General features: G+C 41.0%; 1 protein-coding gene and 1 long non-coding RNA gene across 26 annotated transcripts; one reads left to right on the top strand and one right to left on the bottom strand.

The window, feature by feature from the left end:
- Positions 1-2,051: 2,051 nt before the first annotated feature.
- PJA2 (praja ring finger ubiquitin ligase 2) lies at positions 2,052-33,854 on the bottom strand. Of its 25 annotated transcripts, none has more exons than XM_086868403.1 (12): positions 33,634-33,800; positions 29,349-29,390; positions 26,354-26,415; positions 23,799-23,846; positions 21,678-21,878; positions 15,582-16,617; positions 11,286-11,471; positions 9,623-9,808; positions 7,488-7,596; positions 3,801-3,915; positions 3,396-3,511; positions 2,052-2,216 (listed from the first exon to the last, which is right to left on the bottom strand). In XM_086868403.1, exons 5-12 carry the CDS (start codon positions 21,874-21,876, stop codon positions 2,136-2,138), a joined length of 2,028 nt encoding a protein of 675 aa, XP_086724529.1. In that variant the 5' UTR covers positions 21,877-21,878; positions 23,799-23,846; positions 26,354-26,415; positions 29,349-29,390; positions 33,634-33,800; the 3' UTR covers positions 2,052-2,135. The 25 variants fall into 25 exon arrangements, with proteins under 25 accessions (XP_086724529.1, XP_086724543.1, XP_086724538.1 ...); XM_086868417.1 differs by lacking the exon at positions 26,354-26,415 and adding an exon at positions 29,985-30,066 and having other exon boundaries at positions 3,813-3,915; positions 33,634-33,799; XM_086868412.1 differs by having other exon boundaries at positions 3,813-3,915; positions 33,634-33,795.
- An 11,714-nt stretch (positions 33,855-45,568) lies between these two features.
- Positions 45,569-48,488, top strand: LOC147648089 (uncharacterized). Its single transcript, XR_015280556.1, has 2 exons — positions 45,569-45,680; positions 45,780-48,488. It is a non-coding gene; the product is annotated as an uncharacterized LOC147648089 (long non-coding RNA).
- The last annotated feature ends 3,944 nt before the right edge of the window (positions 48,489-52,432 follow it).

Raw genomic sequence — 52,432 nt, 5'->3', positions numbered from 1 at the left:
GAAGGCTCCAGGTGGACCTTAGAGCAGCCTTCCAGGGGGGCTATGGAACAGCTGAAGAGGAACTTTTTATCAGGATGTCCAGTGATAAGAGAATGGGTAAGGATTTTAAACTGATAGAAGGTTTAGATTAGATATCAGAAAGAAATTGTTTACTGTGAGGGTGGTGAGGCTCTGGAACAGTGCTGGATATGCTGTGGCTGCCCCATCCCTAGAAGTGTTCAAGGCCAGGCTGGATGGAGCTTGGAACAACCTATCTCCCACAGCACGGGGGGTTAGAACTAGGTGATGTGTAAGGGCCCTTTCAGCTCAGACACTCTGATCCAAACACTTCTCACAGCTTATATAAGCAACTTTTGTGGTTCATAGGGAGTTATGTTTTAGAGCTAGAGAATAATTGCATTTTGCAGCTTTACTTTATTAAAAAAATGGTTTTTTTCCTCAGGTGTTCAATCAAGCACAGAATAAGGAAAGAAGGGAAACAGGCGCTTTCTGCATTTTGTAACAAGGAAGGTGTCTAGAGAATTTCAACTTGGAGCAGGTTACCATGTAACCTTATCCAAAACCCTCAGAACATTCTCCTTGACTAGAGGGAAGTTCTTTTCACTTAAGAACAGTAATTTCACTTGACACATAATTAACAGCATGTAAATTACAATTGCTATGGCTAGCTAGGAAAAAAATGTTACCTCTTTGTCTAATAGCCAAAACAAATTATCTTATCAACACTTGCCAGAATCTGAATGCTTTCAGTATATTAGTGAATGGATAGATAACATTAAACTTGAATGGAAACAAGCTTATTTTTCCCATTTGCTTTCTCATTCTTTCCCACCTGGTGGCCTTCTGCAATGGAGTGACTACAGCAGTAGCTGAAGAAAGGGTTACAGGTGTCATCTATTTGGACTTCAGCAAAGCCTTTGACAGCATCCCCCACACCATTCTTCTCTCTAAACTGGAAATGGATTTGATGAATGGGCTGCTAGATTGCTAAAAAGTGGTTGGGTGGCCGTGGCCAGAGTGTGGTAGCTCATGGCTCAGTCTCTATTAACAACAGTGAAAAGTGGTGGCCCTTGAGGATCCCTATTGGAACTAGAACTGTTAAATGTCTTTATTAATGAAGGAATCAAGTGCCCCCTTTGCAAATCTGCAGATGACATCAAGCTGAGTGGTGCAGTTGACACTTCTAAGGGACCTGGACAAGCTCAAGCCACTGCTTGATTCCCATGGAAATCTCCTGGGGTTTAACAGGGCCAGGTGCTGGTGCTGCACCTGGGTCAGGGCAATCCCTGGTGCCAGCCCAGGCTGGGCATGAACAGATCCAGAGCAACCCTGCCCAGAAGGACTTGGGGGTGCTGGGGGGGAGAGCTGGACATGAGCCAGCCATGGGCACTCCCAGCCCAGAGAGCCAAGTGTGTCCTGGGCTGCATCCAGAGCCCCGTGGGCAGCAGGGGAGGGAGGGGATTCTGCCCCTCTGCCCCGCTCTGGTGAGACCCCACCTGCAGGGCTGCCTCCAGCCCTGGGGTCCCAGCACAGGAAGGACATGGAGCTGCTGGAGAGAGTGCAGAGGAGGGACACCAAGGTGATCAGAGGGAGGGAGCTCCTCTCCTATGGGGAAAGGCTGAGCAAATGGGGATTTTTCAGCCTGGAGAAGAGAAGGCTTTGAGATGACCTCATTGTGGCTTTCCAGTCCCTGAAGGGACTCCACAAGAAGGATGGAGAGGGACTATTTACAATGGTGTGTGACAGGACATGGGGGAATAGTTTCAAACTAAAAGGAAGTAGATTTGGATTACATATTAAGACATAACGTGAGGCCCTGGCAAAGGGCCAGCAGAGAAGCTGTGGATGCCCCAGCCCTGGAAGTGTTCAAGGCCAGGCTGGATGGGACTTGGAGCAACCTGGTCTAGTGGAAGATGTCCCTGGGGGAACCCCTGGGGGGCTGGAGACAGATCATCTTTAAAGTCCCTTCCAACCCAAGCCAATCCTGACTATACATTATTATTTTATACTGAATTGTTTTCACATTATTATTAAAACAAGCAAAATTGACATTTTTATTTTGGTGGCAGATTTTTATTTCTGACCCTAGTATGAGGGTCCTGTAGCAATATTAACAGAAGATGCTGAATCATCAATCAAATAAAAAATACAGTGTCATCAGCTGCTTCGGGTAGAACAGGTGCAAGCACATGACGACAAACAGGGCATGTTCCCGACTACAAAAAGAGAAAAAAAAACCCAGGTCATTTGCACAGTTTGCATTCAATTCTACTGAAAAGCTAAAAGTTATTATTTACTTTATTAGTATTTAGGGTCTCTACAACAGCACCACTTCAAACTCAAATTTGACGGCACAGCTATGTGGAGCTGACAGCTAACACAAACTCAGAATAAAGACTTGTTTTGTTTTTACAGCAGCTACACAGCAAATGCAGGTTCTCTCTAAGTCGCTCTTCACAGCATTAATTCTACAGGTGAGACTATTTTTTCAGGCAAGAATTAAAAACAAGTCAGGTATAGCCCAAATCTAAGAGGAAGTATTTGTCCTAGTTTTCAACAATAGCAATTTATGGTGACAACAGAAAAAAAAGGCATGATGTGTAAAACAAGAAAAATAAATACAGTAATCAACATTATCAAGGTAAAAAAATTATAAACCTATCAACCCACCTTGCTAGAGGTGTTCTGATAGGACCCTCATGGTACAATCATTCTCTTATACTCTTGAGGAAATTGTGTTACACTGTGAGCTCACTGGGAACTACCAAGTCCAGGCTTGCACAGCACACAAAGAGTGCAAGTGCAACTAAAAGAACATACCAGTCCATTAATCATGGGGGTTTTAGTCTAGCTTCAACATAATGCAAGCCTTTTTAAGACATTTGAAAGGAAACTGATTATAGATCATGAAAATGAAATCTAATATCATATAAAATTACTACAGGTAATTTTAAAACAGTTAACCTACAAGCATTTCAGTATTTCCCCTGCCATCCTCAGCTGTCACCATAAACAGGCCTAACATTGTGGTAAGACAGAGCAAACCCTTTGCATTTCTCAGAGAAAATGATTCCATGGTGTTTACTTCAAGGTAGGAATATAGTAAAGAAAGCTATTCTTGTACCTAAACAAGTTTAACTCAGCCATGTTTTTCATTCTTAGTAAAGGAAAACATGTTTTCTGTTACAGAAATATTCCCTCTATTAAAGAAATTGCCCTTCAAGTGAGTACAAATACAAATTTCTTTCCACACTCGGATCTGGTTCCATAATGCATGAACTCACCAGCCAGTTATTTCATCTCACATTTTCAAAGAGGTAAAGTTGCTCTTCCCAGAAAAATACACAAAATACACAACCCCCCCACAGATCCCTTACCAATCCTGCAGTACTTACTCTCTGTAACCAAAGAGTTACACAAGGTTTGTGAAACAAATGATGACAGGGTAGCTCTGTTATGATTTCACCTTCCACAAAATCACAGCAACAGATAGTACAACACTGCTCTTGACCTAAAGCCATGATGAAGAAAAAACATTACTACCTTGTTTTACATCTAAGATGAGCTCAAATTAAAATATATATATTATCAACAGTATCACCAATGACTGAAAAGTACAGTCACAGTAACACCAGTAAAGATTAGTTTTCCAAATGGATCAAAATTATACTCAGATTCAAAAGATCTGAAGACAGAATGATGCAGTAAGTAGACCTAAATAATGCATCTACAGTATTAGAGAAAATTGAACTTGTTCTTACAGACTTTGGGGAAATTATTTTTTCACTATTTTTCCATACCATTGTAGTCACCTGTGACAATAATCTGTGGCAGACAATCTATGGTTTCTTTCGTAGCTGGTGGATGAGTCTGCTCAACATCAAATGTAAGAGACTCCAACTGTGCCAGAGCAGTCTGAAAGGGGTAAGAAGAGATCAAGTCCTCTTACAAATTTAACACTTCATGCAAAACAAACAAACAAGCAAGAAAAGGAATCCAATTCTAGCAGTAGTATTTTTTTAAATGGAAGGTATGTCTAGCAAACTAACCATAACACCATTTTTATTTTTATAATGAATGAGATGAAACAATGCCAAAACAGCAATGCCTTGCTTTTAAAGCATTCTTAAGAATATGAGGACAGAGTCACAACTTTATCTACAATGAACATTTGCTAATTTTATAAAGTTACAGAAAAGACAGCAAGTTGAAAATGTAATAAAGCTTGACAATCTAAAACTGTCCTTTCATTTTACTTCTGAAAGTAAGTGCCTCATTACTCTGTTTCCTGGCTTCAACTGTTGAATTACAAAAAATATTAAGTTCCTTGCCTACATTAACAGTGTAAACTTCAAGAAATAAAAAAACCCCAAGATCCATGTAGGTATTTCTAATCTTAAAACAAACAAAATGCTCTGAAGTAACCTTTCTTTAAACTCAAATTTTTTTACCATACAAAATCTTTAAGACTACAAGTCTACATCATATTTTCTGTGCTTATTTGCTGTGTACATCATACATTCAACTATGTAAGACACCAAAAGGATATCCAGTAGAAAAAAAAGATTAAAATCACAGAACTCAGAATATTTGGTTATATTTGCTGAGAAATGCACTACCTGTTTGAACAGCAAACAAACTGAAACTGAAGGACCAAGAACATAGAAGCACTGGGTTCACACCCTGCATGAAATAGTCACATTCTTTAAGTACAACTACTTACTGATCTAATCAGCTTAAAAATTATTTACTTTGTTGGCCATAAAACTCTCTTAGTAAGAAGTAATGTTGGGAATACACTGAACTAAAAACCTCTATATACTAGAGAAACACCGGATTATACAGAAATCTCTTCAGTAGTCTTTCCTCTTAAACTTTCCCTGAAGTTACTACAGCTGCAACCTGAAAACATGCCTGGACTTGGATCACAGTGACAAGGTAGCTAAAGCTACCACACTACCACAGATCTAAGCAAGCAGTTTCATACCTACAGTCAAACCCTTATGGCAGAGAGAGATCAGCATGAGGTAAGAAATATTTGCAGCTCCTACTGCTACATGTATTCTTATCTAGAAATATGTCAGTTTAAGGGAAAACCTGGGGTTATCCCTAGTGCAGTGTGCAAATCCCCCTAGAAAACAGGAACACTGCTCCAATTTTACAGCTAATACCCATCAAATTCTGGTACAGCAGACAATACTACCTTACTAACATTTAGATTATTTTAGTATTTGTATTTGGTTTTTGCTCCAACTGCAGTGGTATGAGAATAAACTGTAGGTAAAAATACTATGCTTAATCAGTAACTACTACACCTGGAAAAACTAGGTAAAATCCCAGGGATACAGAAGGTTGCAATATTACTTATGTGTCAAACTTTTGTTTATATCCAGCATGAGTATTCAAACAAGCATCTAATACTTTTCATTACCTCAAAACTCCAAAGTCACAATTATTTGGGATAGATCTCTCCCACTCCCTCACCTCCAATTAACATACACTTGAATGCTTTGGATGCTTTATTGTGTCACATACCTTTCAAGTATTTCAAAACAACAGTTAATTATTTTGCTCATATTTTCTGAACAATTTTAGTAACTATTTCATACTGGAAAAATATGTACTCTATATTCTTCTTGAGATTTGAAGGGAATATTTGGAATTCTCACTCAAAACCTCTGCTGTCCATGTAGTCACAGTCCATACAACCCCTCCTTTTATAACTCAGTTACCACTTTCTGCTGACTAATCCCAAATATGCCAGACTTCTATGCCCACCATAAAGTTTCACACCTTTATGTGCTACTATCAGGCACAAGTGCTACATAAAAGAATTGGCTTTTCTGCATTCCCAGTGCCCTGTATGACAGGTACCTCTGCAGTCATCCTAATGGTGTTCAATGCCTCTGTTCCTGGTGACACAAACATAATTACAGCACCTCCTCAGCCAGCCATGCACATAATCACCAAGGATTACCTTTCTACAGGTCATTCTGACAGGACTGCACACATTTCTTCTAACAGAGTACTTGGGCAAATGTTACAGAGGAATGAGAAAGAAAAACTAAAGAGTCATAATAAACTCAGTCTCCTTTTTAAGTGTTAATGTGCAGATAAAAGAGATGCGATTAGTTTCCTCTCTCTACACAGACCCTCTTGCTTTAGTGCAAAGCAAGAAGTCAACTGTTTTTGCAGTTCTGTTTTTTTTTTTTATGAAGTGAGAAACAGCAGCTAGAGAAAAAAAAAATTCTCTATACAGCTTCAAAATACTGCTTTTACAATAAGGACATCAAAAGACCTTCTCCACATTAATGAAGTATCTCTAAATAAGTAATGCTAACAAGATCCTACACAGCTGGAGAAGGCCCTGTGATACTTGATCATGAATAATGACCTCCCATCATCCCATGATGATCTACCTCGGGGGATGTCAAAACCTGGAAACTGCATGACTGCCAACTTAAGGGAACGGCCCTTCCACTCCCTTGAAAAAGACCTGGGAAGCTTATTCAGGAAATCATAGACTTTGCATATATCCATGGAAAAAAACCCCATTATCTATGATTGTTCCACTGTCTGCCAGCTTTAGAGAGCATTTCAAAGTGCCCTTGGTATTTTGCCTGCAAGCACACTATGACATACAGCCTGCCCTGTTCACCCCTTCAAAGTAGCTGCTAGCAGCCAAACTGCCCCTTGCCACCCTATACTTAGGTCACCCACAAAGCATTCAGTTCAGCTGTTGTAATACCATATTATATGTCTACACATCATTTAACTCTTATTTTGACAAATACGCTGCAGGGGAGATTTCTACCAGTGCAAGAATTGTTGCACTACATCCAAGTGGATTTCAGCTAGCTCTATATTCGCTCTGACATTGATCAACCTGAAGTAATAAACAAAAGACAAAGATTATTACCATGCTGGTTCTTGATAATAAATGCTCTGGTCTATTCAAAATTAGAGAGGTGAAATGGGATAGAACAAGGTAAAGATAAAAGGCATTTTTTTCTTTCAGATGGTATATTTTCCTGATTGTGTTTTTTTGTTTGTTTGTTATTGGGTGGGTTTTTTTAAAACTTTTTTTGTTGAAATTTAAAATACATAGAGTCAAGAAGTCAAACACAGGAAAGTCTTCTACTGATAAATGAAAGTTTGAGAAATCCAAATGTACTCTTGCAGAAGAAAAAAAAAAAGCTAGGACAATTCACAGGCATAGATTCAAGTATAATATTTTTTGTTATGTAGAGAATTTGGCAAAATTCTTTGAAATTAAATGGTGTATCTTTATACTGGTAGAATAGTACATCCTTTAAAAGAACTTCCAAGATGTATTTTCATGTTTGCAGACCCAAAAGTACAAGCTAACACAGGAAAGTATTTTTCCCTTTCTCTTCTGATTTTCAGATTAAGTTGAAAAAGGATTCAACTATAAATCTTTGTGTCACAACATCACTGATATAAGACCATCAATAATACTTTAATACCTCCACAGCTTCTAAGCGTCCCTCTAGTGCCATAAATGTGAGAAATTGAGGTTCCATGTAAGGAATGGCTTGAGCAAGTCCTAGGCCATCACCAAACTCATCAAGTAGTCTGAAAAACATGGGTTAAGAAACATGGTCTTATTTTCAAAATAAACAGTTACAACACAAAGTCTGCATATATCAAATTATTGCACATCACCTGTTAATAACAGCCAGATACCCAGCCAGCTGATCTCTCCTTCCCCTGCCTCAAATGAACATGTAAATAAGATTAAAAGCTCATGGGTCAAGAAAAAGGGCCATGAGTTGTCCATCACCACCACAGGCCAAACATACTCAGGAAAAGCCTTAATTTAATTGAAAAGTTGAACCAGATGATCTTCTGAGTTTGCTTTCAAGTTAGACTGCTCTATGATTTTATGAATTTATTGCCAACAAAAATGGATTTGAATGGCGAGAAACAAAGACAAAAACTAAAACACCTTAGCCATCCCTTTATTTCCAGGCTCAACCTCACTCCTGCATCCTTGAGCCCTTTAAGTTCCTCTATCCCAAGCAGGGCAGAGAGGAAGGAAGAAGAGTTGTGGTCTGTCCATGGGCAGTTCCTCCTCACGATGTTTCCCTGCTCCTGTATGGTTTTTGCTCACAAGCTGCAGTCCCTCACCAACTACTCCAGCACAGGTTCTCCCCAGACACAGTTCCTTCGGCATATCCCTATCTGTTCCACCATGGTCTTCTCCAGCACCTAGGGCACTTCCTCCCCCTTCTTTCCTAACCTTGGTGTCTGTAGGGTTGCTTCTCTCACATCATCCTCATTTCTGTCTCACACGCTGCTTGCTGTTCAGCATTTTTTATCCTTTCTTAGTACTTTCTCAGAGTCCCCACCCTGTGGTGGGTCCACTAGAGCCAGCTGGAACTAGCTGTGCCCCACATGGGGCAGCCCCAGCCTCTCAGAGGCAGTTCTGCAGCTCCCTACTCCAGGTCCCAGCACAGTGGTACCACACTCCCACAATATATACTTCAGAACATTCTGTGAAAGGGCGTAAGTTCAGCTGATGTTTCATATGTACTCTATTAAGGTTGTTTTACAACAATCCGATTTTGATTACATCACATGTCACAGTTCGTGGCTTGGTAGCTCCTCTGAGTTCTCTTTTAGAAATTCAGAAACCAAATCTTAGAACAGGCACAAGTGAAATGATGTACAGGTCTGCATATGCTCAGCAGACAAAACTTAACTGACCATCAACATCTTTGTTCCTGCTTTTAGTAACTAGGAAGCTTACTAAGGCTAACCTCCAACACTTAAAACACAGCTTCTGTCCATATCACCCAATTCCATTGCTAGCTTACTGCCTGATAGTGTAAGAACACGTGCCTTGCTTCTAGTTTGGACTCTCATGCATTAGTCCCTTTTATGCTTTTCCACAATATAACTTCACAAGGAGAAAACAACTGCGTTGGTACGTCTGCACTCGACTTTATATTTTAATATCCAGAAGGGAGCAAGTGTTATGTCTCTCACTGGAAAACCTTTTGTCTATCACTTTCTAAAACAAACACACTATACCGTTATACAGTATACTATTTTGAATGTGGCTCCAATAATTTTATTCCTGGTATTTGCAGCATCTTTATAATAAATTGATTGCAATATCCTTCAGTAATCTAATGACAGAAAATGGAGTGAAGCATTCAAAATTATGATAATATTAGGTAAGTGCACAGCATTTCAAAGAGAAATAAAATAGATTTATAATGACTAATTTACACCAGTTTCAAAGGAGGAAAAGACCAATTATAAAATACGACTGACTTGAATGCTGATTACATTTATATTGCCTTATTTTTGTTACACTTCTACTTGAAAATTAAATTAAAAAATAGACACATGCTTTGCATATTTAGGGCACCAAAATTTTCTCAAATCACAGCCTGATTTAGCAAATCTATTCCCTTTTCTCTCATTAGAAGATACATGGCACTTGAAATACCTTAAACTTTAAAACTGAGATTATTAGTCCTTGAAGCAACTGCATACTGATAGCCATAAGTACTTTCGAAATCTTACATAGAAAATGAAATAGTAACTACTGCGCCTCTGAAATTAAAGCAGACAACTATCAAATGCATACCTCCACTCCACATCCAGGTCTTCACTCACGCTGGAGTCATCCTCAAGGTTGTTATTTCCATCCAACAAGAAGAATCCAAGGTGCACAAAATCGCTAAGTGTATCATTTTCCTCGTCACTGCTACTTTCTACTTCTTCTCGATACTGTAACCAAGGAATTTCACCTTCCTCCAAGAATGTCTGCTCCCTTTATATTAATAAATGAAAAGCTAAAACTAAAAAGCTAAGAGAATTAACAAACACATAAGCAACAAAACATAAACAAAAGCCACACATAACACAAAGACTAAACAGTCATGTTTCCCAGACCCTAGAGTCACAGATTAGAAATTTAGCATTTGTCATAAAAATTCAAGAAATTCCCAGTGTATCAGTTCCAGACTCCGAACTTAGTAACACCCACGATTCTGTGGCAAAGTTTTGGCTAAGGGTCAAAGCCAGCAGTACAGTAAGGAGCTTGCTTTGAATTTTTCCTAGTACAGCCAGCATCCCTGACAAGGCTAATAGATTTGGTACTAAACATTTTCTTATTTATCTACAAGTTCCTAAAGGCATTAAGGAAAAAGATCTTGCCATCCTAGGGCAGCCTCCATGGCAAAGCTTGGCCTGAATGAAATGTGAAGACATACTACTTGCAAGAGAAGCTATCTTGCAAGATAAAGCCTCCTCTCATTCCTGGACATTTTAGAGGAGCATAAGTCACCTGGATGCAGAGTCATGGAGCTGTGTAGCCTACTTCCCTTACAAAAGGGAAAATAAACAGAAATTATGTTAAAGATGCATACATTTTCATGCTATTCATATCAAAGAAAGTTAAAAAGCACACAGCTCCATTATTGTTGCTCTGAAAGAGATGAGTTGTCAAAGTTTTCATGAAATCACAGTAGTTCTGCAACACCCAAGCATGTGGAGAATACTAAAAAAGCATTAACAACAAACTGGACTGCTTGGCAATAGGTACTATGTACCTAGAAGTGGAAGAACCTGAAAGAACACTTAGGCGTGGCCTTTGCTTTATAAAGATCCAAACTAAAGTCAATATTAGATGCTTAGAAAAAAGATAAGCACGTTCTTCTTAGCTGTATATTGCTACTAATTTTGCCTTATAGCAAAGGCAGCTCCCTTTAGTTTATAAGTACTGAATGACTGGAAAAATAAGGTAAGTTTAAAGTTACTAGCAAGAAGTTTAAAGCAAGTAATTCAAGTTCACTTTAATCACTGATAGGACTGCAGAAAATAAGGAACAGTAATGGAATAGGAGAAGCAATAAAGCAGAGAAATAAAGAGGTTCTTTTCAAGGAATCCTAAGCAGTATCAAAAGATACTTATGTAATATGTGTATCTTAACAATTAACTTGCCTAACTGGCTTTTTAAAGTCAGTATATTAAATCTATTAACCCTATTGACACTTCATCTCAATGCACTTTCACAGTTCCTGTATTTTTCATTACACAGAACTGCTTTCACGAAATGCCATATTTTCCCTGATTTGAAATGCATACAACTACTCAGATTATTGTGATGTAGGCAAATGATTGCTGCTAGTATGGTAACTGGTTTTAGATATTATTCTTTGTGAATAATATGTGTTATCCTATGTGAGCACCCGACTACTGGCAAAGCCAGAAGCTATAGGAGGTGAGCTAATAAAATAAAGACATACCCTTCTTGGAAGCAGAAGTCTGTGCTCTCCTCTTTCGCACCACCGCTGCTCCTCTGCACACCAGGGTCATGCTCCTCCCTGCACGAGACAGTCTCCCAGCTTTCATCACTTGAGGACTGCTCTTTTTCCACAGCAGTAAAATAGGAAGGCACAGATGTAGACCATTCTCCATCACTGCACTCTGAGCTGCAATTTAAACAAGGTAATAGAGTATGAATTCAAACACTGCTTTAGGGGAAAGAAAACAATTTCCTACTTTTCTACCAACACTGCCCTCAATATAGGCATTTTATTTTCAAAGAGAAATTAATCCTGTGCTATCTAAAGCTGCATTACAAATCAAGAGTATATAGAGTTGATTAAAAAAAAAAATCAGTCTGTAAGAAAGAATTCGAAAATTATACTGATCCTACTTTGCAAAAACATTTGTTCTTCCCTTGCCACATATGTGGAGTACAGGAAACAACTCAAGAAAAGAAAGCAAACTCACTGTACACATCTTTCTCCCAGATTACAAAAATGGTAGCAGTGGCACTGCTTGATTAACAAATAATAATCAATGTCAGCCTTACCTCTCAGTCAAACAAATTTAAAGTAAAAGCTCTCAGAACATATAAACTATATAGAATGACTTTTTCAAACACAGGAAAGTATAATGGATGACTTACTGCAAACTATTTGATTCACTAACCCAAACAAGATGAATGGCAGGGAGTTTTGAAAAGACAATTTGTTCAGGCACCACACAGAAAAGGGCAGTAAATAAGCTTTGGGCAGCTTAAACAAAACAGTGCTAGCACAGTCTTAGGAAAGACGAAGTACTGCTACCATTGGTAATGGCACTTTGACGATTCACTCATTATAGTGAGTTATTGAAATTCAAAATATGATCAACTGGCTATGTCACTTCAAAAAGTTAAAGAAAACATACATGCAAACAGGCAACATGTTTATTAGACCTCATTTTATAAAGCAATCCACAACACCCACAGCATAGTTTTCTAATCTGCTAAACCTAGTATGTTTAAGTATATTGTTACCTCCCCAACAACAAATCCACTAATTTCCTTTCTTTATCAAATATTACAAATACATGCCAATAGAACTTTCAATTTAATGAATTTTAAGTGATTTTGAAAAACTGCATAGTATACACTGCAAGTTTTACAAGAAAAAATAAGTTTAAGACACAGATTACATATAAGCATTTTAATTAGAGCAAGAATAAATTTTTCTATCACAATTTTGATGACAAAGAAAAGTGATGGAAATGAGAATATTCATTAATTTTGGGCTATTTTAATGGATTACTTTAAAATAGAAATCATATCTATTACGAAATTCTGATTGTAGTCTAATGCATCTCATATTATACCATCTAAAGTTGAATACTGACTTTTTTTAACCTTTTGTTCTGTTTGGTTCTTGGTTCTTTGGTTTTGGGTTGGGAGTTTTGTTTGGTTTGGAATATGGTTTGGTTTTATGTTGTTTGATCAAGTTTTTTAATATATATTTTACAATTTCATCTTACATACTCTAAGACTAGCTGAAATACTCAGATCTTTGTTTTAGTTGTCTCTATTTTACAATCTGAGAAAGACTTCCAATACACTTTAAAATACTCCTCCTTTGGTTTTAGTCAAATTTGTTCTCTTTAATGTTTATACAAAAACACTAATTCAAACCAGGAAAGGATATACCTAAAGTTTCTAACTCTAAACAGCTGAAGAACATTAAATATTTCAGAACAAAGATTTAACTGTGCTCAATTCTGCACAGGTACAGAACATTACTTAATGGTTAGAGAGGTAATTACAGACTTGCCACTTGCTAGAAGCATAGCACATGAACACAGCATCTGCATGTGGATTTGCTGCTAACATTCTCTCCTCTGGCTGAACCTCCTCCTAACCTGTACCTGCTATATAGTGCAAAATTAAATGGATGGAGCTAATGGATATGACCCTCCTCTCTCCACCCCTGCCCTGGGACCTTCCATCATCCTTCCAACTTAGAACATACATGGTTCTAACAAACATGCAAGACTTTCTCCTTCCCACACAGCTTCAACATGTTAACACCATAATAGCTGTGCACATCCTTGAAGAGAACTGTGAGGCGGAGGCCCACACTGCAGCAACCAAAAGGTGAATTTCTCTCTGGGTTGGCAATAAGCTAAAACTCAACTGAAAGGAGTAGTTTGACACCTATGTCAAATCCACCTTTTATGCAGCTCTGTATGAACATAAAATATGGTTTAAACCTTTAAACATAAAACTTCACCTTTCAAGAGTGAACATATTACTCCTTTGTACAGACTAATCATTGACAATTTATTTCACAAACAAGTATTTTTAGGTTTTAGAACATAAATTATGGGGATTCTAAGTCAAAAACACGTGATTCCTGTTTACTAGTTCAGCTACTGTTATCATCAAGAACATTTCAAATAATCCATGTTCTTTTTGTTATGCTGTAATAACCCATCACTATGCATCATGGAAGCTGGTGCTACAATTGGAGAATACATTACACTTCTTCATGCCATTTTAATCTTCTAGCAGCAGTATTTAAAAAATGGAAAAGAGACTAAACACTAACAACGATTTTTGAGAAATAAACCTTACAAAGAAGTGAAGGATTCATTTCCAAGTACCTTTATTAAGAATCACAGAATTGCCAGGGTTGGAAGGGACCTTTGAAGATCACTGAGTCAAATCCCACTGCCATCCTGCAGTCCAGCCTGGAGCAGGTGACACAAGGGTCCCAAGTGGGTTTGGAACTTCTTCAGAGAGGGAAGGAGCTTCCTGGGCTACCTGTTTCAGTGCTCTGCCACCCTCAGCCTAAAGTTCTTGTTGTGGTAGAACTTCTTGTGTTTTAGTTTATAGCCATTGCTCCTTGTCCTGTCACTGAGCATCACTGAGGGGAATCTGGCACCATGCTCCTGGCACCCACCTTGGAGATATTTGCATTACTTAGATCCCCTCTCAGTCTTCTCCAGACTAAACAGACCCAGATCCCACCTCTCCTCATAAGAGAGATGCCCCAGACCTCTCATCATCTCTGTGACTTTCACTGGACCCTCTTCAGTAATTCCTTAACTTTCTCCAACTGTGGAAACCAAAAATGAACACAACACCTGAGATATACCTCACTAGGGCAAGAAGTGGGGCAGGATCACCTCCCTGACCTGCTGGCCACATTCTTCCTGATGCATCCCAGTATCCCACTGTCTCTCCTGGCCCCCAGGGCACACACAGCCAGCTCACGGTCAACTTGTCACGAAGCAGCATCCCAAGGTCCCACACAGCAGAGCTGCTCTGCAGTGGGTCAGCCCCCGGCCTGTGCTGCCACTGGACATTATCCCCTCACCAAGTGCAGGACCCTATACCTATACCTTGAATAAAAAAAAAAAGCCACTAAATCTACTATCCCATTTTAAAATGCATTCTGTTCTCTCATAGTTGCAACTCTGCAACGTTTTAAAGACAAGATTTTATGCTAATTAGTTTTCATGCTTTTCTCTCTACAAAAACATAGGAAACACAATCTGCTAAGCAGGTTAGCTTACAAATGGCAAGCACATGCACAAGAAAGCCACATCAACATCCAGAAGACAGGTCTTGTGAAGAATGCCATGGGAACAGAATCAGTAAGATGAAAGCAAACTTGAAGAAAAAAAACTACTTTGTCTTTTGGTTGAAGAGCTCAAAGCAGGAGGAACCTGAATACTACTTCTCATGTCAAGGTTGGAGCAATTTGCAAATCCAAAACTGTAATAATTAATAGCTACTTTAGAAACACCTAGTAGTCTGAAGAATTTCTATTAAAAAGGGATTATAAGCAACCCTATCAAGTTATTCTTCAAATATTACAAGGAAAAACAATTTCTTTCAAAAGGCTGGAATCTTTTTGGAGACAAGAACATAAATAGGCTGCCATTAAGAATATTGAGATTTGGTAGCAAAAAACCAAATTCTGAAGAGTAAGCCAAGAAGGAAACTTACAAAGCTGAACAAGGCTTTCTGTTGTTACCCTCCATCTACTTAGTAAAAGTGAAATGAAAATAAACAAACAATATTCCCCAGTGATAAGGTGCTCTGACTGCAGACAAAGGCTTTTTACATTACCAGAAGAGTGAAGGATAACTGAAAGGAAAAGTTGGCATCTTGTTATCTGATCATATCCTGAAATGCCTCAAGTTTTTATGTCTCAGTTGCTAACATATTGTTCAGTTTTGCACATCGTTTACATGAATGATTCAACACTAGAACAGATATAAAACTAAAATTTTACCTGTCTTCACCTTCATGGGACATTAAGTAACGTGTGTTGCGGTCTTCAAATTCATTCCAAAAAGCACTGTCACTTAGAACACTGTTTTGCTGTTGAGCTACTTCATTTCTTCTTAAGTCTATTTCTATGTTCTTTTGATGACTGTGCACTCTTGAGAGAAAGAACACACCAGAACTAATTTCATCTTTGCCATCTCTCAAGGGACACTCAGGATGGCATTGCTGGACATCAGCAACTCCAATTCTCCTCCAGGAATCATTTTCCTCTTCATTATCACTAGGGAGATAATTTTCTCTTTCCAGCTGTTTTGCAATATTTTGTTTTCTAATTTTAGGTCTCACTACTAGCTCAGAAGAATTTTCTTGGTCAGTCTCTCCATCACTGATATTTAATACATCAGCAACTGGTATGGGGGTTCCAATTCCAACATCCACTATATGTGTTACCTGTTGTGTTTCGTAACTGTCATCACTCATGCTAATTTTTGGTATAGCTTCATCTTCAGCAGATTTAAGTGTCCTATTGTTTGGACATGCCAAAGGAATTGGTCCTGGTTCTTCACAACTTTCTCTGTAAACACTGTGGTTGAAAGCAGACAGTTGGGACTGTATGTCATTAAGAGACTCCACCTCTTTTTCACACTGAGAAAGTATGTTATCTAGTCTGCCCTGAATTAGACCTGCTGCTTCTCTTATCCAAGAATATTTGTCTAGAGCATCCTCTTCCTCTCCATCACTGCTATCTGGCTCATAGGAGTCAATGTTTACAAAACCAATTCCATTTTTACCATTCAAATCATTATGCCCTCCAGATGTGTATTCTGCAAGGTCCTCAGGTTTTTCATAAGGATTCATCAAGTCTTGTGAGATTTGGCTGTCTTCTAGGCCATAACAGAATACAGAAAATGGTGATGTGGTCACTTCAGAAGTTTGGCTTGATGCGCTTTGGCAAACAGGTTCTCTAGCATCCTTTGATAAAGGCTCATCTAATAAATCAGCAGAAACTTGGACCAATGGACTGGAATCTTCAGAGAAAGCTGTAAGAAACAATGCACTGGAATAATCAAAAGCAACAGAAAAATACTTGTCTACAACAACTGCTCATTAAAAAGAAGGGATAATTTTCTAGGACTGCAGTGCAAAGAGATAGAAACATTCATCAGAGGTCAGTCATTCTTCAATAATGCATTTACTTGCTCATTTATACAAACTAAGCCTACAAAAATAGATCTAAACTATACAATTCCAGCTACAGATATGATAGGGAAAAAAGTATTAAAGGAACACATACACAGGGAGAATTTTTACATTGTTTATATAAAAGAGAATTGTAAGATAACAGGAAAACTAAAAACATTTCTCTCCATATTGGACTATCCATTCATTAACTGGCTAAATTGTGCCTGCTGCCACACTCAGATAAAGCCACTTATTGCTACTATTAATTACATACTTAAAGAACTATATTTTGTACCTGCACTTTGAGTGCAACTCCTCCTAAGAAGAAAATAGCAGGGTTGAATGTGGTATTACAGTTAATAGCTGCTTCATCACAAATGCATTTTAGTTGTATTACACTTGAACACCTCTTGCAGAAAGGGAGCATAAACATCAAATCTAGCAGCAAGAGTTAAAGAAGATAAAAACATATACAGCACTGCTACTACAAAATCAATCCTTTGATCAAGTAATTTTTAAACTCCTAACCAAGGCAACAGTCCAAACTGTTTTGTCCAAAACCTCATCTAAATCATCAGATGAGGCTCCATTACTAGGTCAGTGAATTCCTGGCACTGGAATCTTATGAGAGCTATGTCCCTCAGCACCAGGAGTCTGGCTGCCAGGAAATATATCTGTATCTAACTAGAATCTTTAACCTCCTCTACAGAATTGCTGCAAGCCAATGTTCATTGGCAAGCCCCTCTACAGATCATCTAGTCCATTCCTCTTGCTCAATCGGACTCACACATAACAAGTTACCAAGGATCAAATCCTTTATTAATTAATTACTTGAATACATTTAATATTGCCAATAATATTGACTCCTACCCATTTTCTACAGTTTCTTAGATTCCTAAAGCACCTGGGTGGTAACTCCATGGTACAGGTACTAAAGGGGCCAATTAGGAAAGATGCCGTCCTTGATTTATTGCTTGGTAACAGAGGATCTCATGATCCAAGTGGATGCTGGTAACTATCTTGGCCACAGTGAATGTGAAATGATCAAGTTTAAAGCCTCTGGTGACAGAAGGAAAAGTAAAAACTTCAACTCTGGACGTGAGCAGACTTCAGGCTGCTCAGTGACCTAGTTAGTGAGAGTGTGGGAAAATGCTTTGGAAGGTGCTGGGTTCAGTGCTGGTCACTTTTTAAAGACCACATCCTAAGGACACAGGAAAAGGCAATTTCAAAAATGTTGGAAGTCAAGCAAGTGAGGCAGAAGGCTAGAATGGATGTTCAAGGATCTTCTTTTGGAGCTAAAGCAAGAAAAGAAGGTGTATGGCCAGTGGAAAAAAAGTCAGGTGACATGGGAGGAATACAGAGACTCTGCTGCCACTACAGGGAAAAAATTCATATGGCCAAAACTCAGTTGGGGATGATGCAGGTCAGAAACGTGGGGGACAAGAAGAAGCTTTAATAAGTATGTCAGTAGCAAAGGCAGTGTGGAAATAACATTAGCCCACTACAGGATGAGGATGGTCACCTCAGACAGGGATAGAGACAAGATAGAGATGCTAAATTATTTCTTTGCCCATCTTCAAGACTGGTGAAGAGAGGATGTCCAAGGAGGTCCCAGTGCCCTGAACTGGAGGACAATGACTATGAGAATGATAATTCCCAGTCAAGCCTGAACTTGTATGGGATCTGCTACTCCTGCTGGATCTCTGTAAGTTTATATGGCCTGATAGGATTCATCAGGCTGCTGATGAATACTGCTTCTCATGTCAAGTCATGACTACTCAAATAGTCAGCTGATGTCACAGCAAGGCCTCACTAAATGATTTTTGAATTCTGGGAATCTGTAGAGGTCCCAGCTGACTGGATGCTGCCTAATACTGTCCAAATTTTCAAGGAGGGCAAGGATTACCCTAGAAAGGCAGGCCTATCAATCCACTTCAGTGACTGAAAAAAATTACAGATGCCTATTCTAGTGTAGTGAAAAACCCGAAGGAAATGCAGCCATTGGTCACAGCCAGCACGGCTTCATTTGTTTGTCAAACCTAATTTCCTTTTACACCAAGGTATCCTACCAACTGGATCAAGAGAACCAGTTCAGGTAATCTTTATGGATTTTACCATAACTTTTGATACTACCTCGCACAGGATCCTTCTGAACAAAACACCCAGCACACATCTACATAAACACATTATGGGATGGGTGAGTAACTGGCTCACAAGTCAGGCACAAAGGGTGACAGTGAATGAAGTGAAATCACACTGGTGACCTGTCACTAGTAGGATTCCACAGGGCTCCATCCTCAGTCCTGTGCTCTTCAAATCATCATAAGCGGCTTAAATATAGGACTGCAAAATACACTACGTTTGCTGATGACACTAAGTCCAGGATGCTGGAGAGCAGCACTGGGGCTCCTGGTTGGTGGCAAGCTGGATTTGAGTCAGCAGTGCCCTGGAAGCCAGGAAGGCAAATCCTGTCCTGGGGGCATCAGGCCCAGCATCACCAACTGGGCAAGGGAGGGGATTGTCCTGCTCTTCTCTGGGGCAGCCTCACCTCGAGTGCTGGGGCCAGTTTTGGGTGCCACCATGTAAGATATAAAGATATCAGAGAGTACCTAAAGGAGGGCCATGAAGATAGTGAAGAACCAACTGGAGGAAGCCACACAGGAGCAGCTGAGGCAACTTGATCTGTTCATCCTGGAGGAGACTGAGGGGAGAGCTTACTGGGGTCTTCAGCATCCCCAGAGAGAAAGGTAAGGGGCACACATTAATCTCTTCTCTGTGGTGCCTGTCACTACGAGACCCAAAGGAATAGCCTGAAGTCTCAGGGGAGACTTAGGTTGGATATCAGGTAAAGGTTCTTGCCCCAAAGGATGGTTGGGTACTGGAATAAGCTCCCCAGGGAAGTGGTCATGGCACCAGCCTGACCAAGCTCAAGAAGTATTTGGATTCCTGGGCAGACAGAGTGATTCTTGGGCATGTCCTATGCAGGGCCAGAACTTGGACTCAAAGAGCCTTGTGAGTTCCTTCTAACTCAGAAAATACGCAGGATTTTAGGTAATACCTGTCCACAGAAATATAATACCATCTGGGGAAAAATGTAGCCTAGTGGAGACAAAGAAAGTAAGTCAATCCAAAATGGTTCTGTAAGATAAATTCAAAGAGTTGTAATACACACCCAAACAAATGTAAAGGAAGGGCATCTTGTTATTAGACTAATTTGCATATAAAGAACTGTATTAAGAACAGGGAGATAATACACCCTTAAACTGCATATACCTAATGACCCAAAAAATAACTGCACGTTGAAACTGAAACGGGGAATGTGGTAGCATTATACAGAAACAGTAGGAAAACCTCCACTAATGTCCACCCTGCCTTGCAGGAAATAGACCTTTAACTAGATCAAAAATATACAAAGCATGGACAACAGTAAACACACTTCAATTACGAAAGATTAAAACCACCCCAAGATGATCCACATCACATAACAGATTACAAAAACAATTGAATACAAAGCTAAAATAGCACTATGCCATTATCATTTAAAAAGAAAAAAAAAATTAGAGTAAGAAAGCAGTTTCAGAATAGTCTATATGGGAAGGAGGAAAAAAAAAAGCGACCTTGTAAAGCCATAGAATCACTTATGATGGAAAAGGCTACTAAGGTATCAAGTGCATCCATAAATCTGACACTGCAAAGTCCACCATTAGACTATGTATACACACCTATTAGGGACCTCCAGGAACTGGCGGCACTTCCACTTTTCTGGGCAGCCTCTTCCAATGAATGGCAACCCCTCTGGTGAAGATGTTTTCCCTAACAGCCAATTAAAACTCTCCTAGAGCAACCTTGGGCCATTTTCTCTTGTTCTATCACTTGTTATTGGGCAGAAATACTCACTCCAACCTCCTCTCAGGCAATTGTGGAGAGCAGGAAGGTCTCCCCAAGCCTCCTTTTCTCCAGGCTGAACATCCCCAGCTTCCTCAGCTGCTCTTCATCTGACTTGTGCTCCAGACCCTTCTCCAGCTTTGTTCCTTCTCTGCACATATTCCAGCCCCTCAATGTTCTTCCCTGAATTGAGGGGCCCAGAAATGGACACAGCACTTGAGCTGTAACTTAGCTGATGCCCAGAACAGGAGATGATCACTGCCCTGGTGCCACACTATTGCTGACACAGGCCAGGTGCCCTAGGCTACCTGGGCACACTGATGGCTCATATTCAGACAGTGTTGAGCAGTACCCCCAAGTCCTTTCCCCCCCTTCCAAGGCACTTTGGAAGATTTAAGGTTATAGCAAGTGGGGTTTTTTTAAGCTGAAAACCTCAGGCAAAGAAATGGGACCATATTTCTAATCCATCAAGCCATTTTGCATTCCTCTATTAAATTATTATTCAGATGCTCATGTCACAGAAAGCATTTTGGTAAATACTAACATCCAATATTCATTAAACAAGAAAGGGAAGTGGTCTGACTGGTATAAATAAAAAAGGAACCTTTAAAGATGTTTTAGAGGCTTAAACTAATTTTCACTACGGCTGACAGAGAGAACAATCTGGCTCATGATGCATCAAATATTTCACAGCCTTGCTCTAAAGAGAAGGTTAGAATATGCATTTTCCTCCAAATGTGAATTTTAATTTGGAGACAAAATAATTTGAATTAAACAATGCTATTATTATCTAGTTTGTTAGAACACATTAACTCATTATGAATGTTCTTCAAGAAAAGCTACACAGCCTAATATAGATTTATTAGATTATTTATACTTTATAGAATGAAATTCAGTATAAAAGCAAATTAGAGACATAGGAAATGGCTCAATAAGATGACCCACTTATCTGGCTCTCAGTGCGCCTTCCTCCTCCAGCCCCAAGAATCCCAGTTTGCAATGAAATGGCACATACACCAAGATATGTACATACATAAAGAATTCTCTTTCTGAACATCTTCCAATTCTAATTGTTTGCAGTTGTCATTCCGTTGATGTCCATCTCTGTCTTGATTATTCAAAAATGGTCTAAACCCAACATAGGAATGCCTTCTTCCACATCTTCCACTCGTAATAGTCTGATATCCCCCAGCAGGTTTGGGCCAGGCAGTTTTGCCAAGTCCTTGGCCCATTGCTACTTAAGATTATGGAAAAAGAGAAAGACAGAGAAAGACTTGTTAAATAACAATATGTCTTTGCAGTTTCTCTCTTCCCTTACACTTTGATATACTTTTTTTTCAAGGAATTTTCTATTTCTCTGAAGTATTAAGCTTCATCAAGAATATGATTATTAAGAACACAGAGTGCTCTGGGCCCATGTTATGAAAGCATGTAACTGAGTTTTCATCTACACTAAATAATATTGGCAAACATTGATTGTACCCCCATCTTAACATACTTTTAGTAAATAACAGACTTAATAATGTGGGGTTTTTTTAATAATCCCAAATGTCACAATTTTCTGGGGTTTTTTTTCACTCTGTTCATAAATCTGACACAACACATACATCAGTTTGCAGAAAAGATCTGCAAGCACTATAATGGAAAATCCTTCAGGTAATACAGCACAATTCAGGAAGACATAGCTAGCTTATCTTTGTGACTGGAAAAGTATAATTAATCAAATCACACCTTCTAAAACAAAAGTCCCAGGGAGACAGCTAGAGGTAGTATGTCCAGGCACGGCCATACCAAAGCATTCCCACACACTGCTACCTCTTACAGCAGTTTTTCACGTCAATAAAACTTAGAGCTTTTACCAAGAAAATATGGTAAAAGGAGAAAAAAGGAACTTGAGGAATAGTGGAAAAAGGCTGGCAATATTGTAATAGAGAGATTATAATACAGCAGTATTATCAGGTATTAATAATCTAACACAAGGGTTCATGCCTGAAGGCTGTTGCTTGTACAATTGCAATTAGAAGTTAACTATTTCAGATATACAATGACTTTTGTGTCCCTCTAAGCCACTTTTAATCTTTCCTAGATATAGAAGTAAAAAGTTTCTGTTCTTGAAATTCACCAAGTTAAAAAGTTAACATTAAAGACAAGGAAGATAAAGTTTGCAACCATCATAATACATATAGAGTATTATGAACTTCAGAAAATTATGAAAGCTTTTTTATTTCTAGGCTGTGCAACTAATCTCTTCATTACACTTAAAAAGAGTATCTATGACCAGAGACATATGAAAGAGATTGAACATTAGCAGAAAAAAAAAATACGGGTAACTGAGGCTTTTTTTTCTTTTTTTCCCCTCATTTATCTATGAAATTCAATGTACTTTGATTATACATAATTTTCCCTGTAAATATTTTTGAGTATTTGTGCAGACCTGCTCATGCTACATTAAAAACAAGAATCTAAAATGTCTGTTATTAACTATACCGCTCCTGTATATTTAATATGTAATATTTAGAAAGGTGAAAACTCTGTCATCTTTGCAAAACAAAAATCCTGGTAAGTAATGCAGGGAAAAGTAGACAAAAAGACAATTCATCTTCTTATCTAGTCAGCCAGTAGTTAATATCATTATTAATCAACCAGCAAGTTATTTTGTTTTCAACCAAGCTCTGAAAATTCTGAAATTTCCCTTGATTACAACATGGATGGTCAGCAGACTGATAGAGGGAGATGATAATTAGCAGCCATATCCAAATCTGCAGAATAAAATCCAACAGTTAGATTAGTAAATCAGAACAGTAATGCAGAAATCTGTTCTCAAATAAGTGGTTGAAACAAACAAGATAAAAATACAACAAAATTGCATAATTCTTAATTTCATTTTGTTCTCTAAAATATCAGTATTGCTCAAAAACAGATGTCCCCTCAACAGTCAAGCTCTCTGAATGTAAATGTTTCATTTTAAAAAAACTGATGTTCACAACATGCAAAATCTACTTAATGCACTACATTTTTTGATCCAAATAATGCTCTCACATACAGTCTCTCATCACGTATTCAACTGTTCCTAGAAGACAGTGCAGGCAGTTATTATTCTTCTGTCCTGGGAAAGACTTATTGGATCAAGATAGTGAAAGCTTTCACCACTTACAGGAAGTATGGATGTCACATTTGGTTTTCAGGAGAGGCTAACTTCTACCTAAATACAAAAAAAAAATTCAAAAATAATCCAAAGAGGCATGCATTTATTTACCTACATGCCTGAAATGAGCAGCATTTAGCCACATGAATGCTGAGACCAATTTACAAGAAACCCTTTAGGCAATGAAACTGTGAAACACAATATCCTCTCTCAGGTAGTTTTTCCAGGCTAGCTCAGCCTAAAAAGTAGGTATTGCTTCAGAAGCTCAGTTTAGTAGACCTATTCAAAACACACCCAACCATCACAGACAAGATGCATTTCTGCAAAACTTACTAGTCTTAAAGAAGCATCAGTGAATAAATAACTAAGGTAGGGCAAACTAATTATTCACTTCTCCGGCTGAAGATGTTTATACACACACTTCCATACTTCCAGAATGTTACTAAAGTCACCTGAATTCCTCAACAGGATCATGAACAGGAAAGCACTTTGGCGAACCAGAGCTGATTAAAAAAATGGGAGAGATTGTCTCATAAATGCACAGTTGACAAACAGGTAGGTCCAGCCATTAATAGGCACTGCCTTAATCACCGACAGAGTGCTGGGCTTCCTCTTTACTTCTACCAACACTGCACTAATGACACCACTCCCTACAGAGAGCAAATTACATGCTCTACCACAGAAAGCCTCAGAATCTAGAACAAATCCTAACAAACTTGTCCGCTTCCACTTCTTTAAAAAAAAAGGGGGAAAAAAATCCTTTTTTCCAGATGCAAGTGTTCCAAGATTAGAGTAGATGCATGCCTGCATGTGTTCACAACCTAGCCCTGTAACTTAAGTAACAGAAATGATATACATTCTTGACAATACTACATAATAAAAAAATCTCAAACCAATTTACAGAGCTAGATGTAGGACAACTGGAATTTCCTGTTCAGACATATGCTGGCAGGATCCTGTCCTCACCCACTGAAACCTGGTCACCTCCCTTTACTCTCCTCTCCATTATCTTTTGTTCCCTCCTATCTTCTCAACACCCTCACATCCTCCACAGCGTCAAGACCAGCAGCTCTCTGGGGTCAAGGAGTACACGACTGAGGGCCATGATGGTGATCTGAGGCTGGAGCACCTCTCCTATGAAGACAGGTTAAGAGAGCTGGGGATGTTCTACCTGAAGAAGTCTCCAGGAAGACTTTACAGTAACCTTCCAGTACCTAAAGTGGGGCTACAAGAAAGCTGGAGGGGGACTTCTTACAGGATGTGTAGGCCTATTAAACAGGAGGAAAAAGCCTGGCAGAATGTGGCTGGGGGGCCCAGAGGGGAGGGAGCATTGGGGAGAAACAGTTCCAAGTTGTCATCATTTTCTGCTGCAGGAAGTATTTAACTAGTTGCTTTGTTTTTTTAAGCAATGTGAAGTTAGACTCAAGTATTTATCTAAGAAGTATTTTTTCAATCCTTTAACAACTAATATTTTTTTATGTTGTTCCTCAGGTTTTCCTAGCATTCATAAAAAAAAAACTTGCATGCATATTCTGGACCCAATCTCAATACTTGACATAGAAATAAAAATCAATCGTTTATGCTACTCAACTGCTCTTTTTTCCCTTATATCTATGAATTACAGAAAATATTTTCTCCCAGAAGGTAACAACAGAATCTCACACTGAAGATCTGAAAAGGTAATGCATGTAATACTGACACAATTAATACTTTCTAGGTTACCATCTTAAAAAAAATAAATCTGCATTTATTCCCAGAAGTATATGCATTGGTTGTCAAGTGGGGAAAACTTAAAACCAGCTCATATTCTCCACACCTGCCCCCTTAACTCATTATTTCTAAATAATAATGAAATCACACTCCTGATCAATGGAAATAAATGTTGTGGGTAAAAGGATTCACATTGTCTTTGTAACTTTTTTAACTAGTATTATCCAATATTATTACCTGGAACCAGTATTCTATATCTCTTTCTTCCCCGCAGGTATTGAAAGTGTCTAAGTGCAGACGAATTTTAAAAAAATTGGAATTAGAATGGAGAATTTTCAGTTTGCTAAGCACCACTGCTCAGGACTGCAAGGAGATTACTTAATTTCAGTTTACAGATGAAAGGCACAAAATAATCCCAAAAATGAGAGGAATATTTCAATTAAAATAACTGATACAACATACTACTGTCATAACTCCCTTCTCTTGCCTCTGTGGGCAGATTAACACTGAAATTATTTAATTTTTTTACTACGTTTACAAGTTTAAAATTACATACACTAGCAGATGAATATTCAAAGCAATGAATATTCAGTAAAAATTTACTTTCACTGTCTAGTATTCATCTAAACCTCAGAAAACTATATGCCAGAGTCTAACCCTGGTAGGCAACTAAGCACCACACAGGGCTCATTCACACTCCCACACAGTAGAAAAGGAGAGAATAAGTAGGGTGAAAGTGAAAAAAACTATTGTCTGTGATTAAAAGAATTTTGGAATCTTGGTGTTTTTAAAAGAAAAAACAAAAAAGACAAAAGCAAGAAAAAAAAATAACACAAAAAAACCTTATTGCTCACCAGCAGCCCAGTAATGCTCAGACAATTCCAAAATCACAGCAGCCTGGCCAGCTTTCTTCCCCCTGCCAGCAGAGCATGATGCCACACAGTCTTGAATATCCCTTAGGTCAGTTGTGGTCAGCTGTCCTGGCTGTGTCCCCTCCCAAATCCTTGTGCACCCCCAGCCTTCTCATTGGTGGGGTGAGAAGCAGAAAAGGGCTTGGCTCAGTGCAAACCCCACCCAGCAATAACAAAAATATCTGTGTTATCAACACTGTTTTTGGCCAAACATACAGAACATAATCTTATGCAAACTCCCACAAAGATATTTAGCTCTGTCCCAGCTGAAAACTGTATTCTGCATGATAAGCAAAAATCCAATCTTTTTCTTATGGATCCAGTCATTCAACCAAAGGCTCCTTCCTCAAACTGTCTGGTTCAGAAGTGACTTAAGGTTCCTCACTAGGATATCTGAGAACACAGTAGCGATTATTTTCATAAGCAGTATCAGCTCAGTTGCAAGTACACTGACAAATGGAATATGCTTCAGGGACATACTTTCCAGGCATTGCCTTTTCACCAATCTTACAGGTCATCTTCAACTCTCCTTGGAGGTACAGACTCTATTAAATCAATGTTTTTACTCAGTATAGCTCCTTGCTTTTGCCTGAGGCTGGAAGTAGCCTGTGGTCCAAATTCAAAAAGCTGTCAGCCTGGGCCACTACTGATTTAATTTTATATTAGAATATAATTTAGTTGTGGCTTTTTTACCTTTCAGATTACATTTAAAAAAAAACCAACAATGATCATATTAAATATTCTGATACTGATCAGAGACTCTTCCCAAGAGAGGCAAATGATCACCAGCAAACTAAGAGCAGCTTCCTCCCACTTAAATACTAAATAGTTTCTGTTTTGCATTTCCCTAAAATGCCTGCAATTTTGTATAAAATACAAATGCAAAACTAAAATTCTGAATTATTACAGTCTATCAATATTACACCTATAACTATTAATTTTACAAATAATTAAATTTCTGCCTTTAGCGAATAATTAGTCAACATGAAGGCTAAAAGAAAGAACTTGATCAGTATTGTGGACATTGTCTGTATACTCCAAACTTCAATCAATGATCTCGTATAATCCTCATAGACAATTCACATTTCTACCCAAATTATGAAAAAAGTTTTGCCAGACTTGAAATGGAGCAAGTGCTGCCACTAGAAAAACAAGAGTGAATTAAAGTATATCCATGAAAGTATCTGTGGCTGCTCTAAAAGAAGTGCATTAGATATATTCACAAGAAAAGTCATGAAGCAGAGACAAAACTTCAAGTCCAAAACTGCCTTAATATGTTGAGCCCAGTCATCACCTTCCATAAAGAGCTGTCTGAATAGACAAATTGCTACAAATGACGATCATGAGGCAGTTCCTTTCTGTCCTTAAACATCCTCCTAGAGCTGAAGAATTTGCACAGCCCCCATTCTCTCATCCAGGCTCTTCTGACCAACAGGAGGGCACAGAATCCCCCTAGGCTGTTTGCCATCTGGTCACCAGCCAAGGAGCCACTTAGGGTGGTGCTCCGATGCAGCTTCAGGCGCTGCTACAATGGCTGGCTGTAAAGCAGCCTGCATGAACTTACTCAGCTCTGCCAGATCTCCTCTGAGTCTGTCTGTCATCATTTTTAAGAAGCTCAGCAGGCTGTTGCATTAGCACGGCTGAGGTGGTAGAACTGAGCCATTCTAGTACAGATTTGATACTATTCTCTTTCTGCTTCAGTGCTTCACACAATTCCTGCATTATTTCCAGGTTTTTTATACTGACTTGCTCTGACATTAGCTCAGTTTTCTTCGCTTTCTTACGCATAACTGTAAATAGCTTGAACACATTGTTTTCATCTCCCCTGATGAAAATCCTCAATCCTCTGTTTGATCTGATCTACTGACAGCTTTGCTTTACCATTGTAATAATCAGTTTTATAGCTTTTATCCTAACTAATAGCTTCAGCAGAAACTACACATTAAATCTCAAGAGGGAAGATTAAGTACAGCAGTACTAAAAGCTTTCAAAGATGAGGACAATGTGTATGCCGTGTCCTAACCAAGTAACAGCAAGCCCCATCCTCCCATAGAAAGCTGGCATTGTAACTTTAAGAATAAAAAGCCTAACTGCACCAGCAGTCCCTGCAGCAATCCATTCTGTTAATACAGAATACTGTTTATGTGCAAGCTTTCTTATCTCTCTCTCCTTCCCCAGTATGACAGGTTTTTGTATTCTAAACAGGTCTACTGAACTAAGGCCACAGAAGTAGCAATTTTTACCTAGTGCTCATAAGAGGAGACACAGAAATTTGGTCATCAACCCCCTACCCCCATATCTGTTCTCTCTTCTTATGACTTTCACATCTCATAATCTTGTTTAAATTCTGACTACAAACTTCCCAGAGAATGAAGCATGTCTCTGGAGCTGAAACACTTCAAATACAAGCCAAGAATCAACAAAATGCCAAGACTTGTTTACACTTTAAGAAGAAAAGGTATGCTTTTACTTTTGTCAGTGCAGATGACCTCAAAACAAAGTAAGAAAGCAGAAAAATCACTTCTTTCCTCCTGATAAACACAGCAACTAGAAATGGCAAATGAATCCCAAGGTGGAAGTAGAGGCCTTGTAAAGAATTATGTGATGGAGAGATATGATTCATCAGACTAGAAGACCCAAAAAATGGATTTTTGCAATGCTATCATCTTATATAACTGTCTTTATTAAAGCAAAGTTAACCCAAAACATGTAATCAAACCTTATCCACTATCAGAAGCAGCAAAAGCTGCTGAAAGGATTTTCAAACCTTTTTTTGAAGTTCGGAGATTTTTTGTTTTGCTGTTGGTTTTGTTTTTTTCCTGAAGAACAGTGAGGTCTCAGCGCTTCATACTCATTTTTTTTTTTCATAAACTTAATTCTTTATCTTGGATACAAGGGTAACAAAAGTCTGATCCAATCAACAGACACGAGAGCTCACCTGAAGTGTCATGAAACAGAATTTGAGGTGACTCCAACGTACCTGTGAAGAAGTAAGATCATTCTCAAATGGAAGCATTATTGTCAAGTACAACTAAACAACTGAGGGAATTACTAAGGGGGGACAATTGGCAATATTCAAAGTGCAGAGGAGGACTACAGTGAACACAGTAGACAGAAGTCAAGTCATTGGTTCCCTCTCTTTTGGCAAATAGCAACACATACAGCCGCACTAGAGTGAAAATAAGATAGGAAAAGAAACCCTTGAATCCTGATCAACACTGTAGATCAGATCTTACGCTCTGCATATAGTTTTTAAATACCTTACTTCAAAAATGATTATTGTTTTCCTTGACACATGGAAACAACACATGGAAATGAGATAAGGGCAATGTTTCTACCAGTAAGGACATTGTATGCCTCAGATTGCCTGAGGAGGCTGAAGAATATCCATCAGAAACACAGCCCAAAGAAAAGTATTCATACTAACATCAGTGGGAGGAAGGGCTGCAAAAGAGGATAAACCTGACAAGATAATTGTTTGAGGTCCTTACCAGCTTCAGTCATTTCCCTAAACAAAGCTCCAGAATTTCAGATATTTATTCTGCCCCCAGGCTGGAATCATAGTTCTACATACCTGCTTTTGGATGAAGTGGAAAATCTGTGGGCTTTTTCCTCCAAACCGCTGGTGCTACAACATGACTGTATATGACTATTTGCTTGTGTTCACACAGAAGACATATCACAATTAATTTTTAATACTTTAACACTTTTTTTTCATTTTAAAAATTTTTGAAAGGTTAGGCAGTCAATATGCTATATGAAATTTTACTGGATTTACTTGGTATGGTACAAGTACCTGGGGTTTTTGTCATCTCCTTTTAAAAACCACTACTTTTCACTTAAAGCACCTTATTACAATTATGGAAACATATTACAGATCCATTACCTAGGAGTGAAATTTTTGGGCCTCAAAAATACTGCTGCAGGTTCCTGATAGTACTCTCAGAACTCTACACCACCATTTTTTTTCAGCTTCCAAGTGATAAATATCTGATTCACCAAACACATAATGAATAAAGACCTAGTTCAACATATGAAGTTGACCATAGCACTACTGAAACAAAAGGCAGATTTTGCTGTTGTTCCAAATCACCTGGGTTAGGGAAACTTCTTGAATGTTTCAGAACATTCTGACACTAAGCTGACAGGATACTTTGGTATAACCAATTATAACTAATCTCCTGAGCAATAATCCACAATCTACCCTCAGGATCAGAACCGTTTCTGAGTATTACATTTTTCTATAGTATCAACTAGTGGCATCATTTAAATCTCAAATTTGTTATCACCTTGGATTTTCTTTTCCACGCTTTGCTTCTAGCAGAGACATTGACAATGTTACATCAATACATAAAAAATCATAGGGGACTTTAGAATCTGAACAACCACACAAATTCAGGTCCTGTTTCAATAATTGTTAGGGACACACATATGTGCCAATTGGAATTCTCTCTGCTTCCACAGTCACATATTTAGTTACCTGAAATGCTGCATAATGATTTAGTATAAAAACATCAAACTTGAAATCAATCAAATTTGAAAAGCTTTAAGTTTTAAAACTACTCAGAATGATCAATACCATTGGCAGCAGAATTTATACGTATTTTTTCCCACCACACCACATGAGCATTTAGCAATTTATATGACCATCCACTCTGTCATCCTTGCACAGTACTGTACTCATTACCATGAGCTCATCAATAATTACCTCAATTTCCTATATAAATAAGTCATAGCCCTGCTCCACATGAACAGCCAGGTGTGGCCTGTATGACAGCCAAGGTTCTTGTGAGAACTTCTTCATTTTGCACCTTAACAACTCAAATAACTGCACCCATATTGAACATATTAAACCACTACCAGCATCTCAGGACACTGCCCTGATAAACTGCACAGTGTGTTTTGTTTGAGTACAGGCTATCAAAACCACAGAAGCTGAAGTTCCAGACACTGGTTCAGGTCAGTGTGTCCTTTAGGGACAATCACAGTACCCCCTGTCCATGGATGTTCTGAACAGAAGGCTGAGATGAGCTCTTTGTCCTTCACCAGTAGTCTGGGTTTATCTCTTCTTATTCCACATTTGAAGTTGTTTCTGTAACTTGAGCCTTTATTTCAAGGTATTAAAGGAAGTCCTTAAACACATTTTTCAACTGAAATAAATGCAAAGTAGCCCTTTAGAATCTGACAAAATACACTACTAAACATATAGGTACCAGATTGCTGAAGCACCATTGTAAGTGAATTGGGCTTTACCAGACTTATCCACTAAAATAGGCCTATTCACTAAAATGCAGGGAGGTTATTACTGTATCAGGGAATAAATTAATTAGAACAAATTTGCTCCTTATACTTCAGTCAAAATACTATTCAGAAGTATTAGGACAAGCCTTGATGGAATGGTAAGTTTTATGGTCAGTTTCAAATGACAACCACACTTGCAATTACCTCAGATGCCATACGAACACGACTCACCCAAACCACCTGTCTGTCCCCAAACCAGCCCCTTCTGCTGTACAGCACAGTAATACTTCTTGTTTCACTCAAGCTTTCCTAAGAATCCAAGAATCAAAACAAACACAGCTCAACAAATACTATGGGCCATTAGGGAGACTACTGTATAAAAATGGTAGCAGTGCCAGATCAAATTTTTGCAACAAATATCCATTATGGAGTTTGTGGAAGTCATACAATACATCCTATCAGTGTTTTTCACTTGCTATATTAAAATGCTTTTGCAAAACCACACTTCTTCATAGAATCAGCTAGCTTAACAACAATTCATTCAAGCAACAATTCATCAGTATTGCTTATTTTGATGAGGCTTTGATCCACCAAAATCTCTTGTACCTTAGTACACTGCACTTCACCTCTCAGCAAGGGAAATTTTTAAAACGGGCCAATTTCACAGAAGTTTCCTGATCCTGCATTTTAATGCAACTTCAAAATAAAGACTTTTGTGAACAACATTTTTCCAGACTTCTTCCTTTCTTAGTGGGTGAGAGAAAAATCAATTCTGTGAGAGTCTGACTCAGCTACAAGTAAACTTATTTTACTACATACATTTGCTTATACAATTTTAAATAAGCATACTTCTCCCAAATGAAATTTCAATCTATAAAGTATGTATTCTTCATTTTTGCATTGAAGAGAACACTAACAATCTGACACTACTCTCCATTCCTACAGTACACATTTTTTTCTAGACAGTGTGGGAAAAATCCAATCAAAAGTTATTCTTCTAAACTGCCTGTGTGCACAGACAAATGCAAATCAAGAACCACACTGAAAAAAATAAGTTGAATATGCTCCCATATAGATAAAGGACCTAAATAAAGTCTCTAAGCTTTCAAACACATCCTATGAAGTACACAATCTCTAAATCTTATAATAAATTTTCCAAGTTTTCGTGCACCATGGAATGTACTCATGTTGTGTAACTCATACATGTCAGTGTTAATTCACCATCAGTACCCCGTAAAGTCCGTGTGCAGTGCAGGGCATCCTGAGAACGCTCACATTCACAACCAACACTGCTCCCCACAAGCACTTCAGGGGAACTTCTAGAGGTGCAGCAGGAGGTGCTGCTCTTCACTAGGTGCAAAACCCATCCCAGGCAGTATAACTACAGGTTAACTAATTTCACTCGTGCAGAAGAAAAGGCACATCAACTACAAGCACTGACAAATCTCCCCTAGATTCTGGGTAATCACCGAAGCACGTTCCTTCTGACCCTGTGTTGGGGGGTTGCTCCGCTGGCTCGCACCCCCTCTCCTCAAGCTAAGAGAAGTGTGTTTCACAGCCCCGCTGAAGCGATGTCAGCGACGTCACTTCGCCAGTGACTATCATCTCGCCACTTCGCTCACACCCGCGGGTGCTTTGCTGCCCCAAGCAGGGACCTCCCCTTTCCCCGGGGTACTGAGTCACCGCCACGGTGTTGTGGGGAAAAAAATACATAACAAAAAAACCCCAACCAAACAACAACGAACCAAACCAAAACAACGACAGAGAAAGGAAATTAATTAATTGCAAGCCACTTGCCCCCGAAGGCCTGCCCGTGCTTGTTCCATCTCTGCGCGCCCCGCCGGCATCCCCGCACCCACAAACGGCCCCGGCCCCTCACGGACGGGCACTCGCGGGGCCACCACGGCCCGCCCGCGGTGCCCTCTTGACCCACCGGCTGAGGCCCCCGCCCTCGGCCACAGGCCCGTCCCGGAGAAAAGTACCTAGGCCGCTGCTCCACAGCAAAAACGACCGTCCCCGGGACTGCCAGCGACTCTGGCCGCTACCCTTAAACCCCGCCTGCCTCCTTTATGGGTACCCTGCGGAGCCGGGCCGGGGCCGGGGCCGCACTCACCCCACCCGCTCCCGCCGCCGCCTCCCGCCCACCGCGGCCGCCTGGCGGCCGCCGCGGCCAATCCCGCTGCCAGCAGCGCCCGCACCGACCAATCACGAGCCAAGGCAGAGGGCAGCGACCAATCCTGAATGGGGGGCGGGACCCGGGCCGGGACCCGGGGCCGGGCCGGGCCGGCAGCGAGGGAAATGGTGCACCTGGAGCGCCCCGGGATGGACCTTCCGCCGCAGTTAACCCCGGCCGCTTTTTAACCACTGCCTTATGGGGTTTATCGTGGTTTAACCCCGGCAGCAGCCTAGCGCCGGACAGCCGCTCCCTCACTTCCCACCACCAGGACTGGGGAGAGAACTGAAAGGGTGAAAACTACAAATCTCATGGGTTGAGATAGACAGTTTATATTATGGAAAGCAAAAGCCTCGCACACAAGCAAAGCAACGCAAGGAATGAATTCACTGCTTCCCGCGGCTGAGCAGGTGTTCAGCCATTTCCAGCAGAGCAGGGCCCCATCCACTAATGGTGACTTGGGAGGTCAAACCCCATCAGTCCAAACATTCCCCCTTTGCTTGCTCTTCCCCCAATTTTATACACTGGCATTACACTGTAATGCCACATGGGCTGGACTATCCCTCTGGTCAGCTTGGGGCCACCTGTCCTGGCTCAACGGTGTCCTCTCCCAACCTCCCATGCACCACTGGCCTCCTCACCAGCATGGCAGTGTGAAAAGCAGGAAAGGCCTTGGCTCTTCACAAGCAATAACAAAATTGCTTGCTCGACAACAAAATCCCTGTTCAGCAATAACAAAAACATTTCTGAATTATCTTTTGTGCTCTGCTCAGCACAAAACCAAAACGGCCTTATATTAGATGCTGTGAAGAAAACTACCTCAATCCCAGTCAAATCCAGAACAGATTTGGCTATTAATTTTTATTAATATTAGTCATTTGTCTAAGGAAGTCTCTCAATGTCATCTTTGTGTGGAATATTTCAACTAGGATAAGTTTACATTGTTTGACAGTCTTATCAGCACAAGTATTCCTACACACTGTTCCAATCATAAACAGAGGCAGTTCTTGGAAAACAGAAAAAAGTACTGGATGATAGTGCCCTAACCTGCTTCCATCTACAGCAGAAGATTTTTTGGCTGTACAATATTACCATGTTTTGTACACTCTAGGTTAGGAATTAATAATTTATGAATGCAAATATCTACCTCTTGAAACATGACAATCATGAAAGACAACAAACTTTGTCCCCAGAGAAGAAGATAAGTGAACACTGGGTCTAAAGAAATGTGCGTTCTATTAATGTAGCCGATACTTGTGCTGCCATTCAGCAAAAATAATCCAAGAATCAAGCTCCTGTCTTACATTATCAGTTCAGTTCTCATTTCTAGTCATCTGGCACTTCTGTGTTTTCTGTCATTATTTTTCATGTCCCTCCAGTTTAAGCAAAAGAAGTGACAGGATGCACTGTAGCTAATTTCTAGTGTTCTAATACCTTGGGCAGTATGTGCAATGGCTAACTGGGGAGTTTCTGTGGAGATTTCTGCTGAAATGAGATTTCTGAATTAGTTTTCTGACGCTGCCCCTGCCGCGGCCTTTCTTGCCCTGGCTAGCTCTGCCTCACTGACCGCTGGCAGCGTCAGGAGTGGGGAACGACCTGGGAGCTGTTTGTCCCAGACCGAACCTTCAGAGCCCTTAAGCCTTCAGGCCCTGCGGTCTCAGCATGTCATGGGTACTCGGTGGAGGAATGGAGGAGGCTCAGAGTCCAGAAATCTTCCCAGAAACCAGGTTTATTGTAGGAACAGGAAGAGTGGACGGGAAAGGGACTGGAAAGGTGAAAGGCAGGACAGACTGAGCAACAAACTCTTCTGTGCAACTCAGCTTAAAGGAGGGAGGGTACAAACTCAGGAACCAATCAGGGTAGTTCATGGGAGGAGTCGGGAGGAGGGTTCACAGTGCTGGGGACCAATAGGGGTAACATTTGGGAGGGGCGGCAGTCCCAATGCCAATGGGGCCTCGAGTGAGGGATGAAAGGCAGGGAACATACTAGAACAATGGGTTGGGTTTACAATAACAGACAGGGGCTTGGGGCAGGCTGAGGGTGATGGACAGGGAAGGTTCGGGAATACAGGGAGGGGTTTACAAAATTGACAGGTGAGGCAAAACCATTACATAAACGCGAGGGGAATAACAGGAACAAACCAAAATCTATACAAATAAAACTAATAAACTGCCTCTCCAGTTTAAGCAAAAGAAGTGACAGGATGCACTGTAGCTAATTTCTAGTGTTCTAATACCTCGGGCAGTACGTGCAATGGCTAACTGGGGAGTTTCTGTGGAGATTTCTGCTGAAATGAGATTTCTGAATTAGTTTTCTTCTTTACCTATCTACTAATTTTTTTGCAGAACATACAAAAATCTAAGTGTGTTGGAGATGGTCACCTGACAAATAGGGATTAAGAAAAAGCAGAGGCACTCAATAATTTTTTTTTTAGTAAAACTTTAGTAAACTAACAGGCCTTTTGTGGCCTGGTCCCCTGAGTCAGTGCTGCCAGTGTGGGAACAGTCATGTTCCATTCCTGGACGCTAAAATTGAAAGGGACCATGAATCGTGAATGTTCACGAGTCCATGTGTCTGGTGGAATTCATCAATGGGTACTGATAGAACTGGGGGATGTTATGGCATGACCCCTCTGGATCATCTAAAAGGTCTTGGGAGACCAGAGGTTCTCACTGACTGGAAGTTGGCTGTATTTTTCCAATTTATCCAAACGGGTGTGAGGGAGGACTCTGGGAATGACAGACCTGTGAGTCTAACCTCAGGACTTGGGAAAGTTATTGAGAACAACAAATTGGGTACCACTGAAAGACATTTGAAGAACAATGCAATCCTCAGGCAGAGTCAACATGGATTCAGAAAGGGAAAGTCCTGCTTTGCCACTGTGGGGTCGATGACAGGGGTGCCACGACTACCCTGAAGAAGCCGTCCTGAAAAGGACTGCCCAGGGGCACAGGCACGTCCTCTGCCCGGCGAGTGATTTCAGCTCAGCAGCAGCGTGTAGGCGACGCGGAGAGAGAGAGACTAGAGAGCTGTGTGGCATTCCACCGAGAAATAGCCTTTATTATAGCAGGGCCCGCAGTGAAGGGAGCCAGTGACAGCAGCTCTCTCAACTGGGAAAAACCTGGGTGTTTGTAGGGAAGGAGAGGGGCAGGGGAGACCCAGAATTTTGAGGTTGGCTGTTTCTTCACCCTCCACAACTCCCCCTTCTTTATTCAATAAAAAGGCATCTCCCAGAAACCTTGTCAACAACTTCTTACAAACAGTAAACATAAATAATTATAATTAAAAGAATCCAAAAAATGTTGTTTTTCTTTTAAATGGAAGCAACCCATCCCTTGAGTCTCCAGCTGCCCAAAAGGTCCTCAAACCATTGGGGCTCCTTTTCAGTCTTGAGTTCCTGCACCGCATGTTGGAGTCTCTGGATGCAAGTCTGGATGCGTTCACTGTGACTTGATAGGTTGAAGCAGCACAGTTCATCAAATCCTGGGGCTGTGCTACTAGCCAGGCATCCACAGCTGATGTTTTCAGGAGCATCCAGATGGTCAGGAACGCGAGGATGGTTTTGCTCTCCATTTTCTATAACAGAACATAAAAAGATTAGCTCTGACTTTGGGGGGGGGGGGGGGGAGGGGGGGGGTATTTTCTTTTCCCCTTTCTCTCCTGCCTCCCCCCTTTTTTTCTTAAAAAAGAAAAAAGAAAATATAAGCGGGGAATGGGTATTGGGGATGAGGTAGTTGATTGCTGGTGGAGTCATTTTGTGCACAGGGGACACATGACCAGACACCAGCAGCAGTAGTCTTCAGGTGCGTCTAGTGCAAATTATCAAGTGGGTAGTTTAAGGGTAGATATTTAAGGTAAGAAAGGGAAGAGTAGGAGGGAAAACGGAAGGGAAAGGAGTTAGAGAAACTTGTGCGTTTCACAGTGTCGAGCTGAACGTTGGCTCTTATTTTTTGGCAGTCTTGGTGGCACGACACTTTGGCTTATATGAAGTGGGTGGTCTGGCGGTAAGCTGTGTCGGTCGCCATCTGATCGATGGTGTGGTGGCGGGCCGGCTCGGTGGGCTCTGGTGACGTCTCCGTCTCCAGGCTGTGGTGGATTGTTGTTTTTGAGAACCTGTGTGGGTCTCAGGAGATTCTGATTGATCTGGTTCTGGTGCAGGGTTTGCAAGGCCTAAGTATGGTTTTATATTTTTTCCTGGGAGCCACCTAGGTCCTGATGGTGTGGACACACACGCATACCCTCTCCCCCAGGTAATCAATGGGAAAGGTCCTGATGTCTGTTGTGATTCAGGATCCTTGATCAGCACTGGCGGCTTCTCCGTGAGTTTGGCATGGGTTGAATTGGAGAAGTGCCGTATTACAGGGGGGTGAGGCTGTGTGGGTGAACAATTCAGAAAATTCATAACAATCAGAGCCTTACAGAGCCTCTCAATGGGAGGAATGATCTCTGTTCCTCCCCACTGGTGATCAAGGACTCTCTTAAGGTTCTGGTGTGTCCTTTCCACAATTGATTGCCGTGTGGGAGGGTGAGGTATGCCTGTGGTGTGCCTCACCCCCCCATTGGCTGAAGAAATCTCTCAACTTGTGAGAGGTGTAAGCGGGTCCATTATCTGTTTTTATTTGTTGGGGGTCTCCCAGGGTAGCAAACGCAAGGAGAAAATGTTGGATGGTATGTTTGGCATTTTCTCCTGCATGGGCTGAGGCAAACACTGCACCAGAAAAAGTGTCCACTGAAATGTGAACATATTTAACTCTCCCGAAGGACGGGATGTGGGTAACATCAGTCTGCCAAATTTGGCAGCTGTTGAGTCCTTGGGGGTTAACCCCAGAATTCATCGCTGGAACTTGAAAAGATTGACAATTGGGACAGGTGGCAACTATTGCGCTGGCCTGATCCCTGGGTAACTTGAACATCCTCATCAGGGCAGGGACGTTCTGCTAATAAAATTAGTGGGACAATTTTGCTTGCGCAAAAATGTCCGGGACATTGGCCACTCCAGCAGGCATGGCTAAGGTGTCTGCTCTCTTGTTACCCTCCGTGACGGCACCTGGGAGGTCAGTGTGTGACCTCAAATGCATGACATAGTATGGTTGCTTTCTGTGGGAGATGAGATATATTAATTCAGAAAGCAATTTGTATAAATTTGGGTTAGAGACTTCTTTTAAAAATGCATGTTCAGTTCTCATAGCTATTCCAGCCACATAAGCCGAATCAGTCACCAGATTGAAAGGTTCTTGGAATTTCTCAAAAGCTCTGATGACGGCTGCTAATTCAGCAATCTGTGGTGATCCCTCAACCACTTGGACATCAGACTCCCACTTCTGTGTCCTGGGGTCCTTCCAAGTCATGACTGACTTGTGAGATTTCCCTGAGCCGTCAGTAAAAACTGTCAGAGCCTTGAGTGGTGTTTTGCTCTGTAATAATTTGGGGACCAAATTAAACGTGGTTTTAAATAATTTGTGGCCAGGTGGGTGTATAGAAATATGGCCTGAATAGCTATCGAGAGCGAACTGAAGGCTCTTGTTGGTTTGGAGTAAAGGCTCCAAATCCCCAGCTGTCAATAGCAGGAATATGCATGTGAACTCACACCCCACAAGAGTGCGGAGACGGACTCTTGCTTTTTTAATGAGTTCAGCCATGATTTCCTGCGGAGTCATGATAGTTTTGGTGGGCTGATTGTGTGTGAAGATCCACTTGATGATAAGGAGTGGATCTTCCAATGCCATATCCCATTGGAAAATGAGTGCATGTAAGTGCAGGGCCTTACCCAGGACAACCAGCTGGAAGGGGCTCACAGCGGTGGGCTTGTCGTGAAGACAGGGCCTCCTGGACCTTGGTGATGGATCCCCGGGCCTCTGGTGTGAGGGCGCACAGTGAGTCGAGGTCCTCGCTGCTGCAGAGCAGATTGAAGAGGGGCGCAAGGACTTCCGTCGTTATCCCAAGCAGAGGATGTACCCAGCTGATGGACCTGCAGAGCTGATGTAGGTCCTGCAGGGTCTTGGGGTCGTCTGTGATGGTCAGCTGCTGGGGCACGATGGTCTGCTCACGAATCTGGAGTCCGAGGTAGGTCCAAGGGCAGGTGTGCTGGATTTTGTCTTCATGGATCTCAAACCCAGCGTCCTCAATTGTCTTTATAGTCTTTTGCAAAGTCCGGTGGAGGTAGTCATCATCAGTGGCACAAACCAGGATGTCGTCCATGTAATGTAATATAACTGTGTCTGGGAACACGACCCTCACCGGGGATAGGATGTGGGCTACGTACCATTGGCAGATGGTGGGAGAGGCGCCTATCTGTTTGGGAACTGAAAATGCAAACCTGGGGGCGTCTCGAGGATGGAGAGGGATGTTAAAAAAGCAATCTTTGATGTCTATGACTGCAAGCTTCCAGTCCCGAGGAAGCATGAAAGATGAGGGCATACCAGGCTGGAGGGGGCCCACATCCTCAGTGACCTCATTGATTTTTTGGAGGTCATGAAGGAGTCTCTACCTGTCTTTGCCTGGTTTGTATAGAACAAAGACAGGGGAGTTCCAAGGGCTGTTGGTCTCTGTAATGTGGCCCTTGGCGAGCTGCTCCTCCACGAGGTCTTCTAGTGTGCACAGTTTGGTCTCAGATAGGGGCCACTGATCAACCCACACTGGATGGTGTCTCCAGGTGAGTTGGGGGATGGTGAGCTTAGCGCCCTCTTCAGTGACCCCCACTAAAATCCCTACTGGGAATACGCAAAGAAGCCCCCCATTGGGATAGGAGATCCCTCCCCCAGAGGGTGATTGGTACCCTCACAACAAATGGCTTGATGGTCGCCATTTTTCCCTCGGGATCTTCTACTATTACCTTGTGACTGCTTCTCATAGACACCGCCACTCCCCCAATTCCCGAAATCATCCCCGCCACAGGCTGCAATTCCCAGTTGGCTGGCCACTCGGAACGGGCAATGATGGTAACGTCCGCTCCGGTGTCCAGCATTCCTGGGCAATGGATCTTTTCCCCTTTACAGAACAGGCTGCACTCCATTATAGGCTTGTTGGAGCCCATAGCCTGAGTCCACATGGCAGTGGGATTGAGGGGAACCTGTTCCGGACAGTCATTTGGTAACAAAAAGGCTTGTGCCACTGGAGTCTGCTGTTTTAAAAAATAAGGAGGGTCTGTGCAAGTTAAAGAGATGAAAATTTCATCTCCTGGGTGTAAGGTCTGGACTTCAGGTGTTATATGGACTTGTCCTGAAGAGTTAATTGGATCCCCAAGTATTAAAATGTTGGAGGGACCGCCTGGTGGTGCACGTTTCCCTGTGGGGATCTTATAAACACAGTCACCCTTAAGCTGCAAGGAGAGTCTGGTTACCAATTGGTGCCAGGTTCCCATCTGAATTGCGCCAGCTGCTGGGTCTGAGATCGTGGTCTCCGTGGAGGCGGGATGGTGGACTTGGCAGGAGGAGCGCAGCGGCATTTGATTTGATGTCAGAGCGCGGGGCCGTCCCGCGCTCTGCTTGAAGTTTCCCGAACGCCAGTTTGATCTGGGTAACCGTTGGTGGGTAGGTGGTTGTAGAAAATGTCTCTCCAGGCAGTCTTTAAAAAAATGTCCAGGTTTGCCACAATTAAAGCAGTGGCTTGTGCTGGAGTCTGCAGCGTAAGCACCAGATATCCTTTCTGCCACTCCCTTAGCTATCACGTTTGCCACCGTATGTTCAGCGAAGTGCTTGGTGCAGGCTTCTACCATTTGGTCAATGGTTGGTTAGGGGTCAAGAGGAAGGGCTCGCAAAACTGCCTTGCATTCTGAATTTGCATTGACCATTGCCATCTTGGCCAGTAATTCCTTTTGTGCTTGGGAGCCCTCTATTTGTTTTTCAATTGCCAATTTTAGTTTATCCACAAACTTAATAAAGGATTCACTTGCCCCTTGTTTAACGTTCGTGAAGCTCTGCGTAGGCACCTTATCATCGGGAGTGACAAAAAGAGACGTCTTGGCAGCATTAGTGATGTCATGTAACGCTGCCTTGGGCAGATCTCGGGCCTGATCTCGGGGTTTCTGGAAGTCACCTTCCCCTGCCAGTTGTTCTAGAGTTAAATTTGGCCTGTTGGCATCCTTTGCATATGCATCTGCCAACTGTTTCAGATGTTTTTTCCACTGCCTGTACCATAGCATGTATTCTGCTGGGTAGAGAAGGCAGTTCATGATATTTTTAGTATCATGAGGCACCATGACATGGGCGGTGAAGGTGGCTTCCAGTAGGTGTTTGAAAAAATGAGAGCCCTGGCCATGCTCTTCAGTGGCTTGGCACATCTCCTGTAACTCCCTGTAGTGTAGGATCTCCCATAAATTAGTGAGTGCCCCTGCCCCGTCCTTCTTATGTACCACAGGGAAAGCTAAGATCTTTTTGGACAGGGCTGAGTCCCCTGCCCGCGTGGCTTCCCTGTGTACCTCGGTGCAGTGGTCCTCATATTCAGATTCACTTTCACTTCCCCCCTCTGGGGAACTTACCACACCGGGTCCGGACAAAGTGCTGCGAGGGACATCCACACCCCGAGGTGATCCTCTGTGCGTGGAGGGTTGCTGCCTCGATCCCCAGGAGCACCACCAGACAAAAGTTGGTCTGCTACTACCGGGGTAGTTGCCGCCCAAAAGTCCACTGACGGGTGGGTGTCCATCCGACTCCTCCGTGAGGTCTCCAGCCAGAGGCCCCACGTCGGGCACCAACTGACGCTGCTCTTGGCCGCACCGGAGCTCCGGGCTAGCTCTACGGTGCCACTCTGGCACGGGCAGTCGCCAGGACTGGGGAACTGCAGGGGAAAAGTGATCCCACTGCAGAACCTTCAGAGCACCAAATCCTGCTGGGCTCTGCCAGATCAGGTGTCATGGGTGATGGCAAAAGGAAGGAGGAGACTCACTCAGCTGTACTTCCCAGGAACAGGTTTATTTGGGAGAGGGGATGAGCACAAAGGTTTGGGCTGGGAGAATTCAGGACCAAAGAGAGCCCCGAGGACCTCTGTGCACTGGGTTTTATCTCAGGGGCGGGCACAGTCCAGGGCCCAATGGGAGCTCGCAGAGGGAGGGGTAAGGGGAGGAGTTTACAATGTCAGGGACCAATGGGGATACAAAGAAGGCGGGAACATAACATAACGACCAATAACATGTCAAGGAAGGGATGATATACGTGGAAGGAGCTGGAAGGAGAGGTGGGGTTTACAATGATGGATGGAGAGACGGGGCAGGGTAAAGGTGATTGACGAGGAACGTTCAGGGAAACTGGGAGGGGTTTACATGACAGATAAATGGAACCAACCAAAGCAGTTAATGGGGGAGAACCAGGAACATACCAAACAGATGGAATACTAACAATTTTAACAGAACTGAATAAACATACCACAACGCCTGCCTCCCTTCCCGCCTTCCCTTCCCTTCCCTTCCCTTCCCTTCCCTTCCCTTCCCTTCCCTTCCCTTCCCTTCCCTTCCCTTCCCTTCCCTTCCCTTCCCTTCCCTTCCCTTCCCTTCCCTTCCCTTCCCTTCCCTTCCCTTCCCTTCCCTTCCCTTCCCTTCCCTTCCCTTCCCTTCCCTTCCCTTCCCTTCCCTTCCCTTCCCTTCCCTTCCCTTCCCTTCCCTTCCCTTCCCTTCCCTTCCCTTCCCTTCCCTTCCCTTCCCTTCCCTTCCCTTCCCTTCCCGCACCTTCCCTTCCCTTCCCGCACCTTCCCTTCCCGCACCTTCCCTTCCCGCACCTTCCCTTCCCTTCCCGCACCTTCCCGCACCTTCCCTCACCTCACCTTCCCTCACCTCACCTTCCCTCACCTCACCTTCTCTCACCTTCCCTTCCTTTTCCTCTATTCTATTCTATTCTATTCTATTCTATTCTATTCTATTCTATTCTATTCTATTCTATTCTATTCTATTCTATTCTATTCTATTCTATTCTATTCTATTCTATTCTATTCTATTCTTCCTTCTTTCAAAAATTACTTTTGCTAGAAACAGCTGATGGTTTAAAACTCTTAGAGAGGGGTGCTTTCAGGCATGTATGCAGACAGACATATGCAAAGGCAAGCCCAATTCAGATACTTAGAAGCAATAATGGGATTTATTCAAAAAGATCAAGATAGGCTAGTGTTTGAAGACTGCCTCTACTATTAGAGCCTAAGCAACTGAGGATACAGCTTTTCAATTTAAGAGGATGTTTTTTAGTATAATCCTACGGAATCACACAAACCCCCCCCACCCCCACCCCCGCCCCCGCCCCACCCCCACAGGCTGGCATAAAAAAAACAGGAGAAATGAGGTGCTAAATATTAAAATGACCCTCTGTGAATTCTCATCAAGGTGCATCAACTCATCATTCCATGGCAATCCAAGAAGTTTTGGCTGAAAATGTCCATCTAAATAGAGGACTGCTACTACTGTGCCAACATTTTACTTTGGTTTCTTTAGCTGAGGAACAAGTGGGAATTCTTTCTGAATATTTGCTTGGCTGACTGATGGTTACATTCCAGTAAAAACAAAATATAAAAGTCTATTAAATCTTTTCTAATGAATTTTTAATAGTTGCATAAGACCCCTCTGATGCAAGTGATGCATCTGTGCTATCATTTGATGAGACAAGACAAAGGACTCTGCATGATTCAATGTGAATCAAGCAAAAGCCATTTATTTTGCTTCCAAACATTGTTTATATTTACTTCCTCTCTTGGTCTACACAATCATGCATTGTTTAATTGGTTGGTCCACTTTGTCCACACATTTCTTGATTGGTAGGTCTACTTTGTCCACAAGGCAAGCATGTGTCTCTTAATCTAATTGGTAGATGCTGTAAGAGTCATTTTACTCAGTTTGACACCTCTTGGCTAGCAATTTTTCTGCTTCTTCTTTTTTCTTGCAACACCAGCTTTTTTATCCACAAAGATGACCTCATTCTTTAGTTCCAGAAGGTTAGGCTGGTTCCTTCTGTACATGTCTGTCACCCAGAGACTCAAAGCCTTCTCATAATGTTTTCATAGTTTTAGTTACTTTCCCATGAAAGTTTTATAAACATGGGTTGTTTATCACATTTCTTCTAAGAAATGTCTTTGGATGGACGTTTTGCATGACCAGTGTGCTTGAGAAGGTGGTAACTTGATTGTCTGATCCCTGGTCATTGTCGAGAATCTGTAAATACTGGAGTAAGAAAATAAGGTGGCCTTTTCCTGTTCTAACATTGAGAGACGTTCGTGTGAATAATTTCATGTCCTTTGGTGACACATGTCCATTTCCTGTAAATATGATCCTACAATTATTCATATTGTATTCAAAGGACTAAATAAACACATAAATAGAAAAATCTGTGGAGGTAAGCATTTAATATGTCATAACTTTCAAAATCCTCCTGTATCCAGACTATGCATTTTTTTAACTCAGGAAGCCAGACTGTAGCTTCTCATACTGTTGCTGCACCCAGACAGAGCTTACAGAATACTGTATCCAGACAACTGTATCAAGGTCTGCCACTCTTTTTCCAACCCTAGATTGCTATGCTTTATAATGAGAGAAAAAAATTTCCATGCCCAAGTTCATCCTTCATCACAGAGGATTTCAAAGAAAACTGTGGCAGGGTACTGAAAGGCAGACATGAAAATATGGTTCCTGTAAAAACATTTGTTATAGTTCATTTATTTAATTTTGTTAAGGATTTGTTAAAACTTGTTAGTACGTTCTTCTTTCCCCCTGTTGATAGTATTGGTTTGGCCCCAGTTGTCAGTTATGTAAACCCTTCCTATTTTCCCTGAATGTTCCCTGCCAGTCACCTTAGCCCTGCCCCTACCCCCCTATCCAACATTGTAAACCCCACCCCTTCTTCCAGAGCCTTCTGTATCAATCAATTATCCCTCGAGGCTGCACTGGTAAGTGTATCCTGCTCCCTCCCTCTGTGAATCCCTATTGGTCTGGAGTTTGTGATCCCCTCCCCTTACTCCTCCCCTTGGGATTCTCCATTGGTCTAGGGTTTGTACCCGCCCCTGGAGATCAGGCTGCCGCGGCGATGGAAAGGCCGGAGCGCCGCGCCTTCTCTGGAGAAGCAGCCCTGAAAAAGGCTGGGCCGAAGTGTGTGTGACTTTGGGCAGGCGAGTGATTCCAGCTCAGCTCAGCGGCGGCGGGCAGGCGACACGGGAAGCAGGGACGAGAAAGCTGGTCCAGCGTTCCGCCAAGCACAAACCTTTATTCAGGCAGAGCTTTGGCGAAGGGAGCCAGCAACAGCTAATCCACCGAACAGGGGAAAACCCGGGATATTTATAGGGAAGGAGAGGGGCAGGGGGAGCCCGGGATACCTGTATCGGGGTGGGACTGCAGGGGGGAACACCAATGAAGTGCAACAGTTCAATATAATTAACTCAAAGATCCCTGGGAGCGATACATTGTCTCTGAGTGAAAGGTGTCTTGCCTTCAGGGGAGATCCAGGATCACGGAGCCAGTGGATTCCCCGGCCCCCACATCAGGCCGTACTTGACTCCTTGCACAGCAATGCTCAGGGCTCTCTTGGACCTGATCCCTTCCAACGTGGGCCCCTTGTTTCCCTCACCTAATAAAACCATTGCTGGGAACTACAGTCCAGGAGAGACTCCTCTGCCTTTTTGTCTCCACACCTGACGCCATGCACCACAGAGCTTGGGGTGGCCCAAGACTCTGGAGGTTTCACTGAGGGAAAAGCCTACTCCCCAGTGATTCCCCACTCCCGGCGTTTGCCTGCGCCGGAGTGCAAAGACCACCATAGAGCCAACTGGAGCTCTGGTGAAGTGCAGCGTCAACATTCTACTGTAAACCATGAACTGTCATGCCTGTGTGCTTTCTTGATGTCTCCCATTTTCTCTGCAGAAATTTTGTCCAGTAGTTTTCAATAACTTTCTATTTTATTTTTTTTTTTCAGGTGTTTGGTATTCCTACATTAGAATACACATGAGTAGCTGCTTCAATTGGAGTTGCTGTTCTATGTTAGGAATGTCGTACAATTGCTTATTTCAGGATATTTCTGAACAAACAAGATACTATGTGTAGTTCACAGCAACACAAATATTTCTTAGAAGCATGAGAATTATTGTATGTATACGCTACAAGTGATTTACTTAAGTACAGAGGCCTCCCCAAACTCTGAAATTACAGCTCAAGAAGCTGTAAAAACACCAATAACAAATTCAGAGCTGCAAATGGAATCTCATCTCCAGAAAATTCAGATGGCTGTAAGTTTAGGAAAGCATATTGTGTTCCAGTTTAAAACACAGATAATGTAAATATAATCCCATGCAACACAAGAACAAGGAAGCATTCATTAAGTTTAATAAAGAAAATGTAGAAAATTTTAAACTAGTTAAAATAATTTTGCTGACACAGTGTAAAATTAGCCAAGGGATATTTCTGCAAGAAAGCATTACTTAAAATTTGTATTATTTAAAACTAATTAAATTTGAGTGATTAAAGTGATTAAGAACAAGTGCCTAGCGGAATATAAAGTTTACTTTGCAAATTATAGAGATAATGTCAACATCTAGGTTTACATTAGTATAAATAACAAATACATACCAACAATTATGGAAGGAATTATTATAAATGTATATCCAGAATTTTACATTTCAAAGTATTTTTAAACAATTAAGAAGACCATTTCTTCATGACTGGATTATTTCTTGCCCTTGTACTCCAGAGTACTTTCCCAAGGTCCTTTTATTCCTGCTGCTTTAGCAAAGACTTAATAAGATTTAAGTTTTTTCTTCATTCACTACAGCAATTTCTATGTAACAAAACATTAATTTCTGTATTAAAATCAATTAAATAGTCCTGCAAATACATAAAGATTCTAAACTAGATTAATATTTTTTGTTTTCCTTTCTTACAGCTAAAATCACTTCCTTTGCATGGCACTAGGACTTCGCCTACTGAGCTTCTAAACAAACTATCTCCTGTTTCATACCCTTTTACACCTCCAAAACAAAGCAAAACAAAAATGTAACAAATCAAATATGGTTTTATTCCAGGTCACATTATCTACATAATCCATTTAGATTCTAAAACACAACTGTAAGATATAAAATATTGCTCTGATGGTCCTCATTTGAGCTGGACATTTAAACCAGTTATGAAAGAATAACAATATTTAAATGATTGTTTTATTGATAACATGTGGTTGCTATTTATAGCAATTAATAACTGGTTAATAAATGTATGTTTTATATTGGAATAGAATAGAATAGAATAGAATAGAATAGAATAGAATAGAATAGAATAGAATAGAATAGAATAGAATAGAATAGAATAGAATAGAATAGAATTTTCAGTTGTAAGGGACATAAAATTATCATCCAGTCCTGTTGCCTGACCCCTTCAGGCTTGACCAACAGGTAAAGTGTGTTATGAAGGGCATTGCACAAATACCTGTTGAACTATGGATTAGAGAGTCAGCTGTGTTCCTATCATCCAAACCTCCTAAAATACCTGTTGATATGGTTTAGCGAAAGCTGAGCCCTACAGGATAACTAACAAAAACTCCCAAGGCAACCATAACAAATTAAAGTTTCATTAAAGATTCAGAATAGTCTACATGTATTTGTATCTCACATTAATAGATCAGGTTATACACAGGCTATTAAGTATGAGAAAATTCTTGTATGCAATCTCTCTATCTCTTAAATGACTTTCTAAATAAAAGCTCTTTGTGATTTGAATTCCTAGCAAGGTCTCTGATTAATTCAATTCATTTGGCAGTGATATGTTGAATCAAAGAATAGACCCTAGCAAACGGTGTAAAAACCACATATTAAAAAGCCAACAAAACACCCCCGCACAAAGCCCTCCAAAATTCGACATAAAGCTGCTGCACAAACAGGAACTGTAGATCTGAGGTTCTCTTAATCAATATACATCCTGTTAATCCATCAATACAGCACACATTAGGATTACAATTCAAAGAACTTTAGTCAGGAAAATCTTCTTAATCAGGAAAGCACTCAAAGAGATGCAGAAGGCCTATGCACAGACAAGTCAAAGGTTCCATTATGGTTGTGGAAATCTCATCCTACAACCTCCCATCCTAAATGACAGTATTTTTAAATAGAAGCAGAGAACTTTTTCTGTCCTGAACAAAAGAACGTTAAAAGACAACTAATTACTTTTACGCCTTTTTTTTCATCTACTGTAGCAGCTACAGCTGTTGCTTCAAACTTGCTACATCCTAAGCATGCAACACCCTTTGAAACTAGTCATGGAAGAGCCAAAAAAATGGGTGAAATAAGAGCTTGTATCCAGGCAAGACTGCTCTCCTCTTCCAAATGTCTCAGGTGTGTCAATGTTATACTGTAACACAGTAAAATAGTGACACTGCATCCTGTAGATGAAACACTGAAAGAAATTAAAACTGCCACAGTGACTGATTTGGTTTGCCAGCCAAAAAAAGTGAAGAGATTCTAGCATTAATTTATATAGCAAAATGTTTCATCCACTAGTTTCAAAAGTCTGTATTTTGGTCATTTATAGTAAGTGAGTCAGCTTAATTAGAAGCCCTAACAGCTGTTCCAAAATGGATAACTTCTGCTTTTCAGAATAGATTTTTTTTTTTCTTTTTCACCAAAGCCCAAGTATCTAAAGCAATTCTGTCATCACTCTCTGGGGCTGACTGAAGTACAGCATGTATGTCTATGTGTATGTGTTGTATCTCCAAATTTTGGCACGAAGTCAAATTTGTCAGGTCTGTGAGCGTGAACATCTTTAACATCCTTTATTTGACAGAGTGAAGTGCAGGGTGAAGAGCTGTTAGAGTCCAAGGTGGGCTCTCCCACCAGTGCAGAGGAAAGCTGGAGGGAAGGTCTTGCTCCTGTAGTTCCCCTGGGGGACATTTCCAGATCTGGGTTTACCACTGGTGCCACAGCTGTGCAACAGCTGGTCTGAGCACAGTCCTGGACCTTCCCCTGGCTGGCCCAGAAGCTGGACCCTTGGGATGAACTTCCCATCTCAGCCTCACTCTGGGCTATGTCTGACTGGCATCGTTGCTCTTGATTTTAATTCTGAACTCTGTGATTTTGTCAGTGAGGCCACTGCTCCCAGCTGACTTGCTGTCACACTTGGCTCCTGGCTTGCCTTCCTTCCCAGAGCAGTCGAGCCTTGCTGGGCCCAATGCAACTCCCGAGAAACTGATTTGTCAAAAAGAAGCAATTTTGGAGTTTAAAGCTAGCAATTGTTTCTTGAAAGAGGGATCTCAAAGCCTGAGAGATATGCTACAACTTTAATACATTAGGACCCAGGTAAGTTGAGAGGTCTGCCATGCTGTCATTATTGGTATCATGGTAATGATTAAATTTAAAAATAAATCCTGGCCTTGTCAAGGACAGATGGACAAAATTTGGAAAGCTCCTCAAAAGCTCAACAAAAGAGTCTTCTGAATTTGCTTGTGTAAGGATTTCTGCTGCTCAGAGAAAGTAAAGATTACTATTCCAAGTTTGGGGAAGATAAAGATTGCCTTTCTCAAGCAGCCATAATGAAGAACATTCCTGTGTCTCAGGATCTCCAGTCTTGAGCCTGGCCTTTTAGCAAAAACCATCATGGAAAGTGAGTTTGTTTTAATTTATTGATCTGACAGATGTATTTATAAGTATTGAACTAAATTATACTTTTAGGTGCAGACATACAAGTTCAAGAATAGACAACATTGATGCATTTCTACTTCTGACTGCATTTCTGGCAAAGGCAAGTCTGTATTCATGTAATTGACAGTAAAGTTTGAACTACTGTACTTCTTTCCAAGTTTCAAATTTCCCTTTCAGCCTATTTTTTTACACACTTGAATATACAAATACGCAAGCCACTCCCTTCTCTTCCCTCCTGAAATAATGGAATATCTTACTTGAGAGAAGGGGGACTAAAGTATTAAGACACTCTTTCATTTACCAGATGCTATGGGTGAAGAAGACTTGATCCTAAAATGGGAAGAAAATAACTGTGTAAGTTGTTTAGCTGCTACAAGCATATCTTTCAAACTCTCCTATGCTATATTTATACAGAAAGCACTACAAAATGTCTCATATTTTAAAACTGCCTGTTTTGTTTTGTTAGCTTCTTTTGTTTTTTTTTAATCTCCCTGTGAGGATATGTGTTTATGTTCACAGAGAATTGATTTTTAATTTTTTTTTCTTATGAGTCAACTGGGATTTTTTCCATCTTCAGCTACTGAAGTTGAAGAATCCCCATCCAGCACACTTACACCACTTTGTAGTGCTTGGGCTGTGAATCTATTTCTCACTTCTTCATTGAATTACTGAATCTAGGTGATATTAAGAACTTATAAAGCATGTCTGCAATTATAGGTAGAAAAAGAAGTTGTGGATTAGCAAAGGGGAATAAAGTTATTTTAGAAGATAAATGCACATGTGGTGATCTGACCTGTAGGTACTGTGCTTAAGGCTTTCCAAAAGGCTCAAGAGAGGGGTGTGTGTGTCCCCCCTCCCAAAAGAGTAGATTATATTTAGATTTTGTTCTCTTATACCTTTTAGTATCTTTTTCTTCAAACTCAAGACTATGAAGTCTGAATCTTCACAAGTTGCTCTCTGCAGGCAGTGTTATAGTAAGTTTTCATGTGAATGGCTAAGAAGGAGTCTAGGTGTCTTACTATAATTACACATCCTGAAATAACGGAGCCTCAGCTCATACCACCCTTGAGAAACTAGGACTGCTGCCTAACACTGATAACATTGCTGCACAGAAAACACCACAGAGTCATCCCTCCCTAACACTGCACAGCACAAATGTGTGAGATACTCTGGCTGAAGTCATAGACAAAACCTGCACTTGTTTTGGAAAGAAGAATTTTTATCCCTTTAATTAAGATAAGCTTAAGAAGGGCAAATATTGTTGCAATGAAAACTAATTTATGAAAAGAGTAAAATCTGTCAGTTCTAAGATATAGCTTCATTGAAAAGCTAACTGATCAAAAAATTGACACCACCTACCTATTAGAAAGTTAAAATATTCAAATTCCATGGTTAAATATATCATATATGCAGTTTTGTTTCCTAATTAATCCGATTCTTTGTCTGCCTGCCTCAGAGTTTTTTTCAAAGCAGTGAATAGAACAGGCTTCATTGTGAAAACACACAGTCCACAGTCCATGTGAAATAACTCCTCTGTTTGTTCAGCATCAGTTCTTTCATCCACAGGAGGCCTGACCCGTCAGTTCTTCTCTTCATTGCACAACAGATTTAAGTATGGTACAAACAACATAATTAACAGAGGAACTGAAAATTCCGAATGGAAACTTTTCAGATTAAATAAGATGGCATAAAGCATTTGCTAGAGTTTGATTTTTCACCAACCAGAACCTAGGAGTTATTATAGGAATTATCTTGCTACTTATCTTCATTCTGCTTCAGTAACAGCACCTGCAAGATCTTATTGATGTAACTAGCAAACCAGATGGCAACTTTGCTCAATTTTGGGGGAAAAAAGTGTTTTATTTTTTTATACAGTCATTGTGTCAGACGACTGGAGAATATTAAATTGGATGTCCGTATTGACCTATATTAAGCCACTTCATTATGTTTGTTGATAATCTACTATGCTATTGATTGCTACATTCTCCCTGTCCTCTAGAATCTGTTGGCTGTGTTCATTTCTTTTATGT

The sequence above is a fragment of the Cyanistes caeruleus genome, chromosome Z, assembly GCF_971803275.1.
Source record: "Cyanistes caeruleus chromosome Z, bCyaCae1.hap1.1, whole genome shotgun sequence".
NCBI lineage: Eukaryota > Metazoa > Chordata > Aves > Passeriformes > Paridae > Cyanistes > Cyanistes caeruleus.
The sequence above is the reverse complement of the archived record's forward strand: the minus strand, read 5'-3'. Positions and strand labels throughout refer to the sequence as shown.

What these genes read in the sequence shown, in the direction of transcription:
- PJA2 (XM_086868401.1), bottom strand. Translation starts at nt 22,433, where the DNA reads ATGGCCGTGCCTGGACATACTACCTCTAGCTGTCTCCCTGGGACTTTT. An exon ending in GACTTCTGCTTCCAAGAAGG is followed by an intron (nt 9,809 to 11,285) that starts GTATGTCTTTAT and finishes ATTAATATAAAG; the next exon opens with GGAGCAGACATTCTTGGAGG. An exon ending in GACGCTTAGAAGCTGTGGAG is followed by an intron (nt 3,916 to 7,487) that starts GTATTAAAGTAT and finishes TACCCCTTTCAG; the next exon opens with ACTGCTCTGGCACAGTTGGA.